Source organism: Setaria viridis, chromosome 9, assembly GCF_005286985.2.
Source record: "Setaria viridis chromosome 9, Setaria_viridis_v4.0, whole genome shotgun sequence".
NCBI lineage: Eukaryota > Viridiplantae > Streptophyta > Magnoliopsida > Poales > Poaceae > Setaria > Setaria viridis.
Window position 1 is genome coordinate 37956048 of NC_048271.2, and position 68289 is coordinate 38024336.

The 68289-nt window shown below is 47.2% G+C and overlaps 7 protein-coding genes and 2 long non-coding RNA genes across 11 annotated transcripts; 2 read left to right on the top strand and 7 right to left on the bottom strand.

Moving 5' to 3' along the window:
- Positions 1–2054: 2054 nt before the first annotated feature.
- LOC117840011 (uncharacterized) lies at positions 2055–9817 on the bottom strand. The gene is made up of 3 exons (XM_072291192.1): positions 3059–9817; positions 2747–2978; positions 2055–2668 (listed from the first exon to the last, which is right to left on the bottom strand). The coding sequence occupies exons 1-3, from the start codon at positions 3107–3109 to the stop codon at positions 2436–2438; spliced, it is 516 nt and encodes a 171-aa protein (XP_072147293.1). The 5' UTR covers positions 3110–9817; the 3' UTR covers positions 2055–2435.
- A 1177-nt stretch (positions 9818–10994) lies between these two features.
- LOC117840010 (uncharacterized) lies at positions 10995–11710 on the bottom strand. Its single transcript, XM_034720465.2, has one exon. It carries the CDS (start codon positions 11638–11640, stop codon positions 11113–11115), a length of 528 nt encoding a protein of 175 aa, XP_034576356.1. The 5' UTR covers positions 11641–11710; the 3' UTR covers positions 10995–11112.
- A 2174-nt stretch (positions 11711–13884) lies between these two features.
- Positions 13885–16887, top strand: LOC117840009 (uncharacterized). Of its 2 annotated transcripts, XM_034720461.2 has the most exons (4): positions 13892–14052; positions 14613–14823; positions 15301–15396; positions 16043–16887. In XM_034720461.2, exons 2-4 carry the CDS (start codon positions 14720–14722, stop codon positions 16626–16628), a joined length of 786 nt encoding a protein of 261 aa, XP_034576352.1. In that variant the 5' UTR covers positions 13892–14052; positions 14613–14719; the 3' UTR covers positions 16629–16887. The 2 variants fall into 2 exon arrangements, with proteins under 2 accessions (XP_072146751.1, XP_034576352.1); XM_072290650.1 differs by lacking the exon at positions 14613–14823 and having other exon boundaries at positions 13885–14052.
- A 671-nt stretch (positions 16888–17558) lies between these two features.
- Positions 17559–22017, bottom strand: LOC117840008 (very-long-chain aldehyde decarbonylase GL1-10). The gene is made up of 5 exons (XM_034720460.2): positions 21493–22017; positions 20785–21107; positions 18187–18334; positions 18063–18095; positions 17559–17900 (listed from the first exon to the last, which is right to left on the bottom strand). The coding sequence occupies exons 1-5, from the start codon at positions 21820–21822 to the stop codon at positions 17829–17831; spliced, it is 906 nt and encodes a 301-aa protein (XP_034576351.1). The 5' UTR covers positions 21823–22017; the 3' UTR covers positions 17559–17828.
- Positions 22018–26716: 4699 nt separating this feature from the next.
- On the bottom strand, positions 26717–27614 carry LOC117836882 (uncharacterized). The gene is made up of 2 exons (XR_011897086.1): positions 27354–27614; positions 26717–27283 (listed from the first exon to the last, which is right to left on the bottom strand). It is a non-coding gene; the product is annotated as an uncharacterized lncRNA (long non-coding RNA).
- Positions 27615–27880: 266 nt separating this feature from the next.
- LOC117836883 (uncharacterized) lies at positions 27881–28960 on the bottom strand. The gene is made up of 3 exons (XR_004636195.2): positions 28821–28960; positions 28679–28735; positions 27881–28327 (listed from the first exon to the last, which is right to left on the bottom strand). It is a non-coding gene; the product is annotated as an uncharacterized lncRNA (long non-coding RNA).
- Positions 28961–29499: 539 nt separating this feature from the next.
- LOC117836496 (uncharacterized) lies at positions 29500–32168 on the bottom strand. Of its 2 annotated transcripts, XR_004636110.2 has the most exons (9): positions 31932–32168; positions 31764–31840; positions 31616–31657; positions 31155–31196; positions 30513–30596; positions 30307–30394; positions 30073–30170; positions 29789–29983; positions 29500–29698 (listed from the first exon to the last, which is right to left on the bottom strand). XR_004636110.2 is itself a non-coding variant. In XM_034715934.2 (8 exons), the coding sequence occupies exons 1-8, from the start codon at positions 32101–32103 to the stop codon at positions 29963–29965; spliced, it is 624 nt and encodes a 207-aa protein (XP_034571825.1). In that variant the 5' UTR covers positions 32104–32168; the 3' UTR covers positions 29749–29962. The 2 variants fall into 2 exon arrangements, 1 of the variants encoding a protein (XP_034571825.1); XM_034715934.2 differs by lacking the exon at positions 29500–29698 and having other exon boundaries at positions 29749–29983.
- Positions 32169–32344: 176 nt separating this feature from the next.
- On the top strand, positions 32345–35253 carry LOC117836494 (putative magnesium transporter MRS2-G). Its single transcript, XM_034715931.2, has 4 exons — positions 32345–32861; positions 32969–33414; positions 34085–34369; positions 34685–35253. The coding sequence occupies exons 1-4, from the start codon at positions 32438–32440 to the stop codon at positions 34967–34969; spliced, it is 1440 nt and encodes a 479-aa protein (XP_034571822.1). The 5' UTR covers positions 32345–32437; the 3' UTR covers positions 34970–35253.
- A 543-nt stretch (positions 35254–35796) lies between these two features.
- Positions 35797–40508, bottom strand: LOC117836495 (probable protein phosphatase 2C 72). Its single transcript, XM_034715932.2, has 5 exons — positions 39993–40508; positions 39427–39852; positions 38614–38981; positions 37780–38016; positions 35797–36423 (listed from the first exon to the last, which is right to left on the bottom strand). The coding sequence occupies exons 2-5, from the start codon at positions 39746–39748 to the stop codon at positions 36154–36156; spliced, it is 1197 nt and encodes a 398-aa protein (XP_034571823.1). The 5' UTR covers positions 39749–39852; positions 39993–40508; the 3' UTR covers positions 35797–36153.
- Between the last annotated feature and the right edge of the window lie 27781 nt (positions 40509–68289).

Below are 68289 nucleotides of genomic sequence, written 5' to 3' on the forward strand. Positions count from 1 at the left end.
CCATCAACAACCACCGATCGAGGTCATGACGCACCAGACTGAGAGGTTATGATGATTGACATAGACTGGAGAAATCATTTCATCGACTACATCAAAGAGCACAAGCTACCTCCAGATAAAATAGAAGTAGAGCAAGTCTCACGACGTGGCAAAAACAATGTTCTAGTGGGAGACAAGCTTTATAAAAGAGGCGCATCATCAAGAGTACTCATGAAGTGCGTCTCACGACAAGACGTCAAGAGCATGTTGGAGGAAATTCACAAAGGCATCTGCGGCAACCAAGCATCCTCACAAACGATCGTGGACAAAGCTTTTAGAGCAGGGTTCTATTGGCCTACAGCTCTCGCTGACGCTGAGGAACTAGTCCACCGATGCCAAGGATGTCAATTCTTCGCCAAACAACAACACGTCCCTGCCTACAAGCTGATCACCATATCACCCTCTTGACCCTTCGCATGCTGGGGGCTAGACATGATTAGCCCACTGCCTACGGCGCCTGGAGGGTTGAATCTAGTACTGGTGGTGATTGACAAGTTTACCAAGTGGATCGAGGTGAAGCCAGTAACCTGCCCCAAGGCAGACAGAGTATTCGACTTCCTCAATGAAATTGTCCACCGCTACGGCTTCCCTAATCGCATTATTACAGACCTGGACTCCAATTTCAACAACCATGAGTTCTGGGAGTATTGCGAGAACAACAGAATTGACATCTGGTATGTCTTTATCACTCATCCACGGGCCAGCGGCCAAGTTGAACGCGCCAAAGGGATGGCATTGGAAGCTCTCAAGAAAATACTAAATGATATTGAAAACACTAAAGGGGGCAAGTGGCTCAAAGAACTACCCAATATCCTTTGGGGGCTTCATACCCAGCCGTGCAAGCCTACAGGACAATCACCCTACTTCTTGGTCTACGGATCGGAAGCTATCCTCCCTGCCAACGTCATGTGGAAATCTCCAGTAGTCGAGCAGTACAAGGAGGGCACAACAGAAGAAATAAGGCGTCTAGATTTAGACAGCCTCGAAGAAGCTCGTTGTGCAGCACTCATCTAGTCCGCAAGGTAGCTAGAAGGAATCCACCGCTATCCTGATCGCAACGTCAAAGAAAGTTTATTCAATATAGGCGATATGGTCCTCAAGCGTATCCAAGACGCCAAGGGACTGCACAAGCTAAACTTGCCATGGGAGGGTCCATTCATCATGTCCAAGGTCACTAGACCTGGGTCGTATAGGCTCCAACACCTCTCTGGTGAAGATGTCGACAACTCGTGGAATATCGAGCAACTCTGTCAATTTTATCCTTAGTTTACATATTCATGTAAATTAGCCATCAGCCCTACCTGTAGACTTACAATTTAATAAAGCAGACTTATTTTTTATCGTAAAACGACTACTTATTTCTGCCTGATTACGGCTTGCAAAAGCAAGTTCCTAGAGCTATTTAGCTTCCTGGCAATATCGCCCAATCTGCAGCTTGTAATAACAAGTCTGTTCAAAGCTATTCAGCTTGTAGAGTAAAAGTGCCTACATGCGGCTTGTAATAACAAGACTGCAAAGAATCTTTCGAGTTATTCAACTCATCGGATAAAATTGTCCAAACGCGGCTTGCAAAGACAAGTTTGCAACAAAATTCGTGAGTTATTCAACTCACTAAGATAAGTCTGTTCCCTAGAAACTTGCAGAGAAGGAGTCGTCAGCACTTCGGGAGTTATTTAAACTACCCGAGATATTTTTGTCTAGTCGCAGCTTGTAATAACAAGTTCTGCAGTTCCAAGGTTTCAAGAGCACAACATCAGAACAACCCAGAGAGGTTGTAAAGATAGGCTCCAGTCGAAGAAATCTTGAAGAGCGTACTCGCCTAAGGGGTCTGACTACCTATATGCCTCGAGTACTCGTACTCCGCAGAAAGGAGTAGCATCCTAAAAGTACTCTACATCGTGTATCTGAAGAGACACATCAGAGTAGCCTTCTGCGCAGACACTTACAACTCGTACGAGCAATCATCATGGTAGTTCATAAGATGCACTAAAATAACAAGTTGAAAGAATTAAAAATTGCAACAAGACTTAGAAATATTTACATTTCATTCATACCATGTTTATATTATAAAGAACTAATGTTTACTTTTTACAACGACTACTCAAGGTCTAAATGACTAGCTACTTCCTTTGCGATAGGGTCCATCTCCTGCAGGTACTGCTGGAAGAGCTCATCAGAGCAGTCCTCTGTTATCCCTTCCGCAATAGGAGCTAGGTCCGCCTGCAGGTAGAAGGACTTCAGGCTAGCAGCTGCTTCGAGATCGACTCCGCTATCTTCTGGACGTAGCTGGTGAACTTTGCTGGCACCTCCTTGAGTATCTCAGACAAAGGGCGGGGCTCCACACCTTTAGCTGGGGGCTCCACCATGTCCGCAATAGGCTGAGCTACTTCGGATAGTTACTTTAGAGCAAGCTTCGTAGCCTCAAGCTCGGCCTCGCGCTCCTGGAGGGTCTTCATGGTGTTGACCAAGTCGACCTCCCCATCCTTGCGCATCTTCTTCTTCTTCTGAAGGTGATGGTCCAGGTTTTCATATAGCGTAGATAACTTATCGTGATAGTCCGTCACCTGATAGTAGGAGTTCTGCCAATCAACAACTCGACCCTGGAGATCTTCTTTTGTCTTCTCGAGCACTGCAGGAATAATTCAAAGGAAATTCAGCATCACAAAGTGGAATTAGTACTCGAAGACTAAGGGAGAAGACCAATTACCTCTCAGTTGCTGCTTCAGAGATTTGTTGCGTTTCCTGAGACGGTCCTTCTTCTTCTCGAACTGCTGGACATTGTTTCGGTACTCGACGGATTGTCCGTCGTACTTCATCAACGGCCGAGAGGAGTACCCCCTCTCCTTCGCAAGCTCCTTGGCAAGTACCTCAGTACAGATTATTGTGTCCCCGTGGCCCTGGAGCATCTGAGGTTTTCTCCGGGAGTGCTTGATTACATCCTGCACAACAGAACAAGCACTCGTGTCACGATACGGGTACCGATTTCAAGTTATGGAATCAATGGGGATCAAAAGCTTACCGCTGCATATGCACCTACACGGCGGTACATTACCCTCATCTCGACCTCCATATCTATGTCAAGTAGTGGGTCGTCGATCAGTTGGATGTCTTCAATATTAATCTCGCCAACTGCTAATGGCTCCTAATGTGTTTCAGCATCTGCTGCATTGAGCGGAACCATGGCACAGCTGGTCGACGGGCTCGGCTCAGAAGGTGGGATGGCCGCCACAACTCTCATCACCTCTGCGGCTTCAGTCTCTACCTCTGACTCAGGGGCTGCAAGAGTAGCCACGGTGCCAGAGGTAGTTGACACCGCGGCCACAAGCATTGGTTGCTCGGGGGCTGGCACCATAGCATCAGTCAGCGAAGAAATCATGTTCTGCATTGATGCAGCTATAAGTGATACGCCACCAGGATTTGTTGCCGCCGCAGGTTGTTCCTTTGGCGGCAGACTTGTTGGTGTAGGAGCGATGTCCTGGACTGAGTGGCTACTGCCATCAGTCACATGCTTCGGGCTTGGACCTCCAAGCTCCATACATAAGATAAGTTGTCAGAGACATATAAAAAGTTGATAACAAGCTTTAATTAGTACTCAAATGGAGTACCAATACTTACTTTGAGGATCCCCTCAACTTCAGCGAGGGGTCCCCTGATAAGCGCAGTGGCTTGATGGTTGGAGACGACTTCTTTAGCGCGGCTTGTTGGGTTGCCGGGCGATCCTCGCTAGCTCTCAAAGCCGCCTCTATTCCTTGCGTAGTCCTTGTGCTGCCAGGGTTCGCCCTAGCAACGAGGGGTTCTTGTAGGATCTAGGATACCGACTAGAGGAGGGGTGAATAGGCGGTTTCAACTAAAATCACAGCACTATAGAAATTTAATTAGTAACACAAGAGAAAAAATATTTCTAACTACTCTATAACTAGGCGAGGGTTTGCAACCTAGGGTGACAAGGTATAATTCAAACTCTAGGAATGTATTTGCTCAAAGTAAATTGCAATAAAGAGATTGAGCAAAGAGAAGACCGAACACAAGAGATGAATTTTTCCCGTGGTGTCGATGACTTGCCGATCACCCCTAATCCATGTTGAGGTGGATTCAATGCTTGAACCGCTCCTCTATCAAGACACCGCTTGATGTTTGAGCCAGCTTGAATCAAAGAACCTCTCCAAACCTCGATTCCACTAATGTTGCTCTTCACCGCTTCGGCGAGGTGAGTACAAACCCCTCACAAGAATAGCCGGAGCTCCTTTACAATCCTCCTTGAAGGGCTCAATGGCTCCACAGCCTCCAAGCCATCTAGGAGGCGGCAACCTCCAAGAGTAACAAGCAAATGACGCTTGCTTGAAGACTCCCTAGTGCCACAAAGCTCAAACTCTTGATGCAATGCACTAGGATGATCTCAATCTCACAAGAATGCAATCTTTAAGCAAAGTGAGTGAGTGAGAGGTGGAAGAAGGCTCAAGAATGCCAGCAAAGCTTTTCAAAGTGCCAAGAGACCTCACCCATGCTCGGGGGTGAAGTATATATAGCCCCTTCTTCCAAAACTAGCCGTTGGATTACAAACTCGTGAAAACTGGGGACTGGCAGACCGTCCGCCTCATAGGGGCCAGACCGTCTGCCGTTCAAGTCCAACGACTGAAGGGATACGAGGTAGACTACGCTAGCACAAAACAAAATTTTCTACTGCGTAAACCAGAAAAACTGTCGTATATGGATCACGGGATTACCACTAGACACGCAGATGCGGAAGTTGATGAAGCGCGTCGGGGTAGTGTAGTCGATCACACGTCGCCGCAGTGTAGTCGAACACGTCCACATCCAGCAGCTCCTCAGCAACTCGTCCATGCAGCAGTGTCCTCTTCGCGCGGCAGCTCATCAAGCTCCTCGTCGGCTCGTCCAAGTGCTGCAGATGCAACATCTCCAAGGTATCCACACGTACGGGGAGGAAGCGTTGCAAGCCGAACTGCTAGGTCCGCGAGTGCAACAAGGCGAGGGCGTGGGGGACGCGGCTGAGGTTCAGCCAAAAAAGGGGTGAAACCCTAAGCCGCCCTCACCCCTCAATATATAGGGGTCCCTGACGGGCCTATAGGTCCAAGGCCCGTTAGTACTCCCAAACCTGGTCCAATTTGGATCGTATCCTCATTGGGCTTCCAGCCCCTTAAGTGTGCGATCCTATAGGTTCATATACGCAAAGACATGGCACGAGTACTCCTACTCGGCCAATAATTAGTAACGGCCTCTAGCAAGACGTGCCAACTCCTATGCGCACACGAAGATCATATCAGACGAACCATCATAACATCACGTTCATGCTATTCCCTTTTCCTCATGATATTTGGTCGAGCTTCAAGCCGACCTCTCTTTCTCGATCTTGTGATTCGAAATCCCTCTCTAGGTTAACTCTTAACCTCACGTAGCATGGCCATGCATTTCCGGATCCAATCATTCGAGGGGCCCAGAGATATCTCTCTCAAGTAGAGAGGGGCAAATTCCATCTTGACTGACCATGCCTCACAGCATGCTTCTTGACAAACCCGAAAGCTACCTTTATAATTACCTAGTTACGGTGTAGCGTTTGATAGCCTCTAAGCAAGTCAATCCACATCTTGAGTACATACGACAATCTCAGGTCTAAGGACAAAGCGTACACGTTGTGTAAAGAGAGAACTATGTAATTCGCGTTGGGTCAGTCCTAGCACATGTCTCTACATGTGCCCACATTATTAGTTTGACATCTCCATATCCATGACTTGTGAAACAATCATCAACTAATACATGTGCTAGTCTAATATTCATGTGTGTCCTCATATGAACTCCGACTAGGGACAACTTTTAGAATAACCATACAAGTAAAGAGTTTCACACACAATTCACATAATTGCAAATTAATTCAAGTAGCCTTTAATGGATATTCAAGGAACACAATATAAATCATGGATACAATGGGATATCATCATCTCTATGATTGCCTCCAGGGCATACCTCCAACATCGGCTACTACAGCATGTAATGCATGTCAGACTGTGCCGTTATAGAGGTGGCGGACCGTCCGCCCTTATAGGGTTGAACCGTCCGCGGTATACCTTTCATCGCGGTCAGTTCGAGCTTCTAAACTGCGGATAGTCCGCTCAAACACCTGCGGGCAGTCCGCCTCTAATAAATGCCCCTAAGCCCAAAAATATGTCTTTGTCTAAGTTAGCATGACCGTCCGCCTCTAAGGCACGGACCGTCCGCCTTTATACAGTCAGCACTCTTCTAGATCATCTTTTTCTTCTCAACTCTTTTACTTTCTCAAACTATGTTAGTCCATATGCATGCAATGCAATTATTTGAGCAAAGTGGCACTATAGAACCATCAAGCAAATGAAATTGACCCCTCTTGATAGTACGACTATCTAGGCTATTAATCCGGTCAATTTACATCCGCTAAGCACCTCTTGACCGGTAAAAATAGAAAACCCTACCATATACCTTTGCCTTGAGCTTTCCAAGGTGCAAACCATCCAAACTATCACCATAGCATCCTTTGAAGCTGAATTCAATTCCGGGACTAACCTATACTCATATTCTCAATGAAATTGTTAGTCCACAAAGGTCGTCATTAATTATCAAAACACAAGTTAGGGGCCAAGATGCTTTCAGTTTTGGATCATCTTCAATCTCGATGACCTCCTCTGTTACTAGCAGCTGCTGTTATACGACTTCAGTAGTCATCCCCTCCGCCTCGGCCACCTCCCCGACTACCTGCAAACCACCATGACCATATTGAGTAGACATGGCGGTATTGGATTTACTTACTAGTACTCGACCCTCAGGATTTTGCCCTTCCTCAAAGGTTATTATCGCTGGAGGTACGTCTTCGGCAGTGAGCAGCTTCTTCACGGCACACTTCCCAGCGATGGTCCGCTTCTTCCTTGGCGACGGAGCCAGCGCAGCCTCCAAATCATCTTCAGCTGCACGTTTTGATGACCCGGAGGATGACCCAACCTTGTCAGACAGCCAGGCCTTGATCACGAACTCCTCTGTAACTTCAGAGTCAGAGCTGCTAAAGGACTCAATTTCTTTTTCTTCCTCCTCTATGACTTCAGTCACGCTCGCTATTGTATGAAGGCGAGGAGCAACGTCAATGTCTTCTGCATCAGGAGGAGGAGGAGGGGAGCAATACAAGTGTACGTCTTCCTGCATAGGCAGACAATTCAGTACGTTAAAAATTACCAAAATGAGTACTCAGGGGCTGCGGCCATGGTACTTAGAATTCTTGGTGGGTTGGCAGTGCAAAACTCTCGCACAATCGTTGGGATTTCACTCGCATTTTTGAACAGGCGCCTCAACTGCACTATAACCTCAACCACACTAAGTTCTTTCGGTGACATCCTAGACGGGTCATTGACACCTGAGTAGTCATAGCCCCAGGTGCACCGCAGTTGCAGGGGTTGAACTCACCTCGTCATGAAGCTGAAGGCTACCCCGACTCCTGTTAACCCCTGTTGCTTGAACTTGGCTATTTGGTCTAGAAGTTCAGGTAGCTGCAAGCAGTCTCCATGGTTTGGCTCGTCCAGCCACCTATTATTCCAGATAGGACGGTGCCCTGTCACCTTGGGGAGCTTGAAGTCGTGGTTGCCGATATAGAGCCACTTCTCTTTCCATCCATAATGTGAGTCAATGAGCTCATAGTCCAAGTAAAGGCCCTTGAGCTTCTCTCTCATCTGAATTCTAGCCCCACCGACTACTTCAGTGTGCTGCATCTTCGGCTGTGGCTTCACACGGAAGAACTTCCGGAACAACTGGAAGTGGGACTATATCCCCAAGAAGGCTTCGCACAAATACACAAAGATTGCGGCGTGCAAAATGCTGTTGGGGTTCAAGTGGACTAGTTCCAACTTGTAATAATCTAGCAGGCCCTAGAAGAAATCTGATGTAGGTAAAGCCAGACCTTGCTCAATGAAGTGCGCAAAGATTACCATTTCTTCCGGGTAGTCCTCCATTGGCCAGGGTTTGCTGAAGGCAAGTCTCCAGTTGATGACATCTTTTCCTTGGAGAAGGTTGGCCGCCACCAACACCTTAATGTCTTCCTCCTCCAGGCACATGCTGGAGTCAGCGAAGCAGTTTGATCTGTCTTTCCATACTTGGGGCAGGGAGTTGCATCTCCTTCTTCTTGTCTACCTTCTTCTTCCCGCCTTCCACCGCCTTGGTGGCAGCTGCCTTCTTCCCCATCCTTTTTGCCATGAGGGTCTTCCTTCGCATACGCTCGAGGGCTAAGTGGTGTGTGTGTGTGAGGGGGGGCGCTAGCGCTCGATGATCAGGCAGCGGCAGCACTAGGGCTGCAATGCGAAAGATGAAAGGACAGAATGCAAAGGTAAAATGGAAGGGATGCTTTTGTCCGTTATTTATAACCGCGGCACAATAATAGCATCGGGAATAAAGGAATATTCAAGTTTTAATGGACTCGAAGATTTCGCATCTGATTAGCAGTTACCAGTATTTTCAGAAGAGATAAGGTTACTGTTGATGGATGATCACGTTGACTAAAGGTTGATCGTTATACCCACCAAACTAGTCGTGTAACGGCTCAGGGGCTGACGTGCCCATCGGCTAAAAAGTTTTTCTCTAGATTTTAAGGGAAAAATGATGCAGATTGACCCTCAGCATAATTCTTCGATTCAACCTAAAGCTCACTCCATATGGAGTGCGACTTTCATCGCACTTCCATATAAAAATTCAAGATTGAAGATTCAAGATCAAGTTAAATAAGGCTTGAGCACATTCTAGCCGCATGGCAGTACTGGGGTACATTTAAGAACTCAACACGATGGAGTACTCGAAGAACACCAAAACTAGTTGGTAAGGTCTACAAAAATACTTGGAACTGCTGCATTTGACTAAAAAAATACTCAGGGGCTTGTCGTACATACATATATGGGTCCACCAGAAGATTTGGATAGTCCTAGATATAGGGCTGGACACTGAGACGTGTCAGACATGCAGGCTACGGTGCAAGACGGTGTAATCTACGTGGCAAGATGGGAACTAGTCGAGGATTAGGAAAACTACTTGTAGCAATTAGAGTAGGACTCATCTAGTCAAATCTGATTAGTATTCTTGTAAACAACCAACTTAACCCTGCCCCCGACAATATAAGGTGAGGCAAGGACCCCTCCAAAGCAATTCAATCTAACCAACATACAGGATGTAGAGTATTACGCAATCTAGCAGTCCAAATCTGTCTAAATCGTATGTTTGTGTTTACCTTCAAGTTCCTGATCTCAGCGAGCTCCACGCACTAAACACTACCTCGGGCTCCCCCCTCGGTAGGTTGCCGGGGACAATATCTGAATTGGACCGATCACACTTGATTCTACAATCCGCACTGCTGAAACAAGATAACTGTTAAAACAAAAATTGTGCCTTTCGGTAGCCTCTTTCTTTAAGGTTTACTACTATCTACTGTTGAACAGCATCTCTTTTGCAGATGGTAACCGGTGAAGAAAGTTTTCTGGAATGTTGTTTAAACTGCATGGCTTGCCTACTGGATTAAAATGATAGGAGGGCTGATCTAGAGAATCTAGCTTCCTGTAGATGCGTCCATGTGGACACTGCTCCTGCAACATTCAGAATTCAGAACGAAATCAGATGGACCTATGAACAACCGAACCTAATGAATTTTTTGTGGACCCATGCTAAAAATGTTCATAATATTGAGCAACAATTATAGGTATATATAAGCTATATGGTATATGCATCTTTCATAAATAATACTTGGGGCCCCTACATGGTACTTGGCATATACAGCAGAACACCGGAAACACCCCCCCCCCCCCCCCCCCCCCCCCCCCCCCCACAGTTGGGCTTCACTTGCCGACACTAATGAATAAAATGTCAAACAGAGGAAAAACACAGCCCATCTACATGTTGAAATATAGCACATGATTCCTTCGTGGAAAGAAAATAATGTGAAAATTCCTACCTAAACTCCCACATTTTCAGTTTCAAGAGAAATTTCTCAGTAATGTTGACCTCAAATTACCATTCACTATTGCATAGAGTTATCGAAAGAGGCAGACATGTAGCCTCAAGGGATCACAGTTCATCAGTTTGTGCATAGTCTTTCTCGGAGATTGGGTATCTATTCAGTGGTCGACCTGTCACACATTTTTTTTCTTTCTGATTGATAAAAGTGAGCGCTAAATCGACTTAATGACTTGCCATTATGTATGCCTGCTCACTTGTGTTGACACATTTCTCTCCTCTTGCCCTCGCCCTGAAAGTCTGATAAGGACTTGAGCAAAGAATAGTCAACAAAGTAATGTCGGTTCTGGATTTCAGTTTCAGTTTTCTTTGAACATTTGAACCTCTTCTTATTATATGTCTGGGAGAACACGGAACTTTGATTAGATCTTTCACGAAAATCCTATCAGAGAAGCAAGGGAACAGTAGGAAAGTATGATTTGATCTCACGGTAATCTTATCAGAGCCACTGCACACAACTGTACCATTGTGGATTCATGGCGTTAATTGAAATGGCAAATGGCTGACAAGAAATCAGAGCAGAGCTAGGACTGCAGAACTTAAAGTAGCATTGCAAGTCTTGGATGCAAATGCAAGTTCAGATGCATATAATATATTTCAGTGAGATGGGTTAAAAACATGAGCCATGCGGGAAGTAAAAAGTTTTTGCCCACACCTAGACAAACAAGCTAAACTACTTCCAAAATTAAGAATGTTGCAACAATGATTTCCAAATGTTCTTGTCTAGGCGCTCAAATAATCTTATATCATATTTGCTCAAATCTGAAGAAGACCTGGTACTTGCTGGGACTAATGTTAGGGAGACGAAGCTAGCGATTTAATCAGACAAGGAATGCACTTGAAAGTTGGTTTATAACCTGAGACAAAAAGAGAGTTTACCAATAAGCTATAACTTACAGTAGAATGCGTCGTAGTTGAAATGCCTGTGCCGCTGTGCAACTGTTCATGTATTGCCATTGCAAACCAAGCATTTCGTCGAACAGAACGGGTCCCAACCTCTAGATCCTAACGCCATGGTGTGCCATGGTGGCACCATGGCAACGGGAAGCATCAGCCGCGCGCGTACAGCGTCCTGAGGGTGTCCACGACCGGGCGGAACCCGTCGCGAAGCGGGACGATGGAGACGGCGCGCAATCGCTCGTCTCCGGCGCCGGCGCTCCTTTTGTTCCTGGTAGGCGCGCGCAGCACCACCCGGCACATCTCCCCGCGCAGGGCATCCGCGGCGGCGCAGGCCGAGCCCGGGTGGGCGGCGAAGAAGCGCGCGAGGTTGTCGGCGGGGCAGCCCATCAGGGTGCGCGCGGCGCGATCGAAGAGGACGACGGGGACGACGCGGTCGTGCGTGGCGAGGGAGAGGAGCAGGCGGTAGACGCGGGCCGGGGCGGGTTGTACGCTGCCGCAGGCGAAGCAGGAGGCGGCGCCGTCCGGGAGCGCGAGTTCGCAGCGCGGGCAGGAGAGGTAGGAGAAGTCGGACGTGTCGGCCGCCACGATGGTGCAGAACGGCGGCGTCCAAGCCGCCGCCGCGCCGCCGTCACCGCCGCTGGTGCACCCGGCGAGAGGCATCTCTGTGGGGGCTCCCATGTAGCTTGTGCTGGATAAACAACCTGGCTTAAAAGCCCATGTCCAACTAACAGGCTCAACTTATAGCAAAATAAATTCAACGTTTTATGAGAAATAGATTAACATTTAGAAACAGTACATTCAATATTTTTGAAAAAACAACTACTTTCAACATCTTTCACCTCCTACTTCAACATTTGTACAAATCGGGTTCAACATTTTTTCAAATAAGGATCAACATTCAAAAAAATTTGTATCTTCCTCAATCTTAAAGCAGCTTTTTCCTCAACCTCATGAAGGCGGTGTGTCCAAGGGGCACGCGCGGAGCTCGTGCGGCCAGGGGCGGCGGCGCCCGGGCATGGGGAGGGGGGCCGTGAAGGCCGACGTGCCCCAGGGATGGCGGCGCTCGACGCATGGTTGGGGTGACCGTGAAGCACGTCGGCAGGGCGGCGACCGGGAGAAGAGGGCAGGGCATGGACAGGGTCTAGGGTTGGGGAGATCCAATGAACTAAACTTCTTGCACGGGTCTCAAACACCGAAAGCCATATAGGGTGTGTTTGATTGCTTGACTAAGGGCTAGCGGCTCCCGGAAGCCACCCAGACCATTTTTGGTTGCCTGGTTAGGTCCTGTAGCCAGGCTCCACCAATGTAACTAAGGGGGTATTTGATACGATATACTACACTTTAGCAGGGTCACATCGGATGTTCGGATACTAATTAGAAGGACTAAACATGAGCTAATTACAAAACTAATTGCACAGATGGAGTCTAATTCGCGAGACGAATCTATTAAGGCTAATTAATCCATCATTAGCAAATGGTTACTGTAGCACCATATTGTCAAATCATGGACTATTGGGCTTAATAGATTCGTCTCGCGAATTATACTCCATCTGTGCAATTAATTTTATAATTAGACTATGTTTAATTCTTCTAATTAGTATCAAACATCCCATGTAACATGTGATAAACTGCAAAATACCCCAAGCCCCCATAGCCAAACCAGAGATAAACGTGGAGATCTTCCATCCCCAGCAAGCCAGGCTTGCACAACCCAACCGCACCCATCCCCTCACCCCCCGGTAAGTGCATGTTCTCCACTGGCATGGCGCAGCGACGACGTACGGTCGGCGGGCACCGCATGGCGGTGTACGACCGATAGGGCCCGCAAGGTGGCGCGCTTGGCCGGCTAAGGCCCGCACGGCCGGCGGAGCCCAGCGTGGAGGCTCGCCCGCACAGCCGGCAGCGGCTCGCACGATGGAGGGGCTCGCCTGAGAGGCCGGCGACGGCCCTCACGACGGAGCTCACTCGCGCAGCTGGTGGCGGCCCGCACGGCAGAGGGGCTCTCCTACGCGGGCGCCGGCGGCCCCCGCGGCGGAGGCTCTCGCGGCACCAACGGCCCGCACGGCTGGCGGTGGCCCACATGGCGGAGGGGCTCGCCCACGATGCCGCCTCCGGCCCCGAGGCACGACCTCGCCCGCCCGGGCGGCAGCGCCCCTGCGTGGCGGAGCTTGCTTTGGGGGAGCCGTGCGTGGTGGTGGCGGAGGAGTTGAGCGTGGTGGTGGTGGCAGAGACAAAGCAACCGATTTGATGGAGAAGAGGGAAGGTGAAATAGGGTGGTAACTTCACCCGTGACTTGTATAAATTTATTTTAATAAATTGTACAACCAACTAAACACAATCTTATGCTAGCCAAACTTAGAATGATCAGTAATGCGAATTGCATTGCACTGGAGAGGTTTAAATTAACATGACTGTCCTTTTTAGAGGAGCCTGATTTAAAATAAGAAGGACGCACACAATCAACACACTCCACACTCACACTACACGTATAAACACGCGTGCGCGTTTATACATATGCTTATGGAAGATATTGGGAGGTTTAGACCTCCAGTGCACAGGAACGTGTAATACTACTTACGCGTGTGTACTAAAATAAGCGCAATCGGAAAAAACCCCGTGAAGCACCTAGGTCTCGATCGAACCGAACCGGACGGGCCACCCGAGCTACGCTCGGTCTTCGATGGGAGCCTGACTATGCAGCCAGGCTAGAATAAGCAGCCAACCAAACAGAACCGTAGCAAACTGGCTGCCGGAAGCCCAAAGCCCAAGAGCTACTTACTGTTTTCGGGGCCGTTTTTAGAGTTTTCGGGGCCCGTTTAGTACTTGTTAACTCTTCGCACAAGCGGCCGCTTTCGTTGGATCGTTGAATGTCGATCGGACGGTCGGAAAAACACGTGCGCTCTCTTTATGTCCTGGATCTGCGCCTTCTTCTCGACCGGGTCGCACGCTCCGTTCGGACCAATCCCCCAATCCGGACTCGCCTCCGACGCCGCCGCCGTGCTCCTCCGGCGACCTGCTCCGGAGCACCCTCTGCGTTGAATCTTTCCTCCTACTCCTGCGTCGCGCTGCTGGAGATCCGTCCTCCTCTCGGTAAGCCCTAGCCTCGGTCGATTTCGCTTGCGTCCATAGTATGCGCGGGAGGAATTGAATCCTGCGGCAAGACCTATTGCCGTTGTTTTGCCTTTATTAGTGGATTAGATGCAGGCCTGCGGCTCCTTTCGCTGTTATCGCCTAAGTAGTTTCGCGGCCCTAGGTTTCTTTCCCGGACGCGTGTCTGTTCGTGCGTAGAGGATTGCAAAGGTGATTTTTTTTTCGATGGGAGTGGTATGGAATTGCAGAAGCATTATTCGGGAAGGAATCGCCGTGTGTGATGGTAGAGCCGGAGGAATTACGGAAGAAATATAGTAAAATCTGACGGCATGTTGTAGTGTTGGAAAAATAGGATATTTTGTGGGAGGAGACTCAAGACTAGAAGGCGCTTGCATGATGTTATGACTCGAGCGAGGGTGGTAGGAGTAGGGTATCGAGTGAGTCGTGTGACCTACTGTTGGAACTTGAGCATGCCCGTCGTGAAGGTTGGTGGTTGTCGTGGGACTCACAGGGTTGGATACTTGGATCTCAGTCTGGTTTTGGCGTTTTGCTGTGGACAGGAAGGTAGAAGAGCAGAGGTTGTGGTGTTTTTTGGAGTGTCGAAGGTGGTGATTGGCGTGGAGGTTCAGTTTGGTTGGAGCTTGGAGTTTAGAGGGAAGATTTGGTGATGAGCAGCCGCAGCCCGCCGCTGAAGGACCGCAGGATGCGTACTGAACGCACCTCATACCGTGACGCACCATATCGGAGGGACAGCCGCCGGGGTTCGAGCAGGTTTGAGCTTACCTAAGTCAAACAGGACGAGTGTTTGACATTGTTCATCCAAACATTACTGCTTCCTCTCGTTGTCAATTATATATTGGCCTAAACGCTATTTTAACAGGTTTCACACAACGTTTAAGTCTGTGCTTGTGATAGAATAACCATAATTGTTTTTTATTTAGATAGATGTAAATGGTTTGAGTTATCCGTTATAATCACTTTGTGCAGCATAAATAAAGGGCACTTGGTATTAGGTCATGGTAGCAATCTAGTTTGTCTGCAGGTCTGGTAAAGAAAAGTATGACGCAATGTGGTAACAGGGGTTTTAGATTGAATTCATGTTTTTGCACAGTTTAGGGGAATACAACCTCTGTGCGAGAGTTGTAGTTAGACATGAGTCATGAAAAGAATGGTGTGATTACAATATACAATTATTCAGAAGTTTGCAAGGTTATGTATCCTTTGGTTATTTCTCTTTCTATTGTGCAGGTTTCATAATGATTTGTGCAACAACTGTAAGCGTCCTGGGCATTTTGCTAGAGAGTGTCCTAGTGTGGCTGTCTGCCATACCTGTGGGCTTCCTGGGTAAGAACTCTGTGCTGTTCTGCTTACAAAAATTCATGCTCTTACATGCTGTCAGTGTTAAGTTTTTCCGTCTATCCGTCATTCATTCACTAGCAACTTACATACCATGCTTTTAATTAGAGTGAAGTGCACCTGAGGTCCTTAAAACTTTTCTCTGATTCAGATGCCCACTTCAGAGTTTATGGACCTAGGTTGAAAATCTAGGAAATACCCCCCCCCCCCCCCCCAAAAAAAAAAAAAAAAAAAACAAAAAAAAAGTTAGCTTAGAAACTTGTGCGGTATCAATTTATTTCATGATTTATTGTTATGTTTAACTATTCTCGAGCATCATATGCGTCCTCAGTAGTGTGGATAAGTGGTGCATGTTCCCCTAGGGGCATAAACTCCATGTTCTACCTCATGTTATTGTTTTCATATTCTTGTCATCCTGGATGGTACTTCTAGCATCATTTTTTCTAGTGAAGTTTAATGCATATGTAAGCAAATCATTGTTGTCTTAGGCTCTTATTGCATTAGACCTTATCTCGGATTTGATTTTGTTTTTATTATTTGTGAGATGATTGATGACGATGACTTTGAAGCTTAAGCCATACATGCCCACTCTGGCCATACACCTAGACTGTAATTTTTTTTTTAACTCTTGCAGGCACATTGCAGCTGAGTGTTCTTCCAAAGGTACCTGCTGGAACTGCAAAGAACCTGGCCACATGGCTAACAGCTGCCCAAATGAAGGGATATGCCGTAACTGCGGCAAGTCTGGCCACATTGCAAGAGATTGCACTGCTCCGCCAGTGCCGCCCGGAGAAGTGATCCTTTGCAGCAACTGCTACAAACCAGGACATTTCCGTGAGGAATGCACCAATGAGAAGGCCTGCAACAACTGTCGGCAGAGTGGCCATATTGCTCGCAACTGCACCAATGATCCTGTTTGCAACCTGTGCAATGTTGCTGGCCATTTGGCCCGTCAGTGCCCCAAGTCTGATACATTGGGTGAGCGGGGTGGGCCACCTCCCTTCCGTGGAGCCGGAGCACCCTTCCGTGGGGGTGGTGCTCCCTTCCGCGGCGGCTTCAGTGACATTATCTGTCGGGCCTGCAACCAGGTTGGCCATATGAGCCGTGACTGCATGGCTGGTGCCTTCATGATCTGCCACAACTGTGGTGGCCGTGGCCATATGGCTTTTGAGTGCCCCTCTGTGAGTCTCATGGACCGCTTCCCCCCTCGCCGTTTCTGAAGGACGTCCAAGGGCTGTCCAGATGACTATTACTTTCTGTCCTCTGCGTCAAGAACAATTATTTTTCATTTGCTTTATGTTTCTGAGCTATAACGGATTCTAGCTATTTCAGATTCATAACTTGCTATGTTTAGTTGTAATTCTGGGATGTGCTACTTGACTGTGATGCTCTGCTGAGGATAATGTTTGTAGATGGGAGTACTTGTGAATTCTGAATTCATCTCATGAGTTTTTAATCTTATTCGAACTTGAAATATCAGAGCACGTGTGTGCCCTAAATTTATTTTCCGCCTATCAGTACTGTAAGCTCCCTGTGTCAAAACTTTTGCAAATTCGCCAGAAGAGAAACTAGCAGAGTAACACGGACGCAAATGATACGTTAAGAGGGTGTGTTAAAGAGTGTGTTTGGTTGCTCATGTATAAGATGGTCTTTTGTTGGGTGACTTTTGTTGGGTGACTTGTACTAACCCATCCAAGATGAAGTCTCACTTTATACATTATTCTACTAATTGGAGTGAACCATACAATATAAGAAAATTGTCCTACTAATTGAATAGTGAACCATATAGCACAAGAAAATTGGTTGAACACCACCATCCAGAATTATCCATATATACATTATATGGTGTATACAACCAAACCATATAGCACAAGAAAATTGGTTGAACACCACCATCCAGAATTATCCATATATACATTATATGGTGTATACAACCAAACACACCATAAGCTGCTGATGGTTCTTTTTTTCTTACTCTACAGTGTAGACACATCTGGGCAAGTGGATCCCGAATAAAATATTAAGTGTATTAAATGTTTACCAAGTTTTACCTTAGAATATTTTGATTTGCCATGGAACATCAAAGTTAGCTGTTCAAACTAGACCGAGTACCTAGTTAAAACTTGAAACACTGGGACACCAAGGCAAGGTTTCTGAAAAACTATACAGCAATTGATACAAAATAATCAAAGCATGAGCCAATGACAGACTATCCGAGTGTTGCATTGTTATTGGTTAGCGTACAAGTACCATAACAAACACTGGGAAACACAGGGCAACGCAGCCGAAAGCTGCATGCCTGTTTCAGAAATCAGAACACCACACATGCCCAGCCCAACTCGCCAGATCTTCCATTTCATGATGTCATAGTGAACTCCGATTGATCACGGAGGCCCTGGGGATGCACTGTATTGAGCCATCTAGTCCAATTTCGCATAGCTTTGTCCATTGCCATCTCCTTTCTCACCATCGTTTTGCCCAAGATCCTTCAGCTACATCAGGGTCAGGGAGAACAAGAAAATAAATAAATCAGCTACTTAGTCAACTCAAGAGTTTATTTAGCATATAGTAATCTTAAACATTTGAAAATTCCTTTTTATTTCTAAGGTAGCATAGAAAAATATTTGGAAAGGCAGTCAACAGTAGAAAAATACCTTAGCTAGGTATGCCTTGTGGAATCTGTAACCCTGAAAGAACCAAGAGCTCAACATTAGAACTCTGACACTTCCATCACTTCTTAGTACTGCCTTTCGGCCTTTGCATAAAGGAGAAACTTACTCTATCAGTCCCATACAGATAATCACAGTATGTGAAAACAGAAGCAAAATTGCTTTGGCTTTGGCCTCCTACATAATGATGATAGTCATGGTATTCTGCTCCTCCATAGAATGGAATATACTTTGTTGGGGTGAATGGGAAATCAAAGCTGCAAAATAACAAAACCAATCATGTTTCTCCTTTTAGAAGGATCAGAAACACAGTAGCAGTCATGGGCGGTTTTATTGGCCGCATTGAAATATAAGCAGTATCTGCCATAAAATAGTACAAACTGAGGTACACCCTAGCTGAGATGGTCTCATACAGAAAATGGATTGTATACAAAGGTGGAGCAGACAGAAAGAACCCATGTGGTATGTATGATATTGATATTAGTAGATTTCAATCCAATGAGTTACTATAGACTCTGGTAATATGCTACTATGGTAGTTAATTCCAATCATACATAAAGAAGCTAGAATTTTTCATTGTCAACACCTAAAACAAAGGACAAGAAATGTCCCAATACCATAAGAGGAAAACACAAATACAATGCATTGCAAGGTCATAACACTAATAAAAAGCAATTTCCCATCTGTTAAGATACTCCCTCCAACCCATAATATTTGACATTGGTTAGTTCAAAATTGAACTAACCAACATCAAATAAAACGGTATGGACGTCGTACAAATCGAGCAACATAATTTGTTACTACATGATCCATTGTTAGTGATAGACCTACTGTGTCATTCCAGTGGAGCTGCACCAAAGTAATGAATCAGTGAATCCTGAATTTGCCAAGATGCAACTAAGCATACTACATTTTTCTCTTCCTAGGTGCCCATGTGTCAATTCATTTCATATATAGTAGCAAGCATAAACCATGAAATGATATCTAATAAATAGAAAATCGAATATTAGATAATCCGTTATGAAAGAAACATAACACATTCTTTGAAGAAATCCAAAAGGAACTCATATTTTTGGCGCGATTGCCGAAGAAAGAACATTATTATTCATATTTTGCTAAGCTTCCTAGTAGAAAAATCATTTCAAACATTCTGTTAACCATTCAAACATCGTATCCTTAGCAAAACTGTAAGTAACAAAGACTAAACTGAGCATTTAGTTCAAATTCTCAAGTCATTAAATTTTGAAAAATTTAAACTACAGCTTCAAAAATTGTAAGTGTAAGTTTGCTTTTTATTAACCACCAAAGAGCATCAGCCAGTGCTATCCATGCTATGTACTTTCTTCATCACCAGGTGATCTGCAAAAGAAGTATATGACTAGAAAAATCACACTGCTAGGAACCTTAAGGTCAGCTGGCTAAGAACTCTCAGGCAACTCAAATCAGTTATGCAGACATCAACATCAGTCCAATTCAGCTTCCAGTTAGCGGCAAACTCTGTTCACTGGTACCAGCAGGTCATTGTCAGTGCCATGCAGGCATGCACATCAGGCACCCACTAACACCACCCACAGAACACATCCATCACTATTCACTAACAACAAAGGCCCTGTTTGTATACGCTTTTCTAGAACTCGCTTATCTGGCAAGCAAGCTTATTTGATAAGCCTGCTGCCTGGAGAATCTGCTGTCTGAATAAGCAGGGTGTTTGGCAATCCTGATTATTTTGGGTCGATTGTCTGTCCAGGTTGGTAAATTGACCCGAATGCCCCTAAAGCTGATAATAGCTAAATTTTATTGTGAATATGAGGGGCTAAGCCCGGGGGCGGGGGCTAAGCCTGGCGACGAGGGCCAAGCCTCCAGGGGCCAAGGCCGGCGGCGGGGGCTAAGCCCGGCGGCGGCGGCCAAGCCCGGCGGCGGGGGCCAAGCCGCCAGGGGCCAAGCTTGGCGGCGGGGGCAAGCCCGGCGGACGGCACCTGTGTCGGTTGCAGGGGCGGCGGCGGTGGACGGGAGCCGGCGGCGGGGGCCAAGTCGCTAGGGGCCAAGCCCGGCGGTTGGGGCAAGCCCGACGGACGGGAGCCGGCGGCGGTTGCGGGAGGCGCGGGGGCGGCGACGGCGGACGGGAACCGAGCGCCGGCGCCGGGATCTGCAGGCGGCGGGACCCGGCGATGGGATCTGGCGGCGGACGGGATCGGGCGGCGGACGGGAGCCGGCGACGCTCGCGGGAGGCGCAGGAGCGGCGGCGGCGGCGGGCCAAGCCCGGCGGCGGGACCTGGCGACCGACGGGAGCCGGCGGCGGGCGCGGGAGGCGGCGGCGGGCGCGGGAGGCGGCGGCGGGCGCGGGAGGCGCGGGGCGGACGACTGGAGCGTCGGTGGGTGAGGGGCAGTGGGGGAAATTTCCTTCGCTTATTGGAGAAGCGTCTCCCGGCCCGCTTACACAATAAGCCGGATGCTAGTTGTTTCCCAGCTTGTGCACTAAGCGGCTTACGTAGCAAGCGGGAAATAATCAAAGCGTTTGGGTGGGCTTATGGCTTATTTCCACCGATAAGCGGGAAATAAGCGGATACAAACAGGACCAAAGACTATTCCACACCAAGGCAGTGCAATGTCACACTACAGTACTATTACTAAAGCATGCCAAATCAAATCAATAGTTGTAGATCAGGTGTTTCAAAGATTGGCAAAAAAAAAAACATAAACTCCTTACCCGCTGTGTGTCTCGATAGCCTCCACCTGGCGGAGTATAATCCAGAGCCAGAATGTGATCATGTGGCCCGGAGCGATGGCTGGCCCGACAAAGGAGGGGATGCCAAGTATCAGAACCTCAGCCCAGTGTGCGTATGGAGCTGCGAAGCCGATCGGTGCCGTGAACTCATGGTGGACGCGGTGGATCTTCTGGTACCCCCATTCCCCGTGGAGGAGCCGATGGATCCAGTAGTTGAGGTAGTCCTCAACAAGGAAGTACACCAGCAGCTGCGCCGCCATCTCCCCCAGGGACGGCAATGGCAGCTGTGTGTGAATTCCCACCATCTGCATTGATAATACAGAACGTTTTTTTTAACATGAGTATACAGTTTTTGCACGATGGAAGAAATGAGCGAGCATCGGAGGAAATTTCTTCTGCTTCCCAAGAGTAGGTGAACTCAGGGGAATCTTCTAAATAGGACGCAGCTAAGAAGGCTTCTTTGAGCAAAATCCAGATCAGGAATTCCTCAAAGGAGATGAAAACATGCAGAGAAATGTAATCGAAATTCTTGCATCTAAGAACAGTAGATCGATCAAGCGGAGTTCAAATTCAGTATGGAAACGCGATCTCTTGTAAAGAAACCACCCCCAGACCCCCAAATCTCACGAAGCAATCAGACACATTGCAGAGATTCGCCGAACGAGAGCGGTAGGATGTGCGCGGGCGGACCTTGACGGCCGGGTAGGAGACGAGCTGGAGCGGGCCGATGACGAGAAAGAAGATGCGGAGGACGTTCTTGTAGCAGCGGACGAACTCGGCCCTGGAGAGCCGCACCCGGGGCTGCAGCTTGTACGGTGAGACGGCGGCGGGGGCCCGGAGCTCGAGGAGCGCGACGGGGAGCGGGGCCAGCGTGAAGACGACGAAGAGGAAGAGGATGTTGAGGCAGTAGAGGTGGTAATCCGGCACCCCCGCGGTGTACCGGAACCACAGCGCCTCGGCGGGCGTCATGGCCCGCCCCAGTGCCGCCTCCGCCTCCGCCGCCGTCGCGTAGGGCAGCATCTCCGGCGAGGCGATGGGAGGGACCCCGGTTGCGAGAGAGATGTTCGCACCACCGCGGGGTGGGGGACTATCCGCAATTCCCGGGGGTAGCGCCGCCGCCGCCGAGCAGCTCTCGCTTTCGAGGCGGTTCCGTTCGCCGGCGCCTTTCCTCCCTGCTCTGGAGGAGACGAGGGGAGAGTGAGTGGTGGGCCGGCGGAGAGAACGAGCGGCCCCGCTTTATGCCGGCCAGCTCCAGTCCCTGGCGCGTGGGGCCGGAAGTGGACTGCCCGCGGTGCGGCCTAGGCGTGGTGTGACACGAACCGTTGGATGGATCTCAGCTGCTCACGTGGGGCGCTCGTGGATGGCTGATTGGCTGGGCCCGTCACGGGTGTGATGCTCTGGGCTTTGGATCGGCAGCGTTTGTCCTGTGGTGAGAGAGAGATCTTTGGTCAGAGACGAATCTAGACTCTAGAGAGATTAGAGATGAGTGTAATCTGTGGATGCATGAGAGTTTCAGTTTAAGGGGTTTAGTCATCTAATGCTGCAGAACATTAGGATCAATCTTTGGAAAAAGAAAGTACAGGTGCTTGTGCTTGGACTCGGTTGCACGATTCTGGTGGAGTTTTTTTAAGAATGTTTTTCAGGGGGAAAAAAGTGCATGCACGATTTTTATCCTATGGGATTGTGAATTTATGACGTTTGTAATTCTAGAATGTCACAGCATTTACATGTATGGAAGATGTATTTGGCGAATTTTGGAAATGGATTGCGTGCCTGGGATGGGGATCATCGTTGCATGCATGCATTTACTCGTGCGATAGCCTTGTAGTACACTGTACACAAGGGCGGCATGGAGCCTCACGACGTACATGCATGCCTGCATCACTGCATGTGTCATCCATCAAGGTAATGGACTCAAACATTTTTAGTTTGAAAAAGGGCAACACAAATATAAGAATGTTTTATTACCAAGCTTTTAAAAGCCAAGAGAAAATTATAACTTTATAAAGAGGAGAAACTTAATTATATGATCAAATCATATGTTACTGGTCTACCGTTCCTGATCTCTACACTGTCCCACACACCGAGCGGTCAGCCTCTCCTTTTTCCATATCAAAATTTCCCTCCTCAATCTCAATCAAAAAGAGAAAAAATGGGTTCCATGCTCGACCTCTCCTTTAATTTGTTGCAGCTTCTTGGGAAACATGGTTTCCATTTTTTATGAGAGTGCACTGGCGTGTTGGATTGCTGTACAGAATTATAAATACACAAAAAATACATTAATCTGTGAATATAATGTGCGTAGCCTTTCTTTCTTTTCATGACCATGTGATCATGACCACGAAAAGAAAGAAGGCTAGTTTCACATGGGTTGAGGGATTAGCAATCCTACAACCCTTTCCCGCCGGTGGTGAGAGTCTTTTAGTACTTGTGGCATGTGGAGCAATTTTTTTCAAGCCAATATGAGGTAAAAATATGTTTAAATTAGTTAAGGAGAAGGAATATCGAGGAAGAGGGGATTGGAGATCCTAAACCAAAGTGGGAGCGTGCACACGACGTGCACAGGGTATTACATTGATTACACGTTTTTTTACTATACTAATAAAAAAATATAGTAATATGTATGTATGCCTAAAAATAACTATAGTCACAAGTTGCATAAAACCCTTTCCAAGTGAGGGTGACTGTTTGAAAGTTTTGCACAAACCTTGCATGAGTTAAACATGAGAATCCTTCATTGTTCTCCCGGTTTTGCACGTGAATTGAACGTACCTACTACAATAGAAAACAGAAAATGCTAGTATTACTATTTTGTATGAATGTGCAATATTGCTAGTAAACGGCGCGCTCTTTCTCCTAAATGGCCTGCTACTCGCCCATTCAAACCATTCAGGAAGTTTTCTAAACTGTTGGAGAAGGCCCCCTTTTTTTTGCGGGCAAAGAGAGCAATTTATTAACTAGACATGGGAGTTGTTACAGTCATTTGTGATGAGATCAAAAGCATACGCAGGTGCTTGTCCCAGCCACACCGCTGAATGAGTATTACGTCTAGCTAAGGCCTTTTACGTGGAGAGAAATAAAGAGGTGGAAGAAAGAGAACATATACAGTATGACTGTTTTCTCAAAACAGCTACCAATAACTTTTAGGCCTTTAGCTTTTCACAATCCACAATCTGTAAATAGGCTCTAGCGCCACCCGGGACGTAATGTTGATTCGTGTTGTAGTACGTGGGTAGAACAAACATGACGATGTCACTCCAACTCACTGAACCGCTACCGTTGGTTATGGAGCACATAGTTTCTGGGTGAATACAGACACCAAAGCATTAGACCAGAATCTGACCGATTTTGTTCCTCTTGATGTCACGAGCACCCTGCGAATCTTGATGAATCTTCTTCATGCATGTATATGAAAAAAAACTCACTGCAGCCAAGTCAAGCTCAATGCTCCAATTCACCCATTGCTATGTGCAGGGAAAATTGTCTCCATAGCCCTAATGCTCTTTAATTTAACACTGGCCCTATATCTATAATTCTATACGAATGGAATAGGTTAGGATGACAAATTTCTTCACTAATCTTGTCGGCTTGTCCGGCACGTGAGTCCAACTAATGACATCCACACGGCACACGATCTGCTTCCTTGTGTCTCCTTTGATATATCTGTCCAGTCCAGATGCGAACCGGACAACCGGTTATATCATAATACTACTAGACGGTGCTGTCTCATTGTTGGGCTGAGAGGGTGTATGAAGAGGAAGCAAATCCTTACTGCACAACTCATAGGACACGCTGGCTTGACTCCACAGATGCTTAAAGAAAGCAAAGGCTTGGAATATTCGAGCTGGTCCATCCCTTCAAGCTTCAGCCCGGCCGTGCCACCGAGGACGCGTATAATATGTCAGCCTCTCGAAATGAGCAAAAAATAGCAGCTGACCAGGTGGCTACAATATATTTGGCTACAAAGATGGAGAGAAGGACATCCAGAGAGGATGACTAAGGTTCGTGAGAGAAAGATGAGGGACTTCAACTAAGTTAAGTGCATTAAGGATGAAATGGAGAACATCTTGGTAGAGAAAGATGATATCAAACATAGATGGCAAGAGTATTTTGACAAATTGTTCAATGGTGAGAATGAGAACACAACCTTGCAGTTGGATGACTCTTTTGATGACACCAACAGGCACTTTGTGCGGAAGATCCAAGAATCTGAGGTCAGAGAGGCACTGAAAAGGATGAAAAGTGGTAAGGCGATGGGTCCGGATGGTATCCCAATTAAGGTGTGGAGATGCCTCAGGGATATAGCCATAGTATGGCTAACCAAATTGTTCAACCATATTTTTCGGTCGAGCAAGATATCGGAAGAGTGGAGGAGAAGTATATTGGTACCAATATACAAGAATAATACTAATTACCGAGGAATTAAGTTGATGAGCTATACTATGAAGCTATAGGAGAGAGTTATCGAACATCGTTTAAGAAGGATAACACGCGTCTCAATGAACCAATTTGGTTTCATGCCTTGAAGGTCAACCATGGAAGCTATTTTTTTAATAAGACAAGTTATTGAGCAGTATAGGGAGAAGAAGAAGAAGGACCTTCACATGTTTTCATTGACTTCGAGAAGGTATATGACAAAATACAAAGAAATGTTACGTGGTGGGGTTTGGACAAACATAAAGTCCCAACGAAATACGTTAGACTTATTAAGGACATGTACAACAATGTTGTAACTAGAGTCCGTATAAGTGATGGCGACACAGATAACTTTCCGATTAGAATAGGATTGCATCAAGGGTCTGCTTTGAGCCCTTATCTATTTGCCTGGGTGATGGATGAGGTAACAAGGGACATTCAAGGGAATATCCCTTGGCGTATGCTCTTCGCAGATGATGTAGTGCTAGTTGATGAAAGCCGAGCAGGAGTAAATAGGAAACTGGAGTTGTGGCGGGAGATCCTAGAGTCAAAAGGTTTTAGACTCACCAGAACTAAACTGAATATATGAGATGTGACTTTAACACTATTACACATGAGGAGGGAGATGTCAGTTTGAAAAGCCAAGCAGTGCCCACGAAGGATACATTTCGATATTTAGGATCAATGCAACAACGAGATGGGGATATTGATGAGGATGTTAGTCATAGAATCAAAGCGGGGTGGATGAAGTAGTGCTAAGCATTAGGAATTTTATATGACAAGAGGGTACCATTGAAACTAAAAGGCAAGTTTTATAGGATGACGATTAGACCTGCAATGTTGTATGGTGCAGAATATTGATATAAAAAAGACGACATGTTCAGCGGATATAAGTGTTGCAGAAATATGTATGTTGCGTTGGATTTGTCATACAAGAAGGGATCGAGTGCGGAATGAGGATATACGTGATAGGTTAAGGGTAGCAGCAATTGAAGAAAAGCTTATCCAACGCCGGCTGAGATGGTTTGGACATGTCCAACGAAGACCTCCGGAGGTACCGGTGCGTAGTGGAACCCTAAGACGTGACAGTAATGTGAAGAGAGGTAGAGGAAGACTAATATTGACATGGGAAGAGATAGTAAAAGAAGATTTGAGTGGTGGCAATGGTGAACATTTCTGTAATGTTGTATGGCAATGGTGGTCTTAAGACTGCACTTTTGTTTCCAGTGGATGTAGACATTCAGGGTGCGTTTGGTTGGGCTGTGGCTTTTGGAAAAGCTGCTGTGAGCTGTGGGCTGTGGAAAAGCAGCTGTGAGAAAGCAGCTATGGGAAAAGCAGAAGACCGTTTGGTTAGAGGAGCTGTGAAACTGTAGGCTGTGTAAGAAATACCTGTAATGCTCCTAAAGGTCTGTGAGTGTGTTTATATGCAAATTGCTCGTAACAAAATAATGCGTTCACTAGTTCAAATGTAAACCACTATTTTAGGAAGAAAAAAAAATAAATTTTATATGTTTTTCATCCATTAAAGTAATTGGTCCACATAAATAGAATTATATCCATCAAAAAGTTCTATACAAGGATGCCATCCCTCAACATTACTCTCCTCCTCTCGCACTAACCAAAGCATCAGCTATCCTAGTGCGAATGGTATTCATGGTATCCTCATTCTCCACATCGTCACTATCATCTCCTTGTGTTTGTCTCATACCAAATGTATGCTGTACCAAGTAATCCTCATCATCATCACATCTCTTGAACTCCTTATCACACAAATTGCTATCACGAATGAAATTATGCAATGCAAGACAAGCCATAATGATATGTTTCTGAGTACGAGGTGAGAAACTTGGCATGTCCTTCAAAATACGCCACTTCTGCTTTAAGACTCTAAAAGACCTTTCAATGACATTACGAAGAGATGAATGCAAAAAATTGAACATCTCGTACTTTCCTTGAGGAGGCCCCGAACGATGCTGAAATTCTGGTATATGGTATGTGCTTCCTTTGAAAGGCGCAAGATACCCAAATCGGTTTGGGTAACCTGAGTCTACGAGATAATACTTTCCTACAAAATCAAGTTAGTAAGGTACATAATAATACAAATATTGCTAATTTGTTGATAGAACCATGTATACCTTTAGGAGGCATGTGAAATGAAGGAAAATTTGCCAATGCATGATTGAGGATACGTGTGTCATGTGCAAAACCCAACCACCCGGCAACCGCAAAGGTGAACCTCATATCAAAGTCACAAATAGCTAGCACATTTTGAGATGTATATCCATGACGGCATGTGTGGTTAACCATTTCGTCCACTGGTACTACCACTTTGACATGTGAACCATCTATTGCTCCAATTGCGCCTTTAAAGTATGGCAAAAAACGGTCCTCTCTCACCCTTTCATGCTCCGTAGAAAAAGTAGATCTCTCGGCTTAATATTGTCCTTAGCTAACTTGCGCAAACATTTCAACACTTCGTGAAACTTCATGTGAACTGTCCAAAGTGACCGTGTGAAACGATTTTCAGCTTGTGAAAAAGATTGTGGTCCTCCGACGATCCACAAGAACATTGCCAATGACTCAATAGACGAAACATTGTTGGTTGAGGTCAATCCGTAAGTAGAGACTAGCAAATTATGAAGTTTATCGAAAATCTCGGTGCTCATCCGAAACATCTTATAAAAATATCTCGGACGTGACATACACCTCATCACCCATTTAATTCCAGTTTCTGACGTTTCCCTTATTCAGCTTTGTACAAAGAATGGGAAGAATATAATTATCAAGAAACATAGTTCTTACAGCAAGGTGTTCGTCCCACCATTCGTCTGAGGAGTCAACAGTTTGTTTTGCCTCATCCCATCCAAGACCAGTTGCACAATTCTTGAACTCCATAAACGTGACATACTCCTTTTTTAGAAGATCTAACTTGTTCTTCAATTATTTTTTTGTTCTATCACCGGATTTTTCTGCAAACTTGGAAACAACGTTCTTCCAACCGGTAGTAGTGAAAATTCCCATCGGCCTATTCCCTGCTTCAATCTCTTCTTTGCAAGCATCAATCAAATGCCTTAAAAAAGTATCACCCCAATCCACCTTATCACCCATTCTTCAATCAATCAAAGAAAACTCATAAGAACTAAGCTAAGGCATAACTATGAAGCGAACTATCCAACTATTAAACTAATGGGAAATAAATAATCATAGATGTAAAGTACAAATGTTCATCCATTATATAGTTTTGAATTATCATTTTGCATTTAACCATACTAATAGTAGAGAAGTGCTTTATCTCATAAGCAGGCTACAGTGGATGTTGATAGGTAAGTCAAATACTAGTACAATACATATAAAAAGTTCCCCTCTCAACTTATGACAAAACAACCGAGGATGCAAGCAACAACAAATGAGATTTATCTCAGAAAAGCAGTAAGAGGCCAGTACAATTGATTGTTCATACCTCAAGAAATTCCTTTTCGCAGGTAGCTTCCTATTTGATTTTGTGTTGTAATTGCACCTGACAACATAAAACAATTGAATTAGTGTAAAAAATTTATACGAAACAAGTGTTATAATTTATAAAAAAATTAGTTGATACATACCTTGGGTGTATATGCTCCTGGTCAGTCACCAGGAGCAGGGGCAGGAACCGGCGATGGGGGGCGCCGGCGATGGGGCGCCCTCCTGTTCAAGAGGGCGGCGGGCACTCAGGGGGGTGACGCGGGCCCGGTGGCGGGCGGTGGGCGTCAGGGGGGGGCGGCGATGGAGCCTCGGTGGCTAGGGGAGGCGGCGGGCGTCGGGGGGCGGCGATGGGGGCCCGGCGGCGGGCGTCAGGAGGAGGAGGTGGCCGTCAGGGGGCCGGCGGCGGGCCTCAGGGGGACGGCGACGAGAGCGTCGGCGGCGAGCGTCGGAGGGGAGGGGCGGCGATGGGGGCCCAGCGGCGGCAATTAGGGGGTGGCGGCGGCCGTCAGATGGCCCGGCGACGACGGCCCTGCGATGGGGGACGGCGGCGGGCGTCACGGGGCCGGCGGCAGGGGTACGACGATGGGGGCTGCGGACGGCCGTTAGGGGGCGGCGGTGTGAGGCCCGGCGGCCAGGGGAGGCGGACGGTGGCCGCCCGGCCAAGGCCGGCGGGCGACGGGTGGTGAGACGGCACTGTGCGGGTGAACGGGGGAGAGGAGAGGTCTGGTTCTTTTCGCGTGCGGGAGAAAAATAGATCTGAAAGGGTACATCATAACTAGTGGCAGGTGGGTAATTTTTGGCCCCAAAAGCACTTGAAAGTAGGGGGGAGAGGTGCTTTTGGATTTGTACTACTATGAAAGCTGCTTTTGGGCAAAAGCATCAATGGTTTTGGAACCCTTTGCTTGGCTTTTAACTTTTGCAAAAGTAAAAGCAGGTTGGAAAGCCCAACCAAAGGGAGCCTAAACTGATGGTTCTACTTCTGCAGCTCTACCTCGAATCTTTTTGCATGCACAGCTTCCTGCAACAATTTTGAGTCAGAGTTATAGACGTATGTATCAGACTGCGAAGTGGTCACAAAATATGCCGCTGATTCATATCGTTACCTTACCTGTAGTTCTACGCATACCATAAAAGAGTTACCAGTCTCCATTAAAAATCCTAGAATCCTAAAACTTGGACTTGGTGATTTCAGGAGATCGTTTCATGGTTTCTCCAGTGTTGCCTGAATTTTCTCCATAGGCCTTGTCATTCTGCTTTGCCCATTGGCTAATTTAGATTCTCTTCATTCCGTGTTCTTTCCTGTCTGCAAGCATAAGGGAGGACTTTGACCTGATATCCCAGAAAAGGGAAAGAGAGAAGAATTGCACCGATGTAGTACAAATAAGAACTAACCAGCATCTCATGGTCACCCATTATTTCCTCAATCACCTCACAGAGAACCTTCTCTGCACTGTTAGGAACAAGTGCAGCAAAAGCAGCTGGTTCCAACCCTGAAAAGAGAGAAGAGTAAGACCATCAATTTTATGAGACATGACCTCAAAACATTAAGGTTCAGTTTATTTTATCAAAGAGTTTCACCGAATCTATTTCACCATTTCATATTTTAAGATAGAAGTTTTGAATTACCAGTTTCTGGGAAGGCATTGATGAACATCATCATCTCCTCACCAGTCAGACCAGAAAATATGCATATCCTTGGCAGTGATTCTGCAATCTGTGAATTGGACATGCATCTTAGCTAGAGTGCTGTATACAAATTTAAGGGTAGGAAGCAGGAGCTCGATAAATATTGTACGGACAAAAATAATTTTACAAATGTCTTTAGTGAAAACCTTCACAGCTTCTAAATTAGGCTGCTCGGTGTGCATTGCATCCCACAAGGTTTGCTTTGTCATCTCCTCTGTACAATGAATCACCTGACTCAACAAGTCGAAAGCATTGTGAGAACAAAATCCAACTAACTTGGATAGACTTTCAGGATTGCATGTACTAACTATGAGGGGAACAACAAGGGAAAGGCATTATATACTGAAGGAAGGAATTGCTAATAACTTTACCATTCTTGACATGTTTTGACAACACAGCACAGATAAGATTTTCCTCAGAGTTTCACCTCCAATGATTGTGCTAATTAAAATAGAAAAAATCATTATCCCTAAATTCCACTCAAATTTATATTTCTTTCTTTTCTTACTGGAGAGTATGTATATTGGTTCAGTTCCAGTTCCATCTGCAATAACATGTAGCAGAACTACTTTCTCTCAGCAAAGCAAATTGGTAGCTAACCTAGGCAGAATAGTTCCTTATCAACGGTAAATAGCAAAAGGTTACTATGGTTTTCTGTCAGTATATGGATTACGGAATAAACAAGCGACTGCATCCCTTTAACCAACATGTAAACCGATAGAGCTGCCATGCGACTGGAAGATTAAGGTATTATTGCATATGTCAGACGCAGCAGATGCAGAACTTGCCTTGAGGAATTCACCTTCAAGCTCTTTCAGGAAGGCCTGAATCTGCAGAGATTGTGGAACTCACGTTAGTTCAAACGGCAGTGCAGCACAAAGTATTATTTACTACTGCCCATAACACTAAGTGAAATACATATCTAATGTTTGCTAATATTTTTTAGGAACATGGAATGTTAAGGTTTCTGCGCATGTGACAGCATGGCTACATGGCGAAATGAAGATTTCCACGAAAAGTATACGTCGAGCATATAATAGAGTACCTAAAACTCAGGTACAAGATGTATTATTTAGTAGCCATGTCCTATGTGCTTGGTGGAATCTGACAAAGCACAGCCTTATGAATGATCATTTTTAACTTACTACTAAGTATTATCGTTTTTCCCTGAAGCGGGAAGAACTTTGAAGTGCTCTGTTATTTTAAATGTAAGAGTACCAATGCTTTGCACATTGACATCGCTGGTTACCGTGTCAGTTTCGCCTTTCTCAAATCCGATGAGCAATAGTGCCTGAAATTCACACATAACAAGTGTAATGTCAGCATGTCCAAGTAAACGCACCGCAAGAACGCAACGATGTGGAAGAACAAGTGAACAACCGCGAGCCGTGACTCACCGGTGGGCCGTACATGGGATCATCCGCTTTCAACGGCACGAACTTGGAGTCCTCTTCCATCAGTTCGGCGGGAGCTCCTGGAACGCAGGCGCGTCACATAAATGGACCGAAACCGAGTATCAAAACCACCTGAAGTGCGCACTTCCACCGCCACGCCAAGCATCTTACCTTCGGGAGGCAGCGATCGGAGCAAACCACGCCACCGCCGTCTCCTCGGCGGCGCCACCGAGATGGAGGCGGGACCGCGCGGAACCGGCGCGCAATGTAGAGGGTAGGCGGCAGCGGGGCGTGCGGCGAGCACGCGGGGGAGGAAAACAGCGGCAGCGGGTGTTGCGGCCATCGCGGCGCCGGCGGCGAGGAACGGGGAAAGCTATCCTCTTCCCTTGTGGTCTCTCTTTCGCTAGCGCTTTGCCAGCGCGGCTCGTTGGTGAGGTGCCGCTGCCGCGCAACGCCAGCCGTCCGATCAGCATCGTAGGGCTTCCTCCTCGCGGGCAGTTGGCTTCGCGCCGGGCGAGCGCGAGCCTCGAGGTAGCTTGGGTCGCGGCCCCGGCCCAGCCCACTCGACTACGTCAGTTTGGACTTGAACGTGGACCACAACGACCGAACCCGCCGACCCATCCATCCCCGTGCCGAGCGCCGCGCCACGCCGCCGCCGCCGCCGCCGCCGCGACGCCATGGGGAAGCGATCCGGCGGCAGGAAGCTGCCGTTCTTCACGAGATCCTCTTCCTCGTCATCCTCCTCCAAGAGGAATCGCTCCGCGCGCCGCCTCCCTTCCCTCCCCAAGCAGGACAACCCGGCGCGGGCTCTTCTTCCATCCCCCTCCGACGCCTCACCGTCCGCGACCCCGCCTACCGCCGCAGCGGTGCAGACCGCGCAGCCTCCCCCTCCCCTCTCCGCCGCCGCGGGCGCCGGCGGTGCCGTGTCGGGTAAGGTCGGCAAGAAGAAGGCCGGCGCACGCCTTTGGATGCGGCTGGACCGATGGGGCTCTTCCGAGGTCGTCGAGCTCGACAAGGCCTCCATCATCCGCCGCGTCGGCCTGCCGCCGCGGGACCTCCGCATCCTTGGCCCTGTCTTCTCCCACTCCTCAAGCATCCTCGGTGAGCGCCCTTCCCCCATTTATACCCGATCGCTTTTGGTGGTGACAAAACCAAGAAGAACCAAACTGTGGTGTCGTACTAGTAATTTACAACGATTAATTATGCAGCTAGGGAGAAGGCGATGGTAATCAACCTCGAATTCATCAAGGCGATAGTTACTGCCGAGGAGGTGCTCCTGTTGGACCCTCTCGCGCACGAGGTGCTCCCTTTCGTTGACCAATTGAGGCAGCATCTCCCTCAGAAGAGCCTGGTGGGTGGGAATGGTGAATGTGCCCCTGATGGCAATGGGGAAAAGCAGGATGGCTCGCCTGGAGGTCAGGTGCCCTGTCTTAATGAGGCGACCGGGGCAGAGCACGAGCTGCCATTCGAGTTCCAGGTGCTAGAGGTCGCACTCGAGATTGTGTGCTCGTCGCTGGACTTGAGCGTGTCTGAACTTGAGAGGCATGCTACTCCGGTGCTAGACGAGCTGACCAAGAATGTGAGCACGAGGAACCTTGAGCGAGTGCGGAGCCTCAAGAGTCTTCTTACCCGTTTACTTGCCCGTGTGCAGAAGGTATCATTAAAGAGACATCATGTGTGCTTAATTCCTCAGTCTATCCAAACTTAAACAACTTTGGCCATCTGACTGTTTATTATTATCTATATCAATTTTGTAGATCAAATGCCCATTGGAATATATTTCTATTGAGATAATCTTAATTAATTGGTTTCCAGCCTATTCTATTTGCAACAGTGGAGATATCGCTGAATTTTTCAAACAACCCTGAATACTTTATGACAGTGCAGCTTAGATTGGATTCTCCTTATATTGCCTCACACTTGTAGTAATTTTAGTTGCTTGTGCATAGAGTCACAAACCTATCCAGCTAGACGTTTTACTCTGATGTTCTTCTCATTTGCCCTTATGCATTCTGCTGATGCAAAGTGACTGCTTGATGCATTTGCAGTTGTGTTTGCTCTTTGGATTGGCAAAAAAGGCATGATTAGTTTAATAACTTTAGTTGCAGGGAAGACAAATAGAAATAAAAAGGGTCACCAGCTGTTCAATATTCTTTTGGCATTACATTGTAGGGTTTCTTTTGTTCTTTTTAAGCTTAACAATCTTACTGTTTAAATTGGATTGTTTTGAGCTGACAAGTGTTTCTGTTGTGCTTGTGAGAATTTTGATGATATCTCATATGCTGCTATACTGGGATCTGTTACGTATTTTATTGTCTTATCAGGTGAGGGATGAAATAGAACATCTTCTGGATGATAATGAAGACATGGAACATCTGTATCTAACAAGGAAGCAAGTACAAAACCAGCAGGTTGAGGCTATAATGTCATCTGCTGCTTCCAACAGCATTGTTCCTGCCGGAACAGGTGTGGCCAGGCTGAACTCTAGCTTTCGGCGAAGTGTGAGCATTGCTACCAGCATGCATTTGGATAATGATGTGGAAGATCTAGAGATGTTGCTTGAGGCATATTTCATGCAGCTGGATGGAATTCGCAACAGAATTTTGTCGGTCAGTCCCTTTATCCATATTGAATTAATGTTGTTGTTGTTCTTCTGTATTGTTATTTCTGTAATTATTTGGTACTGTCTTATGATACAGGATCTGTTTGCGATTGAGAGAATTTAATTGCAAAGATAAAACTTCATTTCATTTTCTGCAAAACATAAAGCTCAGTTTATATAAAGTAACAAAATATCAGTTGTTGGATTAGTTCTGATTTCTGGTGAAGAAACCATTTGCATTGGTGTTTCGGCAGAATTATTCAGTGCTCTGTTCCATATCTATGGCTATGTGGACATTGATTTCTTCTTGGAAATTAAACAGGTCCGGGAGTATATTGATGACACGGAAGACTATGTCAACATTCAACTAGACAACCAGCGTAATGAACTCATTCAGCTCCAGCTTACACTGACCATTGCATCCTTTGGCATAGCTGCAAACACATACATAGTTGGGGCTTTCGCAATGAACATCCCGAGCGCTCTGTACAACATCACCGACGGCAGCCTCTTCTGGCCATTTGTTGGGGGCACCTCATCGGGCTGCTTCGTAATCGTCATCCTCTTGTTAGGGTACGCCTGGTGGAAGAAGTTGCTGGGTCCTTGAACGCAAAGGAAAACCATGGAAGAGAACCTTGTCATTGTTGCAGAAAGGAAGCAGGCGTTCTAAGGATAGAAGAATCAAGGGGATAGCAAGAAAACCGTATATAACGTCTCACGAGTAGTCAATAAGATGAGCATACTGTAATTTCTCATCGGCATAAACTACACGACGAGATGATGTAATGATCGATACGCTTTCATGTTAACATCAGCAGATGTAGCTCTTGCTGGCAATGAAAAAAAAATGTTGCCATGAAGCTAATAGTATGTGCAAAGGTTTGCTTTGTATACAGATTTATTCCTCTCTGTTCTGGAGCTACACATGTTTCTTTTGTGCTTCAGTTTTTTGGGTAATCGGCAGCCGGCACGTAATGGTTGTTTTCCTCGCTATATAGCCGCATCCTGAGCCCAGTATACTGATCGATCTCTCCCACCAGACCATGAATCGTGACTCCTTTGTTGAGTGTATCTGATATTTTGTTACATTATAGGCTCATGACACAATCTTAGAAGGTACATGTAAAGAGTGGACAAACAAGGACAGCCACCCCTTTGAGATGAAGGGCTAAGATTTTGGCTACTGCACCAAACATGTTCGTCTGCGGTGGCAAGAACGAATGCTGCGGATCCTCAACTTTGTTGCATCCTTTTTGTTTTAAAAAATGATAAATCTGCTAAGCGTTTGCATCACCACCATGTCAACATAGTGATTTGGAGACGCTTTGTCCATGAACCTGAGCTGCGCCTAACAGGACAGGCAACAATGCCACCGTGCATGGAGAGCACGCATCATCAGAGCAACAACCTGCTGGGCAGCCAGACATCCTGGGATAGCATGATGAACATTTTACTGCACAAAAGAAGGGTGCTATGAACTATTATCACAAGTTGATCCGGAGAATGTGCAGCCACCTGATATCCCATGAGTGAATCTAAAGGGTCGAAACAAGGATAAGAGGAGCGGGGGGGAGGGGGGAGGAGCTAAGAATAATCTAATCTTGTACCTTGCTATTAGTACCTAGTCACCAGGTTGATAATCTAAAAGAAGGTTTTACAAGAACACGGCAGACCAAAATACACTACAGCTGATCACAACTGCTACTCTTCTTTTTCCTTTTCCTTTTCCTTTTCCTTTTCTTTTTCTTTCTTTCGATCTTCTTGTCTGGCCCCTTCACCTCCAGTATGGTTTCAGTAAGAGCTGTTTAGCTCTGTGGGAACTGAGAATGGAGCAAGGGTGTTCGGAGGGATTGGAACACCACCCCCACGGAGAGAGACTGTGGGTCTGCTCCAGGCAGCAGTTGCCATGTCATTTGAATCAAAGAAGACCACGATGACGGTTATATCATCATGGAAGTGCCGCCTCACCCCACGATCAATTTTCTTGAGGTCTGAATACCTCATTTCTCTCTTCTTCGCTGCTTCCCGCATTGCGGCCTTTACCAATCTCCGAGCAATTCCCTGGGCCATAAAAGTAAGATCGATGTCAAGAAAATAGCAAGTGATACCTTTTTGTAAGAGCAATAAAGCAACAAAAAGAAATGGTAATTAAGGAAGTTGTGGACTAGTGGTTGCACTATCCTGCCTGTTAAAATACTTCCAGACTTGTTTCATTACTTGTTTATTACGAAATCTACATGGCATGCAATTTACACTTTGACTCTTACTTGCCCTAATTAATGGTAGCAAAATTATCAAAAAAGAACTTCGAGAATATAGAAGTACATGATGGTGAAGCTTATGATAGAATTTCGACGTGACAAATAAAATGTATATTAGCGGTCAGGGTTTCTAGGAATGACTCCATGCCTAATGCCTTCAATGATGACATTTTATTTAGTTAGACTGTAGTATCCACAAGTTTTGAAAAGCAAACATGATTGCTATGAAAACAATCTGTAGCTTTGGGAGGCATGAGAAATATAGACAAAGCAGTCACAAAATAGATCATTTTTATTTCAAGTTGAATGCAAATTGCCAAATTTAGACATGAGATTCCCAGAGACAAATACATGCCTTTTTGGCATACACGCAGTCAAACTATACTTTATTTGTCAGATCTGTAACATTCAAATCGTGTGTGGATTTGTGTCAGGAAGTATTTAACAATTTATTTGGTTTTCTAGGTATACCACACTAAAAATCTGTGGTCAACATTGCATTTTGGAGACGATGTCATTGTCAGGAGTATCCACCAACTAAAACTCTTGCGAAGTCAACAAACTGACATATCTATACTGTCAATAATCAAGATTACACAAGTAGATACTCGGTCACCAAAGATATAAGCCACACAAAAATGGTGTAGAAGATGAAGATAACATTCCAGATTATCCTGGAGATGGTCTAGTCCAGTACGAGATGAACACAAATTTGCAGGGACTAAGGCACGGGGCAGTTTCCTTGTATTACATTTTGCCACACACAATAATCACCAATACTGCAATGGTAGGTCCATATGGACTTGAATGCTTAAAGATCTAGAGCTGAGGAAATGTTTATTCTGGTATAATTCTCATATTCAACAATCTAAGAGCCTTCATACCAAGGCTTACATCTACTGCACTATCGTAGAACTCGAAATATCTTTAGAAACTTAGAACAGAAGCTTCTAAAAACATACAGATAGTATACTCTCAAATTTCCTAGACAACACGGTACATCCATGTACCTCAACAGGACCATCAGTCAAAGCATGATTAAACTACTACACAAGTGCATTTTTGTAGTTTTGATCAGACAAACAAAAAATAAACTACCACTGCACCTCCAAAGAACCAAGATATAGAAAGATAAACATAAGATAAGAATACATACATTTCGAGGGCTACTCTGGACCATGTCAACTGCTTCCTGATTACTAAGTTGCTCCCAGAGTCCATCAGAAGCAAAAATGATGAACTTATCAGTGGGCTCCATTTGGTGTACAGTGATTGCTGGATCAGAGCTAAGAAGTGGTCTCCTGAAAGTTTCCTGAAGGCGAAACTTGCTGTGCAAAGGTGCTCTATTGAACTCTGGTTTCTTCAGATATACATCTCCAATTGACCTTGTTATCTGCAAAACATCATCATATCATATGAGACGCCTGGAAGCAGAGCAGTTCAACAAGCAACATTGCATGACAGAAGTCTCTTATACACACTAAGCACCAGAAGTAACTGGTATGCAACTTGAATACAAAATTGACTTAGTAATAGTTACTACTTGACCAAGATCATCTACAAAAAATAATTAACCTACAAAATGCACATGTTCATATCTTGTGTTGACTCACACACCAACATCCGTTTAGGGCACAGCACTGACAATAAGTGCAATTCGGGAGATTGCAATAAGAAAATTGCATCCAACACCTTACAACATATTGGTCATGGTTCATAACAACATTGTCATATTACTGCACCCATGTCTGTTTTTGAGAAAGGAAAATATGTTTGTCCATGACTATAGAATAATCATAAACACACAAAATATGACTCAGTAAACGGAACTACATAACATCAAGCGAAAAAAAGAAATCACATCTATAAAATTTCAACTCTCATACAAGCTTACGAGAAATTTTTGGACTGTTCAAAATATTTTGATAGTCACAACAAACGAACAAAAACTAGCAACTTTTAAAGAAAATTACAACTCAAGTTTTTGTACCTGGATGATACCCTTCACACGCCAAGCATTGTGCTTTAGGACTACAATATGGGGGTCATCAGGATGTGAGGCCTGCAGCTCCCGTCTAACCTCCTCGAAGGATGCATTGTGTTCTGCTGAGAGCTGCATTGCCAAAACCTCTCCAGTTCCCTTGACGAGTCTCCCAAGAACAGCACGGGAATCCCCAAGGTTTGCAACATATAGAGTTCCACTGCAAACCACGCCGACTAGACAGCAAGAGCCAACTGCTGCTAATTGAGGACTCAATGACCATTGGCTGCTAACTACAGAAATGAACCCCTCCTCAGTCGCTTGGAAAGCCTTTCGAATCACATCTGCTGACATGCACTTGTGTTCAGATGCAAATCCTGAAAAACAAAGTTTGTCATGCAAAGGCAAAAATGAAATAGGTAAGCAATTAAAACATATTTATGATATAATTAGAAGATGTGACAGAAGACACAATCCTTTTGCAATCATCAATAACTTTTAGCAGTTTTATTGTTATCACACTATTCCATGCAATGATTTGCGTCCATTCTGTTCCAATTATATCAAGATTGGCCCAGCATAATTGCATCTAAATTTGCGCGCGCTTTTCAGTATCACTCTAGATAGAACAACATTCTATGCAATGCAAGCATACAATCGAGATCCACCAAAATGGCAAACATCTTTATTTGATAGCAATCAGCATCAACTATACACAGTTGCATATCACAAAATTGGATGCATCGATCATAAATCGGATAGTGTAGTCTGATTGTTATTTTTGAACTAAAGCATGAACTTCAGCAGCAGTAGAGGCCTTACTCCTCAGGTGGTTGAAGAGATGATCATTGATGTACCGTGCCGTCTCCGGGCCACCATGCCCATCATAGACGCCAACGAAGGTGCCTTGGAGGTCGGGCTCCGTTGCGCTCAGCGGCCCGGATTCCACCTGGCTATGGTCCTCCAGCAGGTTGTTGGCCTGGACCACGGCCATGGAGAACTCACCGTCGACGACCCGCCCGCCGTCCTTGTACCACAGGAGCCCGTCCTGGCGGCCGGCGGCGTCCGATCCTCTTCGGGAGCGCCCGGCCGGCGAAGACGGCCCCCAGCAAGATCTCAAGTACTCCATCACAGCCGATAGCATCCCTCATCTCCGCCACCGCCCCATCGCCCACTTCGTCACGAAGACCATTTCTTTACACTCCTGTTCTCCAATATCTTCTTCCTGCCCCGTCGCACCCGCGAAATCTGCAATTGGAATCGAAGGGGATGCATATGAAGATCAGCCGCCGCGCATCTAGCACCCAAATTGCATGATCGAAGGGAGGAAGGCCACCAGGTCCACCATACTTTCCTTTGAATTGGGAGGAGAAGCAAAAAAGGATTACCTTTTCTTGGATATTTTCCCTAGTAGCTGCGCGCCGGATTGCTGCGCCCGCGATCTCTCAGCCAGAGGAGGGCTCTTAGATATGGAAACCTATCGATCTCGGCCGCGGAGAAGTCAGCAAAGATTGGGTTTTTGTAGAAACGGTGGGCTCCTCCGCGGGATCCAAAAGAAGCAACCAGGAAACCGAACCGAAAAGACTACAAAAAGATGGGCTCTTTCGCTTTGCCTCCCCTTCCTCCTTCCAACTTTCAAGTATCCCAGACTCGATCGAAGAACAAACAGACAGATCAGAGCATCTGCTCCGCTCCATATAGATATATGAAGAGCAGAAGCAGAGCGAGAGAGAACAAAAACTACAGGAGACGCAACCAACTAAACCAGGGAAGAGGGACGAGAGGGAGAGAAGGAGCGGAGGCAGGGCCGGCAAGGCAGCGCTCAGACTACCGGATTCTAGTTTTTCGCAAGAGGGATTTTGGGGTGGCGAACAGGGCCGGATAACGAGCCGGTTCTGCTCAGCTTTGTGCGGCTCGACGCCTCGACTCACCTACCGGTTTCAACGGGGAGTGAGCTTTCGTAACATTAAATTCAATGTCACGTCAGCAAAATTGGTAAGGTAATTAATAGAGAGAGTTTTATCAGATGAGAGAAAAATTTCATCCTCATGGTATTCATCTAGCACAGTTACATAATTCTCAGTCTAAATAAGTGCAATAAAACTGTGCACTGAGATTAACCTTAGGCTATTCCCGTGCATGATTTCATCATGGTTTTATGCACATTAATTAGCTGACACATCAGCTTTTGTGGTGACATGGCAAGAAATTGAAGAGGAGAGAGACGATACATGTTTCGTCCAGATGAAACGAGGTCGGTACTATTACTCAGGCCTTGGTTCTTCCGCGGATTTGGTGCGGCGGCGGAAAAATTTGCTCGGCGCGAGCTTTTCTCGCCCGCACCCAGACCCTCGCTCCTACCATTCTCCTACATATCTCCCACCCTTGCATTTCCATCTAGGCCCTACCCATTCCATTTGCGCCGCCCCTACTCCAATCGCGGCTTCCTCTGTGCTGTCAGCGGTGCTTTCCCGACAGAATCAGATGCTGACCTGGGAGAAGAGAAGTGGAGTGAGCAAGTGGAAGGCGTCGCTACCATCACCAACACCACTGCATCTTGGTGTGCCACCGGTACCGCCACCATAGCCGGTTTCGGTGGGAGCGCCGCCTGTCGGTGTTTAGATCCGGCAACCTACTGAGGGGGTACGCGAGGTAGTGTTTGGTTTGTGGGGCTCGCCGAGATTAAAAACTCGAAGGTGAACTCAGACACACGATTTAGACAGGTTCGGACCGCTAGATTGCGTAATATCCTACATCCTGTCTATTGGTTGGATTGAATTGTTTTGGAGGAGGTCCCTGCCTCTCCTTATATCTCTGGGGGCAGGGTTATAGGTCGGTTGATTTACAAGAATACTAGTCGGATTCGACTAGGATAGTCCTAATTAGTTTTCCTAATCCTTGACTAGTTGTTGTCTTTTCACGTAGACTACGCCGTCCTGCACCGTAGCCTCCATGTCAGACACATCTCAGTGTCCAGCCCTGTATCTAGCCCTGTATCTAGGATTGTCCAAACCTTCTGGTTAGCCCATAAATGTATGTACGACAAGCCCCCGAGTACTTTTTAGTCAAATGGAGCAGTCCTGAATACTTTTGTAGACCTCACCGACTAGTTTTGGTGCTCTTCGAGTACTCCATCGAGTTGAGTCTTCAAACATACTCGAGCACTGCCATGTGGCTAGAATGTGCTCAAGCCTCATTTAACATGATTTTGAATCATTCAATCTTGAATTTTTATATGGAAGTGTGATAAAAAGTCGCATTCCATATAGAGTAGCATCTGAGCCTTAGGTTGAATCAAAGAATCAGGCTGAGAATCAATATGTAATTTGCATCTCTTTTCCCTTAAAATCTAGAGAGAAAAAATTTAGCTGATAGGCATGTGGCACACAGCCCTCGAGCCGTTACACGACTAGTTTGGTAGGTAAAAGGGTCAACCTTTGGTTAACGTGACCATCTATCGATAATAATCTTATCTCTTCCGAAAATAATGGTAACTGCTAATCAGGTGCAAAATCTTCGGATCCATTAAAACCTAAATATTCCTTTATTCCCGCCACCGTTACTGTGCCGCAGTTATAAATAACGGGGGAAAACATTCCGTTTGTTTTACCTTTGCCATCTGCTCTTTGTAACGCCCGTAAAAATCTACCAAATTAAATCACTCGTTAAAAAGGCACTCCAAAATCTTTCCGACCGTTGAGCCCGTCAAATCTTTTCCTTTCCGTCGAATTCGCCGTCCCGGCCCCGACGTCGTGGACCCTCTTTTACCGTTCCCCGTATTTCTCGCCGCGTGCCCGTCAAATCCATCACGCGTGCCGTCAAATCCTGTAATTCCCGCCGTCTCCCTCTTTTCCCTTCTCCCCTTTTTCCCTCTCTTTCTTCCTTCTTTTTCTTTCCCATTTCCTTCTTCCTTCTCCTTTTCCTCTTTCCTCTCTCTCTCTCTCCTTCTTCTTCCCACGGCTGTCTCCCTTTTCCTTTGGCATCCGGCGCACGGCGCCTTGCCTCTGGCGCCGAATCCCCGCACGCGCGTGCCAGGCCACGCGCGCCGGGCCCACCTCGCCCCGGGCCACGCGCCTGACCGCGCCGGGCCGCGGGCGCCCGCGCCTCGCCCCACGCCTGCGCCGCGCTGCCGCCTGCCGTCCCCGGGCGCGCCAGCACCCCCGCCCCGTGCTGCGCCGCCTGCCGCCCGCTCCCGCGCAGCGCCGCACCGCCCACCACCCGCCGCCTGCGCCGGCCCCACGCCTCACACGTTCGCCCACGCGCACGCCCGAGCCGGTCAACCGCGCCGCGCCACCCACTCCACGCGAAGCCGCCGTCCCGTCGCCGCCTTGTGCACCGGCCCGCCCACCGGCCATCGCACGCCGCCTCTCCCAACGCGCCTCCCCATGCCGGTCGCCGCCCCTGTGCCCTCGTCGACCACGCCGCACCTCCCCACCACGCCATTCACGCGGAGCACCGCTCCGGCACGCCACCGGCCGAGATTCGCGGCGTCCCTCGGAGACCGCCGGACGCAAGCTCCTCCTACCGCCTATAAAAGAGGTGCCAAGCCCTGCTGCCTCCCCACACCACCAACACCATCCTCCAAGCTCGCCAGCCCTCCTCCTTCCGCCTTCCCCGGCGCCAACCGCCGCCACCGCCAGGAACTCCGCCACTGCCTCCTTGCCGCCGTTGACCCCCTTGGTCCGGCCACCAATCGCCCAAGGTGAGGGGTCAAATGGGTTCCCCTTACCCCTCCTATACCTCTCCCCCACGCGGCCCGCCGCCGGCGAAGTCCGGCCGGCCGGCCCGACGCCGGCCATTCGCCCCCTCCTCCCATTCCTTTGTTTCGGCCAAGGAAGAAGAAGGAGAACCTCTTTCTTCTCGATCTGCCCCTCCATTTCTCTCTATTTACAACCCGGTCCTTCCACCTCTCTCTAGGGATTCTCACAGCTGAGCCCTTCCACTTTTTAGAATATTTACAAATAGGTCCTCGGTTTTCACAATTCAGTCCTAAACCTTGTTTTAAAGCCCCTAACATCCCTTTAACCCGTCATTTCATGCGCCAAACTTCCTCCAATCAATCCCAAATTTGACCACGGCCTCCTCTCGTATATTTCCACCGAGGCATATCCAAATTTCATGAAAATACCCTTCCTACCTATTTTCCGTTTACATTTCCTGTTCGAAGCTCAACGGGTAAAATCTTTTTCCTTTTTATTTATTGTGTGCTCGTTTGTGTGTGCCGTAGATCGCGGAGTACCCGAGGAGGAGCACGAGGAGGAGTTCGACCGCAAGCCCAAGCCCGAGGACCAGTACCGCGAGCAGGAGTTCCCGGAAGGCTTTGAGAACGGCAAGTCCAACCTGATCCTTTGATGCATATTTAATACCCAGCTTTTCAAACACAACCTATTGGCCTATTTTATAAAATGCATATTGTTTTATTGCAAGACATGGTTGGATAGCCACCCCTTGATTGTTATGATTATTCCTTGTTGTCCTATATTTATCTCTAAATATGAGTTGCTCTGTTTAGATGATAAACACTGCTAGAATGCTTAGGAACTCATTACTCAAATTCAATCATGACTACACTTGTTTATTCGAAAAATAAATGTGTGAGTGTGTTCAACTGAGGAGTTGGGTTTTCGGGTGTAAAGAGAGGTGGTGCGTGGATGAGATGGATGGGCGTTTCTTGTGTGGAATGCCGGATTGTTGACCTCGTACCTTAGTGGTTGAGCAAAGTTGGGAGATATCCATCTTGTCACGGCTAAGGACCGAGTTGATGTGTCATCTTGCCTAATTCAACCATCGTGCAACCACTCGACCGTTGTATGGGCAACGGCTTAGCATAAATCCCACTAGCTAAACTACTAGGCTTCAGGTGTGCTGGTGAGTGACGGGAGCCCATGGAAAAGAATTAAGCTCTTGGTGACTTAGTGTGATGACTGACCCCAAATCTCTCAAGTTAATCTTAATCCGAGTCCCTGATCCCTATCTCAGCCTTCCCGAGTTTAAGTACTCAACCTCCAGTCTGGTCCCGACCCCTGAGAACCGACCCCTCCTTGCCGTTTCCCCAGTTCCGACCCTGCCAACCCCAACCCACCCCGCCAGATCTTCTAAGTCTTCCCACAACACCTACTCCTTTCAATCTGAGCAGTGGACCAACCGAGACTGACCGGTGGACCCGCAATCTTTTTCCCAGATCTCCTGGTGCAGATGCACTCGAGTGGCATGCTCGCTTCAGCGCTTTTCCGCCGCGTGGCTCAATTCCTCCGACACCCGTCGCTCCGCCCCGTCGCCGGTCACGACCAGGTGGATTCCTGCGCCCCCCTTTCCCCAATTGCAGCGGAAGCCCTCTGCAACTTTTTCTGCAGTGCCTCGTCGCTCGCGCCCATCATCACCTCGCCGGACCCCCGGCTGCACGGCCCGATGTCTCCCGGTTTTTCTGTCGCCCCTGCACAGTCGCGCCGCCCAGGTCCGCGCTACGCGACGATTCCTCCTCCGCCAACCCCGGCCCTGGCCGCGACAGCTCCTTTCCGCCTTGCCAGATCTGCGCCCCGACAGAGTGTTGCTTCGCGCTCGCCCGCGCAGCAGCAGCCCGCCTGTCTTCTCACTTGTGCACCCTCGTTTCTAGCGCCGTTTTCCCGGTCACTTCCATCAGATCCACCGCATGACGACGCCCGCATCCGCCAAATCTCAACCACCGGCAAGTTCGCGCCTGCGCCGCCCTGTCTCCAGTGCCCAATAGCTGAAGGCGTCATCCCCGAAGTCCTGCTCCACCGCCCTCGTCGCTCAATCGCCGCCCAGGCAGAGCACTCCATTGCTTCTTCCTCGGCCTTCACGCCGCCCCACCCCTTCCCTCTTCCGCGCAGCTATAAAACGGGATGCGCAAGCCCCGCCGGAGTTTCCCTTGCCCTAGCTGCCATCTCTCTTGCTCCCTGTTCAAGCTCACAGCGCCACCACCTAAGTCTGAGGAACTCTCCTCTCTGCTCAAGCACCACCGCTTTCCTGATCCGCCAGCCACTGCTTTCAGTACTGCCCAAGAGCTTGCTTGTTATCCACAAGAAGTACCGCCACCGCCGGACATTCTCGCTGCCGTCCCAAGCCCTTAGTTCTTCCGCCCAAGCCTCCTCTGTAAGACGAAGGTAGGCTGCTGACCCCTGTTTGCTTCGCCCGACCCCTCTTATCCGCCTGACCCCGGTTCCGTCTCGCCCGACCCTGTCTGTTCCGCCGACCCTTCTCCGCCTCGCTCGAGGGCTCGGCTGTATCTTTTTCTTTGAACTGAGGGTGTATGTGTAAAACTTGGGGACCTTTCAGCGTTGAGTCTGAGGACCCCTAGCACATCAAACCCTCTAGATTAAGGGTCAGATCATAAGTTCCTTTCCTCCGACCCTTACCTCTTGATCTCCACCAACTCCATTGAACCTCCCCACCCTCCTGTAACTTGTCGCAAGTTTCTGGGCTCAGACTTGCAAGTGTTGCTGTTGAAATAACCGTCTATGCTAACCAATGCATTGCATTCGTGTAGAGCTGCGTCTCACCGACGGCTACTACGAGCTGCACCCGGCACCAAAAGACGAAGCTGTAGCCGAGCTCCTGCCCCCAGAAGCCGAAGCCGCCCAAGCAGAAGAGCAGCTTCCTTCCTTCTCGCTTGAAGGCAAGCCCCGGATGCATGAATCCCCTATGTTTTGCCAAACTTGCGCATGCCTTCTTTAAACATGCTTGTGCATTTACGTATAGGAGTTGTTTGGAACCATAGATGCATAACCTAGCTCCCTTGATCTGAACACTAGCTGTTGGACCGAGTAGATGCTTTGCTCAAGTAGGAAGCGGTAAAAGTCGAGTGATTTCCTGTCACTCGCGAGTTTATAGGAGTTGGTTGAGTTCTCTTCTGTTACAACTGTAAGGACGATGGACAGGGCAGGGTTTTGGGTAACTCTTTGGTGGTCGGTTGATCGCCCCGTCTGTCTATGAAACTTGCTAAGGCCCGACAGTGGTGGTGTTCGTGATCAAGTGTTTGAAAGTACTAACCTCATACTTATTATGTGATGAGGAAGCCTAGTACCGGATTGAACCTAGACGTGAGCGGTCGCCCCATTGTCCTTGGACGGAGTTTCCCCTGCGGCCGCACGTGGTGGCAAGTGTGGTCACAGAACGGGAGAGGCCGGGTCTGTGAAACCTTGCACCAAAGGAAATGGGCCTGACACGGTCTAGGGAATTGATGGGGAAGGCCGACACAGGAAGCGACCCTCGGTGGTGCGCGGATGTCGTGAGGTTAGGTTCACCATGCATGGTTAACAAACTCGAATCGATTCGTCTGCCTCTCACAGTTTGAGACTGCTTGATCGCAATGCTACCATGAGTAATGATGAAATCTGATGATAACTTGGCCTCGGTACTGTTATATACCCTCTGTTTGGTTCTATGTTTGCTTAGGGTAAGTTGCTAACCTAGACCGGATAATGAACTTAGAACCTGAGCTAAAACTTCGAAAATAAGGATCTACTTAGTGCTTCTTGGCAAACAAACCCCTCAGCCAAAAAGTCTTGCATGTCTAGAAGTGGTGGAGTAGCGTACTCCCTGGCGGTTAAGTCTTGTTGAGCTTAGTAGCTCAGCCTTGTTGTGGCTTTTTCTTTTTCAGGTGAAGTTGCTGCTCCCGAGTCTTCTTCTGTTGGCACTTGGCCGCCTCAACTCCCTCCGGGTTGGACGGTTGAGTGGGATCCCTCCTCGGATGGCGAGGAGAGGGATCACTGACGTCCTGGCTGGCCTCACCAGGGATGTCCGACCCCGACGAAGTAGCTTCCGCTTGTTGTTTTACCTTCTGTTGTTTCCTTTTGAACCTTGTAAAACTCTGATGTTTGTTTTATAACCAAACCAAATGGTTAAATTGCTTAACTTAGTGGACTTGTTGTATTCTCTGGAACCGCTCACCTTCGTGTGGGTTTGCTATTCGGTCCTGTTCAAGTGGTTACATTGGATAAAATCCGACGGCACTTCGTGTTTACTTGGTTAAGGCATGAGTGTCGCATATCAGGTGGCGTAATCATGTTTAATCAAGCAAATCCGAAGTGGATCCGCCACACTTAGGTCCCGGTTTCGGCCTTGTGGATGGGTCGTTAACCCCGTGGGAGCTTGCGTGTTGACTAGTCAGTTTTAGCTAAGGTGGGTAATGGCTTTGTTAGGATCCGCACCGGCACTAAGGTGACTCGTGCTGCGGTACCCTACTTGTGGGAAAAGTGTACAACCTCTGCAGAGTTAAAACCTATTCTGGTAGCCGTGTCCATGGCATTGGACGAGTTACAGCTTGGTCACATAACTAGCATTTGGAGATGGTTGGTTTTTATGGCATGTGTTGGATTTTGGAAGTGTTCGGCAGTTGTGCCGTGCGCTACGGTGGATGGGGAGTCCGGTAGCGATAAAACTTGGATCCTTTGTGTAGGATCAACCCCACTTAATGGTTTGGTTACTAAAGAAAATGCCTTGCGAAAATTCTTTGAAATAAAACCCTGCATGTGTCAAAAATCTAGCTTTATTGCAAATAAACCTTAACCATATCCTTGTTGAATCCTATGCATGTTCTTGCTGTATCCCCCTCCGTGGATGGGGCTGGACTTGTTGAGTACTTTTGTACTCACCCCTGTTTTGTTGCTTCAAAGGAGGATCCGGACTACGTCGCCGAGGACTTCGAGTAGGAGGTTGCGTCTGCACCCAACGCTGCCTGCGGTGTTGACCCTTTTGCAGGATGCTTCCGCGGACGCATCGTTCCGATTGCAGCCCGGAGTCCGACTGGACTGCAACTTGGATTTGTATTGTTATCGCTTTAGTTTTACTTTGGGTGTGGCTTGCCCGCCCGCTCCTTCGGGAGTTGTACGGTTTTTGAACTATCTGTTGAATAAATGTGTTATCAGCCTCCTGGGACTGATAATTGGATCACATTTAGTCTCTACTTATGTGGGGACGCTTCACTCTTTCAACTTCTGCACTGTAGCCCTAGCGCCGCCCCTGCCCGATCCTCGAGCGCTAGTGCCGAAGACTCTTGTGGCAACAAGGATGAGGAAGAAAGCAGCTGCAGCCAAGGCGATGGAAGGTGGGAAGAAGGCAGACAAGAAAAAAGAGATTCAACTGCCGGCCCCAAGTATGGAAAGATGGACGAAACTGCGCTGCCGTTCCCTGCCTGTGCTTGGAAGCGATCATTGCTGAAGGAGGAAGATATCAAGGCGCTGATAGTGGCTAACATTTTACAAGAGCAAGATATCATCAACTGGCTAGGTTTCTTCTGACAACTACCGTACAGAGCACCTCACCTTCGAGGTGGCCAGCTTCAAGACTTCCTACCATGCTATCTTATGCAGACCCCATGCTGGCTAGGTTTATGGCAATTCCACATCGCACCTACCTTGTCCTTAAGATGTCGGCTCCAAACGGTGTCCTCTCCATCTACGGCGACATCGAGACGTTGTACAAATGCGACGCGGAGGCAGTACAGCTCGTTGAAGCCTTCGAGTGCTCGACCAAAGCTACCACCATGCTAGCCGAGGCCCAAATGGTGGACCAGACCTAGCTCATGATCCCAGAGATGGAGCCAACATCCATAGCGGTGCCGCCCGACCCTAAGGTCAAGAAGATCTGCCTCGGCCTCAAAAATCTAACCAAGACGACCCTCATAGGGACCGACCTCTCCGCCAAATAGGAACTCGCGCTCACCAATTTTTTCCGGGACAATTCAGACATATTCACGTGGAAACCATCCAATATGTCCGGTGTCCCGCGGGAGCTGGCTGAGCACTCCTTGGACTTTAGCAAGACAGCAAGACTGTTCAAACAAAAGCTTCGCCGTTTCACCCAAGATCGCAAGGAGGCCGTTAGGGTAGAACTCAATAAGCTCTTAGCTGCCGGATTCATCCATGAATGTAAGCACCCTAACTAGTTAGCAAATCCAATCCTTGTAAAAAAGAAAAACTGGTGAATGGAGAATGTGTATCGACTACACCGACCTCAACAGGCACTGCCCTAAGAACCCCTTCTTCAAGCTACTAAAAAAGGTGGACAAGTTCGAGTGGTATGACGAGGCCAGCAAGTCACTTGAAGAGCTCAAAGCTTTCCTTACCACTCCCCTCATCATGACGGCCCCAGCCGACCAAGAAACGCTACGACTCTATATCTCTGCAACAACGCACGTTGTCAGCGCCGTGCTAGTTGCGGAGTGAGAATAGCCTGGCCATGCACACATGGTGCAACGACCGGTGTATTATGTTAGCGAGGTCCTCAGCGACTCCAAGATTCACTACACACAAGTTCAGAAATTGCTCTACGCAGTTTTGATCTCGTCTAGAATGCTGCGCCACTACTTCCAAGCGCACAAGATCCGGGTGGTATCCTCGTACCTACTCGGCAAAATCCTCCACAATTGGGATGTCAACGGCCGAGTTGTCAAGTGGTCTGTAGAGCTCGGTGAGTTCAACCTCAATTTCTGCCCACATCATGCGGTCAAGTCGCAGATCCTGGCCAACTTCGTGGCTGAGTGGATAGAGATCTAGAAGCCGTCCTCCCTGGAGAGGCCAGAACATTGGACAATGTACTTTGACGATGCCATCAACCTCGAAGGAGCCGGCACATGAGTCCTCTTCGTATCCCCCAAAGGTAAGCAGCTCAAATACGTTTTCCAGATCCATTACAATGCCACCAACAATGGCGCCGAGTATGAGGCTCTCATCCATGACCTCCGCATTGCCGTTTCCCTCGAGATCAAGCGCATCATTGCGTACGGTGACTCCAAGGTCATCATTGAGCAGGTCAACAAGAACTGGAACTGCACTAAGGAAACCATGGATGCTTACTGCAGAAATCCGCAAACTTGAGGCCCACTTCGATTGTCTCGAGTTCCATCATGTCCCCAGGGAACACAACATTGTCGTCGACGTCCTTTTCGAGCTCGGCTCCAAGTGTGCACAAGTCCCGGTCGGCGTGTTCGTACAAGATCTTCAGAAACCTTCCATCAGGATTCTAGACCCAGACCAGATCAATGACAGTACTGAGGCTTCAGCCAACTCAGCTCCTACCGACGTCATGATAATTGAGGCAGAAGAAGACTGGCGCGCTCCATTCATAGCCTTGATCACCGACCAGATAGCGCCAGAGGACAAGATAGAACACGAAAAACTAGCTCGGAGCAGTGCAAACTACATCATCATTGATAAGGAACTCTACAGAAAGACCACATCTACAGGCATCTTGATGAAGTGCATTCTGCGCAGTGAGGGCATTGACCTCCTTCACGAGATCCACTCGGGCACATGCGTGAACCACGCCGCTTCAGAAACTTTGGTCAGCAAAGCGTTTCGCTCTAGCTTCTATTGGCCAACAGCGGTAGCCGATGCAAAGGAGCTCGTGCAAAGGGTGCCAGTTCTTATCCAAGCAACAACACCTACCAGCCCAAGCCCTATGCACCATCCCACCATCCTGGCCCTTCACATGCTAGGGGCTGGATATGGTCGGACCCTTCAAGATCGCTCCAGGTGGCTACACCCATATCTTCATGGCAGTTGACAAATTCACCAAGTGGATTGAGGTCAAGGCTGTCACCAGCGTCGAGTCGGCTAAAGCCGCCCAGTTCATGGAGGAGATCACACAACGCTTTGGAGTTCCAAACAGGATTATCACCGACCTTGGCACGCAACTCACAGGCTCTAAGTTCTGGGACTTTTAACAGGACAACCTCATCGATGTGTACTACTCCTCAGTAGCGCACCCACACTGCAACGAACAAATCGAACGTGCGAATGGGATGGTCCTCTAGTCCCTCAAGTCTCGTATCTTCGACGACTCATCCAAGTATACCACCAAGTGTCTACATGAGCTACCCCATGTCATCTGGGGCCTACAGACCCAAAAAAGCCAGGCTACCGACTACACTCCTTTCTTCATGGTGTACCGCTCAGAGGCCATTCTGCCATCTGACGTGGCCTTTGGCGCCCCACACGTCTAGTACTACGAGGAAGACGAGGTAGAAACAAGTCAGCGGGTCAACATTGACAGCCTCGAGGAGCACCGAATGACAGCTCTCATCCAACACGCACGCCACGAGTAGCAGATACGGCGCTACCATGATCGGAACGTTAAAGAACACTCCTTCAACATCGGCGATTTGGTGCTTCACCGGATCTAGTTCCCCAAGGACATGCACAAGTTGGCAGCTCCCTGGGAAGGCCCCTTCATCATCAAAGAAGTCATCCAGCCAGGCACCTATCGACTCCAATGGGCGAACAGCTCTAGCGTCCCTAATCTGTGGAATATCGAGCACCTGCGAAGCTTCTTCCCTTAGGGATTATAAGCTATGTATTCTATTTTCCCCCTTTGTCTTGAATAAATAAAACCTCTGAGGTTCTTTGCGCACCTATTGCCTTACTGTTCCTTTGCGAGCTGTTCCTGACACTCGGGGGGCTGTCTGACCTGTTCGACAGACCACTCGCTCTCAAGCTCGGGGGATTCCCTTAGGCGCCGACCTCTAGGTCTTGCATCCTTCTCCTCCCCCACTCAAGGCAATACAACTAACTCATGTGGTCAGCGTCCTAGCTCGTGAAACCTAGATAACCTTACATTCACCCCTCCTACAAGCTCGAGATCCGCTCTTAGCAGGACGCTAGTCAGGCAAGGCTAGACGCTTAGCGGCTACAGGCCTCAGCTACACACTGTCCTGTTGTATACACCAAGGGAGGGATGGAGTCCCTTTCTTTCCTCATACGTTAAGTCAATTACCTCACATGTCTTATCATACAGTTTGATACACCACAAGTTTCACTTTACATTGCCAGCTCATTAACAATGTTTTTCGCTACATCATTAAATTGGTCGGCTAGTTCTAGAAGCTTCTCTGCATCGAAGTCAGCCGTGACCCCGGCACCAGCACGCTCCTAGGGAATCCGCAGGAAGCGGGACTTCAACACTACCAAGACATTCTTGATGCACTCCACCGTAGTATCCTTCAGCAGCTCGTTCAGCTGACCATGTCCATCACATAGCTGGCTGTCCTGTGCAGATCCTCCAGCTCCACCTCCAAACCTACAATCATCGATTGGTCACACTAAAGAGTTTGCAGTGCAGCTTCTAAGCGGTGTTCAGTATCTTTGCACGCACTAGCCTCGTAAACCAGCTTTTGCGACATAGCGTACTCACGATGAACCGCCACGTCATGCTCTTGCTGGTCACACACATTGGCAGTCTCGCATTCTTTGAGGTCTCGCTTTAGCCTTTGCTCCCTCACCTTGGTATCTGCTCAATCGAACCAGCAAACATCAGTACCAAGACTTCAAGCACAACACTGAGTAGACAGGTCGGCACAACGTACCTTTCAAGTGGGCTGCAAGAATCTGTTCCCGCAATGCATGGTCAAGGTCTTTTTGCTTCAGCTCCTCTGTGGCCTTCTTGAGGTTGGCCTCAAGTCGCTCTGCCTTCAGGCGATATTGCTCGGCTCGCTGGATCGCGTCTGCCCTCTTATGAGCACGAGCGGCCAGACCCTGTTTACACTATAAAAATCAGAGCACTGCATAGAAATGGGATTTAAGATATAAGTCCTCCTAGTTGGTCGGCATACTTACAAATAACAATCTTCTAAACCTCAGAGGATGACTGCCACAGTTTGGCAAGATCTTTCTTGTCCTGTGCTGTGTCCCCAGTAAGGTCAGTCTCAGAGAAGCCTATAGTATCAGGATCAGCTTCAGCGTCCCTGGCAGACCTCTCCGGCAGCGGATCATCCCTGGGAAACTCTTCTAGGTGAGGCTCAAATCAGCTCTGGCTCCCTCACTAGACACCTGCTCAGGCCTGGAGCCAACCATAACAGCGTCTGCAGCAACTTCTCTTGAAGCCACAATGTCCACGACTACTCCTTGTTGTGGTGTTGGGGCCGGTACAACTCCTCCTCCAACGCGGCTATCCTGATCCCTCCTGGCCTTTGGAGGTGACGACTGTTCAACGGTGCGGCCGCTCGCCCCTTCAGGAAGGGATGAGCAACCAGTCAGCTGCATACCAGATTTATCATCTAGCACGTCCCTCCTATATCGTAAGTGCGAAACGCAACTTAAGCAAGATAGGCAGCAAAACAACCACAAGACAGACAGTGTAACCAGATTGCACTTACATGGTGCTCTGCTTCACTCGGAACTTGGAGCGCAAGGGCGGTGGTGACGCCGACACATCTCCGCTAAACGACCCCCCCTCCCCACGGATTTTCACCTTCAACATCTCCTTGATCTGCTCCACGTCAGCCATAGTCATTTCAAAGAGCTCGACCTTCTTCTTCTTGGTGGCCGAGCTCAACGTGTCCAACTCCTCGTCCTCTTCGCTGATCAATTTTCCCGCGGAGGTTGTGCTAGGGGTAGTCTTCTCCTTCCTACCAGTCGCTTTCTTCCCCTTGAAGCTCAGCTTCTGAGATTTGGAGGTCGGAAGCTTATGCACGGCCTGTCATGTTCGGCGTCCAACTAGCACGGAGTCCTCGGCCTGGCCGACCTCTTCTGGCACATCTTTGTTCAACCCGATGGAAGAGTCCGATTCCCAATCAAGGCCAGCAGCGGCTGGTCGGACTCGATAGTCAGACGAACCTTGGGTCGTTGTTGCTCGACCCCTTCAGGAAGTGGCGTCGAGCAAAAGAACTCAAATCCGCCGTGCAGGTCAAATCAACAAGAATAGTCAGACACAACACAAAAACACAACTGGAATGCCAAATCAACGCAGTTAAGATCATACCGAGTCAGCCGGCCTCTTGAGGGAAAATGCTTTTGGGGCAGCTCTTGTTCTTGATGATACCACCAAAAAATTTGCTTACCCGATTGGCAACTTCTTCCTTGGTCACCTTTCGCTGGACTTCCCGGGTCGGGTCTAGTGGCTCTATATACTCATACACCGAATGGACCCTGTTCTTGATCGGCTGTGTCAATCTTTGACATAAATTGATGCTTACAACCCCAGCTGTGAGTCCACGCGCCTTTAGGTTAGCAATCTTCTCCAACAGATGCTTCACCTACACCATCTCCTTCGAGGTCGGTTGGTTCGACCACTTGGGCATAGTAATTAGCGCGTATCCAGTACATGGCGGGAGCTCGGGCTTCTGATTGGCGACTGTAAACCATTCTTTGTGCCATCCCTTGTTGGATTCCTTCAACTGGAGGTCGAAGCACTCCTACACTCTCTTCGGCCGCATCGAAAATCCACATCCTCCAATCACTCTTGGCTTCACCTTGATCGACACAGCTTTTAGTTGATATAGATATTTCCACAGATCGAAGTGGGTGGGGATTCCGAGGTACGCCTCACACAAATGAATAAAAACCACGATATCAAGAACGGAGTTGGGATTCAAGTGTACCAGCTCGATCTTATAGTAGTACAGCAATCCGTGAAGGAAGTCCCCGCAAGGGATCCCAAATCCACGCTCAAAGAATAATGCGAAGACCACCGTCTCCATCTTATCCTCACTGGCGAGCTCTTGCCGGGCGGTCGCTTTCCACTCAAGCATCGCCTTGGGCCCCAGGAGGCCTCGGTCGACGAGCACCTGGATGCACTCCTCCATCATCACCGACTTCACCCAGATTGAGGATGGATCTAGTGCTTGTGCTTAGGACATCTCCTCGGTTTCTACTCCTTGGCACTTGGGTCTAATAACTGCAAGGGTCTTGATTCGCATACGATGGCCTAGCGGCTGCCTTGGGTGGTGGCGGAGAAGTGCGCATGAGCAGATTGGACAGCATGGCGACGTGGCCTAGAGTTCACGGGTGAGGTGACGGCGTGCTCTGTGGACTATGGTGGCAGTGATGTGAGTGTGGCTAGTGAAAATGAAAATGGAACCGCGCCCCTTCGGCTTTTGAAGACGATGGCATGACCTAGCGACGGAATTTGTGGGTTTTCCGTTATTATGGTGCACACGTTGGATGGAGTCCGCGGGTTTTCCATTATGTTTCTCTCGGTGTGGCTCCGCCAGTCCTCACGCTCACACTCACGCTCGGGGGCTGGGCGCCTACTTCAGGTCGGCATGCCTCCGTGGCTTTGCCAGTCCTTGTACTCGAGGGCCAGGCGCCTATTTCAGGTCGACGTGCCTCCGTGGCTCCACCAGTCCTTGTACTCAGGTATTTCAAGTTGGCGTGCCTGCGTGGCTCCGCCAGTCCTCGTACTCGGGGGCTGGGCGCCTATTTCAATTCGGCGTGCCTCCGTGGCTCTGCCAGTCCTCGTACTCGGGAGCTGGCTGCCTATTTTAGGTCGACGTGCCTCCGTGGCTCCACTAGTCCTCGTACTCGGGGGTTGGGCACCTATTTCAAGTCGGCGTGCCTCCGTGGCTCCGCCTGTCCTCGTACTCAGGGGCTGAGCGCCTATTTCACAGCCAAGATGGCAGCTAGTTCACAGCCAAGATGCTACAGTGGGTCCGTGAGGGCTCACGACAGGACTCTCCCAACCCGGTAAGGTTGCACAGTTTTCATATGATGCTTGGCCTGACCTCAATAAGGGCCGATAGGAATCGTGCAGCTGCTCGGGTGGCACAATACTCTTGTGGATAGGCATCTTTGTCGTGTCTCTATCGTCACACTAATCCTTATCCTCAAGGGCTGGACGTTTACTTTTGGTCAGCGTGCCTCCGTGGCTTGACCTATCCTTGTGCTCAGGCACTAGGACCTGCTTTTGGGATCAATTTTTCTTACTTTTTAACCATTGGACCGATTATATATTAATCGCTTCAATGCTCGGGGGCTACTCCATATGGAGTGTGTCTTGTGATGCCCTCCATGTCCTTCACTTCAACTTACTAGATGCCTGTCATCCATCAACTCGGCACTCGACTTCGCTCTATGCGTATGGCTCTGCGTTCACTCAGATTTTCTTCTTTTTTGAGCACTGCACAACCTCTCTGTCACTATGACACCATCGCAGCTTCAGCCGACCACATTCCAAGCTTTGCTGCGATGACCTTAGGTTCCTGTTCGCCTACACATCACTCGGGGGCTTGAGGGATATGGGTACCTCAAGGTTCCCCACCGACCAGGATACTGGTCAGCTCTGACAAGTAGGCCCTCCTGACTAGAACGTGCGGGTCGAGGACATGAAGATACTTGAAGCACAAGTCAAGAAGGCCGGACGATTCAAACCAGCCCAGATATTGCGGGATACGTATTGTAATCCAACTCAGATTACCTTCCATGTAACAACCGACTAGATTAGATTCAAACCGACTTGTAACCCTAGGTCACCAGCCTATATAAGGTGGCCAAGGGCGCCTCCCGAGGGCATCCCAACACCTCAATTCTCAAGCAATACAAACTACCAAAATACATGGCATACGGTATTACTCTCCAGAGGCCCGAACCTATCTAAATCTTCATGTTCTCGTGATTAGCTTCGAGTTCTTGATCTCATAATCCTCCCTACCTACAAATCAACCACTTGGGTAACCCCTTGGTGTACTGCCGGGCTACTAAATCCGACAATCAGAACACACCTCATGGGATGATATGGCATTCTTGGAAACCGCATAATGAAACGTTGAACTAGGAATAGCCTTAGGGCATCTCCAAGAGTTTGAGACAGCTGCTAGCTCTGCTAGCTTATAGGAAAGAGAAAGAAAAGTTAGTTAGCCAAAAGGACACCTCGAGGCTCGTGCAGTGAGAGAGGGGAGCATCGGGAGATGTGCAAGCTTAGCTCTTCACTAAGAGCTAGTTGGGATATTTTTGCACTGTTCAATGCTTAAAATATTGATTTAGCTAGCTCAACAACCCCTTGTTGGAGATGCCCTTATCACCTCACTTGACTTGTATTATGCATCACAAGTTTTTTTTTCCACACATTGGTGAAAATGTTTAGGTATTTTGCTAGAATTTTATGGAGTCCATCGCGTGTGTCTACATGTGTTGTACATACATCTATGGGCCCACCAGGAGGTTTGGACAGTCCTAAATACAGGGCTATACACCGAGACGTGTCGGATATGGAGACTACGGTGCAGGACGGCGTGGTCTACGTGGAGGATAAGAACTAGTCGAGGATTAGGAAACTACTCGTAGCAATTAGAGTGGGACTCACTAGTCGAATCCGACTAGTATTATTGTAAACAACCAACCTGTAACCCTACCCTAGCAATATAAGGCGAGGTAGGAACCCTTCCAAAGTAGTTCCATCCAATCCAATACAACCAACACGCATGATGTAGGGTATTACACAATCTAATGGCCCGAACCTGTCTAAATCGTGTGTTCGAGTTCACCTTTGAGTTCCTGACCTCAGCAAGCCCCACGCTATAAACACAACCTTGGGCACCCCTCGGTAGGCTGCTGGGTCTAAATATCGACAACATGTGATGTTGCAGCTATGGATTCGGGGTCGTTTGGGAAGGCTTCTCTCAAAATGACTTCGCCAATGAAACTAAAGTCAGTGAAACAAAAAAAATAGTTTTACCTGACTTCTAGTTCATTTTAGCATCGGTTTATAAAATGGCTTGACTTCTAGTTCATTTTAGCATCGGTTTATAAAATGGCTTGACTTCTAGTTCATTTTAGCATCGGTTTATAAAACGGCTTCACGCTACAATGTCTCCATTTGTGCAAAACAGGTGAAGCTGAAGTCAAAATAAACACTGCCAAACAGGGTCGAAATCGTTCCTTAAGGGCAGTCCCAACCCAACACACTAGCCATAGTTTTCATAAGCTCCACATCATCAAGAAACTAGTACCGGACACTACTCTTCCAATGCAAATACCACTATTTCGTACTTGAATTTAATACTAATTATCTCTCATTATGTCTTGGATGGTGTGTAGAAACTAGGTCTTATGCAAAATCTGGTTTCCTTCTCTTTCTCCATTTACTCCATTGCCACATCATCTTTTATCCTAGGTGACAGCTCATTTCATTTTATGGATACCATCCTAGTCATTGAGTTAGGACTGCCCAAACAGCTTTAGCTTAAACGTTGCTTAACAACTTCTGACCCGACTGGTGTTGTGCTCAATACTCAGATAAAAACTGCAACCCGATCCTCAATTCCTCCAATCAAACACTTCCTTTTGTTCCGAATGCTCTTACCTAACACCTCAGAGTTGACGCACGTATCGCAACCACTAACCCTTAGCCGTGGGACGTGTGGTAGTACCTAGTTTTGCAAGCGATTTACAAATGGCACTCTTGTAATGAAATGACCGTACTACTACTTAGGGGACGTTTGGTTTCCTTTGCTTATTTTTAGCACGTGTCACATCGAATGTTTAGATACTAATTAGGAGTATTAAACGTAAACTATTTACAAAACCCATTATATAGATGGAGGCTAAACGGCGAGATGAATCTATTAAGCCTAATTAATCCATCATTAGCAAATATTTACTATAGCAACACATTATCAAATCATAAACTAATTAGGCTTAATAGATTCGTCTCGTCGTTTAGCCTCCATTTATGTAATGGGTTTTGTAAATAATCTACATTTAGTACTTCTAATTAGTATTTAAATATTTGATACGATGGGTACTAAAAAATAAACAAATATAACCAAACGGGACCTTAGCGCGACCAGTTTGCCGGATTTATTTACTCACCTGCCCAAACCAAACCACGGGCGGACAGGCCAGTAGGCCACAGCCTCCAGGGCGCCGCGGCACGGCGAGTCACATGTTCCGGGAAAATTCCTGGGGACAGGAGGCTGCCCCGCGCCCCCGGGGCGCCGAAACGGTTCGGCGCTCGCGCGGGCACCGCGGGCTCGCTCGCCAATTGGCGCGTGCCGCGGGCAGCCCAGCCCGGGGCGTGGCGAGCGTGCGTGCGTGGCGTGGAGCGGCCATGGGCGGCCGTGGCCTTTGTTTGGCATGGGACAAGCGGGGCTCACGCGGCCGTCCACGTCGCTCGGCGGCAGAAGCGACTTGGCGCTGCCTTTTGGCAGTCCCTGCCGAGAGAGAGAGCAACCGGAAAGTCTTGGCGCTGAGGCGAGCGGTGGCCATTGTAATTTGTGTGGTGTGCACGCGCCGTTGCTTCGGGTTGGCTCTCGTAGTCTGGCGAGTTGTGACGCTCTACTTCCTTTTGGATTTTGTGCTCGTGGCCCATGCGGATGCGGTGCGGTGCGGTGCGGTGCGGCTGCGCAGGCCACTAGGTCAGGAGGGTCCCGAAGGGAGAGCGCTGATCGATCGGTGCTCGACTTTTTTTTTTGACAGGTGCAGGCAGGAGCAACAGCGGCGGAGCTCGCGTACGCGGCCGCCGGTATTGACATGTCGGTTGGTTTCCGGCCGGCGGCCGCCCATGCGTTTGCGGCGTTGCTTGCTGACGGGGATATGACGACCGGTGTTATGCGAGGAGCGGATGGCATGGCAGTAGATTATTCGGGCCATGCGCGTGCCTCCTGCCATGACGGCGGCACGGCGTGGTCCGTGCTAAGCCTATCACTGAGTATCCACTAGTCAATCAACCCATGTAGGAAGTTATTATATTTGAAATTAATTAGAAATTAAACTCCTAACTAATAATCAAAATTATTTATCTACTACTCTCTTGTTTTTTTAATACTTCAACGTAATACTCATATAGATGCGTACTTATCTTTATCCAGTTGTGATTGAATTTTAATTAGTAATTACTCTACACTTTTTTCATCCACATCCACATTTTTTTTATTTTGTATTGCACCTCCATACATTATGTTTAGTATAAAAATTAATATTTTTCATCACCTCCTTACATCATGTATAAATGGTCTACATGGTGACACTCATCATGCCTATATACATTAATTTTGTATTTCTGTATTAACAATGACATAAATAATGACTAAATAGGTAATTTAGAATCATATGTTAGTTGACACTTCTATATGATGATGCATATGAAGATAATTAGATCAAGTTTTAGGTCTTTACGTCAGATTATAATGATACATGGGTAATTTAGATACAAATTTAGAATGACATTTTAAGTTATACTTTATAATTGTATCGTATGCATGAGTAAATTGGATGAATATTACGGGATTACTTTAAATTATTTTTTATAATAACAGAGCTCAGTAATTTAGATTTATAATATTTTCATAATGATAGTAGTGGCTAACTTTTAGAAAATATAAAAGATCAATGACTATGATTATTAGAGTTTACAGGATTGATGTTTGATGTTTCTGATTTTTGTAAATTTTTTTAGGATTTATCTTTTTTTTCTAGCGTGTCTCGTGAGAACTAATGTGGATTCTCCAATGAAAAAAGAGACCATATTGCTACAAAACTATTACCTTAAGCAATTTCTCCTTTATTAACCATTCGAATACAATACTTATATAGATATATACTTATTATCTTCATCAGATTTTAGTTAGTAATTATTTTTGATACACATTTATAATCTTTAACTTTTCACTTTGCATCACGTAAACTTGAGTTTGAGCTATAATTTTAAAAAAGAAATTTATATTCCCATCACTTCCTCTATATCTTTATAAATTATATCTTTATAAATGGTGATACAGATCATCCCTATATACCTTAACTAATATATCATATACCAATAGTACGAGAAATAGACGATTTAGAATCATATATTGGTGTATATTTTAATTAAGGTGATTTGGATTCAAATGTAGGGTTACCTCGTGTAATTTTTAATAATAGCAGTAATATAGATGCAAATTTAAGGTGTTATTTTAAGTTATTTTTTAAGTATTAGTGGTGGGCAATTTAGTTGCAAATTTAGGAGGTTATTTTATATATTATTTATAATTGTATAAGTGGGTAATTTTGATGAAGATTAGGGGGTTACTTTAGTTTATTTTATATAATTACAGAGGTGGGTAATTTAGATATAGATTTAGGAGATTATTTTAGGCTATTTTCATACTGGCATAGGTGAGTAATTTTTTTTAGAAAACACAATACATCCGGTGGCTATGATGATTTGAGCGTACCGATTGATGGTCAGATGTTTTGCTTTTTGGTGAGAAATTTTAGGATTTCTCTCTTTTTCTATAATGTCCACCTAGGATCCTAGGTGGCTTCACCTGGAGGCTTCAAAAGGAGCCTCCAATGAGTAATAGTAAGATACTTTCTCCTAAAATCCACAACCACTTCAAATTAGGAGGACATGGGTAGAAAATTATATACCCATTAGAAATGGGAAGAGTAGGGTATGAGAAAAGTACAATTAATCAATTGAACGTATATATATAGTACAAAGTTAATTATTCATTGGATATGGACAGATTTGGGAAGAGTAAGAAGTGCATAATAATTATATGAATTTGAGTGTGGACAAGAGTGAATTTGCTCGCACCTTTGGCGGTAGTCCGTGCGCGCTCCGCTGCGTGGGTGCTGGCTGGCCTTGGAGGCTTGGAGTGTCCGACGACGCGTCCGTGCGCGCCTTGGGCTCCGCGCTTCTGATGCTTCGGCTGTTCGGCTGAGCTGTGCCTTCGCTGGCCTCCACGGCACGCCGTCCCGAGGCCGTCCGATCGAGATCCGACGCGCGCGGGTCCATGGCATTCTGCACTGGCAGCCCTACCACGCTGGTGGCCCCGTTGCTACCCGTTTGCATTGAGCATGTGCCTGGAATTTATGATTCATAAAGCGAGCGGAGAACCGAAGACAGATCATTCGCAACATAAAAAAAAAGAACCGGAGACAGATCAAACTAACCATCCACGATCCTCTCAATTCGCCACATGACGTTCGGTGCTCATCGGTGAAAATTTTTGCAAGACTTTCTACCTTCATGGACAGTCGAACTAAGCATCTGCACGCCATTCCATTTGACCATTATGCTCGGTACTCATCTCATAACAAATTACTCATGAGGTGGTCAGAGCAAGAGAACCTTTTTGGATGAAGTGATCCAATCCAACGGGAGGATAATTAAGATTTTTTTGTGCATTTGTGATAAATTCCAACATTTGCTATATATATGTAGCATAAGCCAAGGTGTACAATAATTGACGGCGCTTTAACAAAACCTTCAAAGACATTTGTTGGAACCTACTTAGAGCATGTTTAGATCCATGTAGGTTATAGAATCCAGCTGCGATCCAAGCACCCTGGATAGTGTCATCTAATCTAGAAAGCCATCTGGATAACTTTTTTGGCTTCACTACCCCCATGCAACGCATGCATTGCAGCAAATCTTCTATGGCTCTATTTGATCAAGGGGCTAAACTTTAATTGGCTAAAAATTAACTCCTGATGATCCAAACAGTGGGGCTAAATGTGGGCTAAAAATTAGCAAATCCCCCAACTAAACTTTAGTTCATTAGCCCTCCAAACCTAGCTAATGGGGGCTAATTTTAGACATGAATGGCAAAAGACCAAAAATATCCTCCCACTAAAATCTTACCATTTTTCCCTACACCCTCTAAGGATAGAATGGACTTTTACGATTAAATGGGCTAAAAATTAGCTCTAGCTCCAAACAAGGTAGAACTAATTTAGCCAACTAAACATCTAAGCTTTAGTCAGGGTTAAACTTTAGTTTTAGTCCATCCAAATACTCTCAAGCAACATGAAATGGAAAGGGATATTGTCGTTGTAGACAGATGAAATGGAAAAGGCCATCGCTTCGAGCATGACTTTTCCACGTGATACTATACTACTAGGGTAGCATCAACATCAGAGGGCTATAAGAGGCCAATATATCTATCCATCGTGGTGGAGGCAAGGGGGTGGGTAGGAGTCAATTTTCAAAATTTCGACTAAATTTTCAAAAATGTAATATTATTGGCTCCCCTAACCTAACAGTGAAAATTTTGAGTTTCTGCCTCTGCCCCTGGTATCCATCATCGTGCAACCATGTGCTTTTTTCGAACATGGAAAAGCTTTGCATGCAATTTTCCTACACAGAGACACATAGACAACAAAAACAGTGCTTTGGGCAATTGTATGTTCGTAGATGCACTCGGTTCATATATATCCACAGAGTGCTTTATATGCTTTGTTATGAAATTATTAATCCAACTCACGGTTTAAATTACCTTCCAAATCATGTAATTAATAATTACCTTCCAAATGAGTGCATGGTTTCTAAACAGCGAGTGCTTAACCAGTAACCATTAGAGAACTGTGGACCGTTCGATTAGTTTATAGGCGTGGCCGATGGCCGACATCAGTATATATCCTGCCGATCTGGAGAAAAGCTAGAAACTTCATGCCTTTATAGCTTAGAGACTCGTTGATGTTTGCTTTGCAGCGACGAAATCGATCAAGAAATTGTGGTGCAATTACATGTTCACCCTGGTCGTGGACAAACCGGCGGTCAAACGGGTGGCTTATCTTCTATATATAGCTTGGAGTGCAAACTACGATTGGAGCGATGTGATATGAAGTACATGGAGCATATAGGAATACCCGGCGACGAATTTGGCATGGTGCTGCGGTGCCGAAAATTTTTTACGGCGGCGCGCGCCGATATGATGGGGTGAGCGTACGATCGGTTGCCGGGTTCCTGTTCTAACTTAAGCAGGATCGAACCAACAAAGCGTGCACATCGCCCTGCCAAATTTGACCCGCCGACATATAGTACATTAGTACTCAACACAATTATGGAGTATAATTCTAGATTCAAACATGGCATGGACACGGTGCATGCATGCGCGAACTGAATTAGCGCACTTGTGTAATGTGTTCTGGGGGACGGAACAACCGAACAAGTCATCATCAGGTACGTACTCAGGCATGACCTTCCATCGCTCAGAAAGTCAAAACCTCAACGCAATCTGCAAACGATCAGATGATAGAAGTTCGGAGGCTAGCTAACCGGAAGTTGATAGGATCATTTCCACTCATCCTTAATAACATGGCACGTGGCAACTTTATACTTGCGTGAAAAATATACGAGCCCTCCCTTTTGGAATCAAATCTGACATGAGGCTCAGTCAGAGAGCACCATCCATCAGCTGATCAGCACACACTCCGTAATTAAGCATCAAAGAATTAATCATGAGCATGCGATCGATATAAGATACCCTACGTTCAAAATTATAAATCGTTTTGGTATTTTTAGATTCATAGATTTTGTTACGCACCTTGATATATATTTTTTTTCTCGAATACGCAAGAGAGCTACGTATCATTGTATTAAGAAAAATAAATTTGGTTACAAATCCGCGGAGCAATGCCACAGAGGGACAAGCTCACGCTCTGGCATGGTGTGACATGCGGTTTTGAATTACAACCGGCCGGCGGCCAAATCCTATCGCGACTACTCACATCTTAAACAACCTAGGCGACTTGCTCCCGCTTCGATCCAAAGCTGGGCTTCCTACTCTGCATCAGCTCCTGCACCGAAGTCGTCTGCCTCTCGAAAAGGCGCGCGTTGCGCTCTTTCCACAAAGACCAGATGATTAGCGTGAAGAGGGAATCAAGTCCTCTTCGTCTGCTTCTCGGCTGTAACTGGCGCAAGTGTGCCCACCAGTCTTGCAGAATCTGTGTTCCAGGGATGAAAGTGCAAGAACAATGCATCCAGGAGAGGGCTTCCCACCACAACTGCTTAGAGTAGGAGCAACTGACGAGCATATGATCTCCAGTCTCTCTCTCCTGATCACACAACCAGCATTCATCATGGGCGTCAAGACCATGTCGTCGACGCCGATCAGCAGTCCATAGACGACTTTTAGTCGCTAACCAGGTGAAGAACTTAACTTTTGGAGGTGCCCAGTTCTTCCATATTCTCGATGCCCCCTGCAGTCGAATGCCTCCCTCCTGCATTTGCTTATAGGCTGAGGCGGCCGTGTAATTCCCATCAGCTGTGCAGCGCCATCTACACATGTCGACTTGATTCTCAGTGAGCCTCACATGAGACATTTGTTTCCATAGTTCAATATATTCGACGAGTACCGGCACAGACAGTCCACCTCTGATGTTCTTGTCCACCTTTTGTCAGTCATTGCTGTTGCAACTGTTCTAGTTTTTCTGATCCTTGACGATATGACATTGAACAGGTTTGGCGCAATCTGGGAGACAGACTTGCCCTCAATCCAATTGTCGGTCCAGAACAGTGTTTTCTCGCCATTTCCTACTCTGACAACTGTTGACGCCTGAAACAGCGCATGCACTTCAGGTTCTACTTGGATTTGTAACTCTGACCATGCTCTACTGCCATCTGTTTTCTGCAGCCAAAGCCATCTGGTTCTTACAGCAAATCCTGCTAGCTTCAGGTCAATTACTCCCAATCCTCCGAGCGTTGTCTGGACGGCACACAGTAGGCTAGGCCACTGCATTCTTGCCTCTCAATGCCGTGTCTTTTCCAGTCCATAGGAAGCTTCTCCTTATACTGTCAATCTGCTTAAGGACCCATGGAGGTAAGTTGTCTGCCATCATCAAATAGATCGGGATTGCAGACAGGGTCAATTTGACCAATGTTAGCCTTCCACTTTTGTGCATCAAGGGCCCTTGCCAAGCTGGCAACTTGGCTGCCACCTTGTCAATCAAAGGCTGATACTGGTTCTTGGGCAACCTTCTAGTAGACAGAGGGATTCCCAAATATTTGATTGGGAATTGCTCCACAACACATGGCAGAGCCAATTGGAAGTTAGCTGGTGTTGTCTCACAGCCAAAGATTGGCGTGATGGAGCACTTCTCCAGGTTCGTCCTTAGCCCTGATGCATCGGCAAATAGTTCAAGAATTCACCCAATTGCCCTGGCTTCCCCCTCCGTTGGTGAAGCAAGTAGAATAACATCATCTGCATACATGCTGCAGGAATGTTTAATCACCGGTATGCCCATTGGTTGCAGTAGTCCATCATTGCTTGCCTTGTCGAACAATCTGGTAAGCACATCCATTGCAATGACAAAGAGAACCGGCGACAGTGGGTCGCCCTGGCGCATGCCCCTTGCCTCCCAGGCTGTCCATTCAGCAAGACACGAGTTGATGCAGCTGAGAGGAGGAGGGAGACACCGGTAGAGATCTAACTTTCGATGCATCCCCTTTTAATCTCAGTTTAATATAGGCCCAAGAGGAAAGGGGTGCACGGAGCTTTACTCCTAGTTGGTATTTGCAACTGGAACTAAAGATGTCCTTTTACCCCGGGTAAAAAATCAGCCACCCATGGAGGACTCTTTAGGCCCGGATGAAACAATCAGCTACCCGTGAGGGACCTTTTAGTCCCAGGTGGTAAGACCAATCAGGACTAAAGGTCACCATTTTAATCCCGGTTGGTGTTACCACCCGGGACTAAAGTTCACGATACCAACCGGAATAAAATCCCGGTTGGAAACACTAACCGGGATAAAAGGGTCCCCCACGGGTGGCAAAAAGGAACTAAAGCCCTTGGACCCTTTTTATCCCGGTTTGTAATACCAACCGAGATAAAAAATGATTTTTAATCCCGGTTGGTGTTTCAAACCGGGATAAAAGAGTCCCCCACGAGTGACTAAAAAAGAACTAAATCTCTCAAAACTTTTTATCTCGGTTTGTAATACCAACAGGGATAAAAGGGTCCCCAAGATTTAGTACAAAAGGATTGCATCCCCTATATAGTTAGATGTGGTGTGTAGGTGGGATGGCAAGGAAGTTATGCGGGAGGCTTGAGGTCGTGGGTTCGAATCCTACGGACCGCGCACACGCATATTTCGCGTGAAAATCGCATGACTTGTGACTTGCGCGTATGGGGGCCTCCCTAGGACCCCTAGAGATTTATTTATTTTTTTTGCATTTTTTTGCAAAACCATTTATCCCGATTGGTATTACGAATCGGGATAAAAGGGGGCCTGTCCCGCGTCTAGCGTGGCAGGAAGTATTTTGTCCTAGTTCAGGGACCCGGGACAAAAGGCACCCCTTTTGTCTCGATTGCATTATTCCGGATTAATTTTCGAGAGATTTTCACCCTACCAACTGGGACTAATACCGAGTTTTCTACTAGTGAGATCTAGTCGCGCCACCTCGAGCGAAAACCTCGTGCTTGCAGCACCTCAAGCACAAACTGCCAGGAGGTTGTATGGAACGCCTTCGAGATATCAAGCTTGAGCAGCAGCTTTGGTACCTTTCGTTTTCGTAGCATTACGGCTGATCACTGCACAAACTTGAAGTTGTCCAGAATTGATCGCCCTTTGAGGAAAGCCTCTGATTGTAGAGAACAAGTTCACCAACAATCGACCCAAGTCGATTGGCCAGTAACTTTGATAACAGCTTCGGGAAACTGTGTATTAAGCTGATCGGCCTGTAGTCCTTGGGTCCCTCTGCGTCCGGTTTCTTGGGATCCGGTTTCTTGGGGATCAAGGTTAGGAGTGCACCTGCAATCCTCTACAAAGAGTAGTGAGGGTATAAGGTATCTATTGAGAAATCGGCGTCCAAACCTTGACACCGACTCCCTAGAAGTGGTACAAAAATGGTGTGACACCACTTATTCTGTGGACCTTATACCCAGACTCCTCTGAGGAGACTTTCACACTAACACCAACACGGGAGACCAACTCTCTACAAGAGAACTCAAATCTTTTATTCACCTACTCACAACTTGATACAACACTCACTCTTACACTCTTTATGTGGCTACCCTACCATGACACCACTACACTATATGGCAACCTTGTCATCTCTTCACCTATAGCTCACATGCCACTCTATGCCATGGTATGGCTAGGGGGGAGGGGAGCACCTCTATTTATAGGTGCTCATGATCATTGTGGTGTTGCTATGTAGAAACTTCCACACTCTTCCATACATAATATCCTAACTCTAGAACCATTCTCATCCTTATCTAGTTTCTTATATTTCTACCATGCTAAA

What these genes read in the sequence shown, in the direction of transcription:
- LOC117840009 (XM_034720461.2), top strand. Translation starts at nt 14,720, where the DNA reads ATGAGCAGCCGCAGCCCGCCGCTGAAGGACCGCAGGATGCGTACTGAA. An exon ending in AGCCGCCGGGGTTCGAGCAG is followed by an intron (nt 14,824 to 15,300) that starts GTTTGAGCTTAC and finishes TCTATTGTGCAG; the next exon opens with GTTTCATAATGATTTGTGCA. An exon ending in CATACCTGTGGGCTTCCTGG is followed by an intron (nt 15,397 to 16,042) that starts GTAAGAACTCTG and finishes TAACTCTTGCAG; the next exon opens with GCACATTGCAGCTGAGTGTT.
- LOC117840011 (XM_072291192.1), bottom strand. Translation starts at nt 3,109, where the DNA reads ATGGAGGTCGAGATGAGGGTAATGTACCGCCGTGTAGGTGCATATGCA. An exon ending in GTGTAGGTGCATATGCAGCG is followed by an intron (nt 2,979 to 3,058) that starts GTAAGCTTTTGA and finishes TCTGTTGTGCAG; the next exon opens with GATGTAATCAAGCACTCCCG. An exon ending in TCTGAAGCAGCAACTGAGAG is followed by an intron (nt 2,669 to 2,746) that starts GTAATTGGTCTT and finishes TTATTCCTGCAG; the next exon opens with TGCTCGAGAAGACAAAAGAA.
- LOC117840008 (XM_034720460.2), bottom strand. Translation starts at nt 21,822, where the DNA reads ATGCTGCCCTACGCGACGGCGGCGGAGGCGGAGGCGGCACTGGGGCGG. An exon ending in GCTATCGAGACACACAGCGG is followed by an intron (nt 18,335 to 20,784) that starts GTAAGGAGTTTA and finishes GTTATTTTGCAG; the next exon opens with CTTTGATTTCCCATTCACCC. An exon ending in ACAAGGCATACCTAGCTAAG is followed by an intron (nt 17,901 to 18,062) that starts GTATTTTTCTAC and finishes ACCCTGATGTAG; the next exon opens with CTGAAGGATCTTGGGCAAAA.
- LOC117840010 (XM_034720465.2), bottom strand. Translation starts at nt 11,640, where the DNA reads ATGGGAGCCCCCACAGAGATGCCTCTCGCCGGGTGCACCAGCGGCGGT.
- LOC117836494 (XM_034715931.2), top strand. Translation starts at nt 32,438, where the DNA reads ATGGGGAAGCGATCCGGCGGCAGGAAGCTGCCGTTCTTCACGAGATCC. An exon ending in TACTTGCCCGTGTGCAGAAG is followed by an intron (nt 33,415 to 34,084) that starts GTATCATTAAAG and finishes TTGTCTTATCAG; the next exon opens with GTGAGGGATGAAATAGAACA. An exon ending in TTCGCAACAGAATTTTGTCG is followed by an intron (nt 34,370 to 34,684) that starts GTCAGTCCCTTT and finishes GAAATTAAACAG; the next exon opens with GTCCGGGAGTATATTGATGA.
- LOC117836496 (XM_034715934.2), bottom strand. Translation starts at nt 32,103, where the DNA reads ATGGCCGCAACACCCGCTGCCGCTGTTTTCCTCCCCCGCGTGCTCGCC. An exon ending in ATCCCATGTACGGCCCACCG is followed by an intron (nt 31,658 to 31,763) that starts GTGAGTCACGGC and finishes TGTGAATTTCAG; the next exon opens with GCACTATTGCTCATCGGATT. An exon ending in AGAAAGGCGAAACTGACACG is followed by an intron (nt 31,197 to 31,615) that starts GTAACCAGCGAT and finishes CAATCTCTGCAG; the next exon opens with ATTCAGGCCTTCCTGAAAGA.
- LOC117836495 (XM_034715932.2), bottom strand. Translation starts at nt 39,748, where the DNA reads ATGCTATCGGCTGTGATGGAGTACTTGAGATCTTGCTGGGGGCCGTCT. An exon ending in GTGTGAAGGGTATCATCCAG is followed by an intron (nt 38,017 to 38,613) that starts GTACAAAAACTT and finishes GATGTTTTGCAG; the next exon opens with ATAACAAGGTCAATTGGAGA. An exon ending in TCCAGAGTAGCCCTCGAAAT is followed by an intron (nt 36,424 to 37,779) that starts GTATGTATTCTT and finishes TTTATGGCCCAG; the next exon opens with GGAATTGCTCGGAGATTGGT.